Raw genomic sequence first — 72,089 nt, 5'->3', positions numbered from 1 at the left:
AATATTTTATATATATTTTTAAATAATCTTACTTTTTTCCAAATAATTCAAAGATAAAAAACTCTTTATTATATAAAATAAAAGTTAAATTTAAATCATATTTCTAAAATTCAGAATTTTAGGTTTTTTTAATTGATTACCTTAATTATGATTCTTCCTTTAATTTAAAATAATTTTATTAATAATTAAATTCTTCACCTCTAATTTCTTAAATATAACTTTTTATACTTTTAACAATTATTATTTTATTATTATTTTAAAATATTTTAGGTAAAAATCAAACTAGTTGTTGTTTGTTTGTGAACCATTTTATCACTTAAAAACTATATTATTAGTGGGTTACATTTTAATTACTCTCCTTATTAATTATTTATATATATTTTTTAGAAGAATAAAATATTTTGGAATTTGAATTATGAACACTGTTCTTAAGAAATATTTGAGTTTTATTTAAAGTTGTTATCAATATTAGCATTTTAAAATATATATTTTATACCAATTTTATAAGATTTAAGAAATAATGAATATACTCATATAAGATCTAAGAAATAATGAATAACCATGAATAAGACATAAGAAAAGGAGAGTAATAATAGCTTACTGATAAAAGGCACGAGGATTGCGATATATGCGGTTTTTGTCGAGGTAATCCATGGATACGTTCCGAGCGTTGGCCGCCTTCCTAATCGCAGCTCGTGCTCGTGCTAGCTGACGTTCCACCATTCCAAGTTGTTCTATCTACAGTTTTTCAAATGTATACTTTTGAATGAAAAGTCATAATTTAATTATAGATGCAAATATGCAATGTTTAGACCAAAATATATAGTTAGTTAACTGCAATACTAGAAACAAGATCAAACAAAAGATTTGGATTAAATTAAGGTTTATAAGTCTAAAGACGACTTACAACTGGAGATTGATTTCTAAGATTAACGTCAAGAGTAGGAGAAGAAACCGAATCGTCGGTTGCAGAAATTGCGCGAAATTCCTCTGGTGTACTTCTGATAAACCGTTTCTGCAACTCAACAATCTGAACTGCTAAACCTACGTTTGAACTGCTTGAAGAAAGCAACGAAATGAAATGATCTCTAACAATGAGAACAGAGATCACAAATAGAAAGGTAATCGCAGAAGCAGTTATTCCATTGATCATGATCATCTTCATCCCCGTAACTTCTTATCGAAATCGTAACTGTTGAGAAATCTTCCACCAAAATTCTAGTTTCAAACTACAAATTTATGAAGAAAGATATTGAGAAGTATATGAACTGTTCTTCTTCAAATTTATGGAGGTGGAAAGCTAGATGAATGAACGTGTAACTTACGTAACTTACGAGTATGACCGTGAGGTTTAATTTAGTAACTGATAAAGGAAATCATAATCTCAAGAAAAATAATTAATGCGATTTTCATAATTATATTATTATTTTCCTAAATTAACCACAGATATATTTTGCAATATATTATTCTCTATATAATATGAATCTTCATTATTCATTTTAAAATAATGACAACTTTTTTTAATTATTAATTAATATTATAGTTATATTTCTGATATCAAATTTATTTTATTTTATTTGTTAAGAAGATTTGTTAGATTTTAGGAATCACTAAATTCCAAACGAATATATTAAATTGAATATTTACACCATTTTTGTTTGAAAGAATAAAATCATATTATTAATTTATTAATTTTATGAATATTGTAAATAAAACAATAAAAAACTATAAAAAAAATGCAATTGATTACAAATTATGAAAATATATATTTATAATAAATTATTTGATATCAACTCAAAAACATCACAAAATCAAAAAATATATGATTCACAGTAAGAATATAGGTTCGAAAACAATACAATCATCACATAAAAAGAAAATTAAAATATCAGTGATTCGGGAAAGTCATTTTTACATTTTGTATGTGGTTCTTTTCGCAAAGAATTTTATGGTATTTTACATTTTTACTTTAATTAATTATTCAATTAGTTGAATTTGTTAACTATTATACTTTATTTTTGTAGCATTCAAATTAAACTTCATGAACAAGGTTTTTAAAGTGATGAGTTGTGAGGCCTTAAACATCTGCATCACATTTTAGAATTTTCAGATTTGAACATATGAGTACGTGGTTATCATGACATACCACTAGCTCAATTGTGGTGTTGTCACCTATGTTATGATGTAGGTTTTTTAGATTTTTTTTTGGATTTTATTCAATTTTTTATATATTATTTTTGTATTATTCTAACTATCAAATTACTTATTTCGTACTTAAATACTAAAATATTCTTACGTTTTCTTAAAAAAACAATTTTTAAATATAAAATGACATTATAATAATTTAACATTAGAAAAAACAAATAACTTACTTTTTCATAAAAAAAAACAATTAAAATCCTCAAATAACCAAAATGTTAGAAACCTTATCATCCTCTTGTAGTCATCTATTATGAAGTTCTCCAAATGACTAATGGTTCATTCTCACATATCTTAAGACCATCTAGAGTGTCTCTTTGATACACTTTAATTCTGCGCAATATTTAGAATCTCATTTTCAATTGCTTGTTCACGTTCAATAACTTGACATATGACAATTTGGCGCTTATGAGCCAAAAACCACTATCATCTACATCAACAATATAGAGAGGAAATGATAATTGTCGACCGATGTTCGACACATCACTTGACCTAGTACTGTTTTCATCATGCTCTTAATTCTTCTTAAGGAATGCAAATATCAAACAACATAATCATTAGTAGCGTCAACTACCATAACAATTTGTTGATATTCACAGCCAAAACACTCCCAATCCATTTTTTTTGTAGTAAGAAGAATATTATCCATATTCTTACCACCAAAACATTATAGTAAAAATAGAAAAAATTTCGCTTATAAATCAAATGTTTTAGGAAAAAAAGTTCATTGCGTCTACTTATACAACTAAATCAGTTAAATGTATAAACTAATAAAAGTCCATTTAAACGTATATATTATTAAAAATTGGTTCATCTATGTTCTATTAGTAATCATAGTTAATTTAAAATAAAATTAATATTTATTAATTTAATATTCATTTTTTCTCTCTCCTTTTTTTTATTAACTAATTAATTCATTCATCTCCTTTTACTATTTTTTTCTTTTGTCTACTTTTTATTATTATTAATTAATTAAGTCATTTATCTCCTTTTACTCTTTCTTCTTTTGTTATTTGATTATTTTTATTTTTTTTCTACTATTTTGCTTCTTACTATATCAACATAGATTATTTTTAAAAAATTTGGTCTAGGGACTAATACTTAAATATTATAAAATATAAAGTAGTTCAATATTTATTATAATATTTAATTAGCTAGTTTATAGAGCAATATATTGTTTTTTTTTAAACGGTTAGAACCATTTTATTAAAATCCCCAAAGTGGAAATGTTAGAAATCAAAACTAGATAAACCCTAACTATGATTAAGGATGACAATCAAAATACCCTAAAAAAACTGATTGGCAACATTCATACATTCTAAAAAAACATAGATTATAAACAGAAAAGACTAAATTCAAATTTAACTATCACAGCCTAGCATTTCCCATGCCATCTGTTTTCATTGAGAGACCTTCTTCCCCTTCCTCTTACTTTTTCCGTTCCTTTGACGATAAAAGAATGTTGTATTAAAGATGATGATGAGTATTTGTTTCTCATTTAGAATTCTCTCTTTGTACGAGCCTGTTTTGATTTGATAGAAATAATTGTTTCTGGGAATTTCAGAGCTTTTATCTTTGTTATTTTCAACTTGAATTTCTGTGTTATTGTCTTCATTATCTTCGGCTTCAGCTTCAGACTCCACATTGGTTTTAGAATCTTCTTTATCTTCTTTAGAATTCTCTGTTCAGCTTTGAAATTTTGTGTATCTTCCTCTTGAGTTTCCTCAACAACAACTCGAGATTCATCTTCCATTTCCATTCTGATCCTTCGCATTATAGAATTTTTTTTTCTCTTCACCTTTATTCCCTTTACTTTCTTTCCTTCACTACTTTCCTTTTTCCTAGAATTCTTCTTACTTTTCTCCTCTGTATTTTCCTCATTTTTGTCTTTTTATCACTATCCTTGACTTCCACAATATGCTCTTCCATTCTTGATTCTTCCATTTTATTTTCCTACTATTTTTGCTTCCTGGACTTTCATGATTTTCTGTTTTTCCTCAATTTCTTTTACACATTTAGTACTAACATGTTAAAACAATATATTCATTTGTCCTCCCTATAATTTTTACTCTAATTTACATAAATATGACGAATACATAAGGTGCTCAACTTGTGGAAGAATATATTCCTATTTTTCCTACTTTTTTTTGCTTTCTGGACTTTCATGATTTTCTGTTCTTCCTCAATTTCTTTTACACATTTAGTACTAACATGTTAAAACAATATATTCATTTGTCCTTCCCCATAATTTTTACTTTAATTTACATAAATATGACGAATACATAAGGTGCTCAACTTGTGGAAGAATAGTAATTTGCACCGCAAATAAAATTTCTTAAAAAAGATTATACAAATAATTATTTAATAAAAATACTTAAGCAAAAAATGAAAATATTAGAATATCAAAACATTGAAATACTTTATACATTACAATATTCAAGTATTAGTCCTTAAAAGAGACCAACTAATTTTAAAATAATCTATATTGATATAAAAAGAAACAAAATAATAGAAAATAAATAAATAAACAAATAAAAAAAGAAAAAATAGTAAAAAGAGATTAATATATTAATTAGTTAATAATAAAAGAATAGACAAAAGAAAATGAAATTTAGTAAAAAGAGATAAATTAATTAATTAATAAAAAAAAGGAGAGAAAAATAAAATATTTAATTAATAAATATTAAATTTTAAAAAAAACAAGTAAGGTTACTAACAAAAACTAGACTTGATGAGCTAATTTTTAATAGTATGTACGTTTAAATGAACTTTTATTAGTTCATACGTCTAACTGAGCTACTTGTACAAGTACATATGTCTAAATGAACTTTTTTCAATGTTTTAAGTTCAATTTTTACTAAAAATGACCTAAATTAAAATAAGAGATAATGATTGTGTAAGTCTTACAAACTTCCTAAAATTCCAAAAAAAAATAATTAAGAAGTTTTGAGAAATCACATTCTCATCAATTCAATTGCCAAGAGAATGTCCATTTCAAAGAATTTAAACCAACCTTACACCCCATCATGTCATTCTTCAAGAACTAAAGTGTGTTTTCGTATCACCATCGCAAAATTTTTGACTCCTAAATAATAATTTGTTTTTATAGCGGTATAAAAATATGTTGATAATTTAGGTTAAATTTTTATAACTTATGTTTATAAGAAAGAATGCCTAATTTATTGAGTATTGAGTTTCTAATTAGAATATATATATTTTTTATGAGTGTTATTATTTTATTGATAATTGATAAATATTTTAAGGAATCTAATACATTTATTACATGCATAAAAGGGTTGAAGGCCATATTTTTTCTCAAATCAATTTCTTTTATATGCTCTTAAACCTATAAACTTACTAATCAATCTAACGTTCAGAAAATGTAATCAAGATGAAAAAGAAGAGACTTACATTAACATCGACAATTCTGTTTCCACTAATTACTCTTCGTCTTATTCAATAAGTAGTTCAAATGAAGAAAGATCAAGAATGTCTAGAAAGAAGAAACACAATAATGATGTGGTAATGATGCGTAACTTAGACCATACATGTGCGATCGGAGTAATGGTATTGTAACCCTCAAGAATGAGTCCCCTCTGCAACTTAGCACATATTTGGATGACACGTGTCAATACGGGGGAATTACGGGGTGACTTGAAGTTCAATGCGTTTAAATCTTGGTTTGTATGTTATACATCTTTTTAGATAAATGATTATTTTAAAAAAATTTTGAAAAATACCTGGGAGCTTTTTGAAACTAATTAATTTTATTCAAATTTTAATAATATGGGGATTTGACTTGAAATCAAGTTTAAATTAATTAAACATGATTAATTTAATATTATTTATTTGAAAATAGAGTCGTCAAATGATTTTTTTATTTATAAAAATCAGTAAAATGAACGTTTATAAACATACTTTATACCGGAGTTTCTATAAGGACTTCATTTTTTAGTTACACTCGAGAAAGAGCTTTCGCGTTATGTCCTCCGCGCCCGTCAAAAGACGATTTTATTCATAAAGTAAAGTCTGGTTATCAAAAGTTTCATTTATAACATTTATTTCAATTAATTAGTAATTCAGGGGTCCTAAACAAGAATATATTTATATTACGTAAATAATTGTACAAAATTATTTAAAAGGGCATACCTATGATTGCGTTGATATAAAACTGAGTAAAAATCCTGATAAACATCATAAAAGTGTTAGAATTTAAAAATAAATTACAAACGGGGCCCTAGTCATAATATTTGTTTGGAAAATATCCCGAAAATATTTGAAAATCATTTTATGACCTTTCGGGATTAATTGAAAATGGATTGGGGTTCTAAAATTATAAAAATAATTTTGAATTTTGAAAAGTGAAACCAAACAGGCCTTAGGACTGGTGTCCTAGGGCTTGGGTTCATTTTAACCGATCTGGGCTAAAAAAGGCTCGGTCTAGATCGGGGCGATCTATATGAGGGCTTAAGACGCTTGGTCAAGAGACTGAAGGCTCGGTCCTGGGTTCACGAGGCTCGGTATTGAACTCAGGTTGTTTGGTCCTAGGGTTCAAGAGGATCGGTCCTAAACTCAAATTGTTTGGTCATAGGTCTGGGATGCTCGGTCCCAAGTCTAGCTTCCTCGATCATGGACCTAGGAGTCTTGGTCCCAAGCCAGACCTCTCAGTCCTAGGCTAAGATCCTCGGTCGAATTTATCGGTCATTTCTCAAGAACACCGTTCCTAGGTCTCGGTCCTAACTCAAGAACACCGGTCATTGATCTCGGTCCTAAGTCGATTTTCTCAGTCCTTGGTCTCGGTCAATACTAAGAATTCTCGGTCCTAAAGGACTTAGTCGTTGGGGACCGAGTGTTATTCATTTGGTATGAAGAATTAAAGTTTTGTATCTTTTGATACAAATCATGTAAGTTGCAAATAACTCATATGAATGTAAGGATTATAACCCCATAACCCTAAACCCGATCAATCGAACTCTATAACAATTTATTTTCCAAAATCATTTTAGGGCAAAATTTGGAAACTTTTGATTTAGGCCATCTCATGTAACAACTTTTAAAACTGAAATTAAAACTTATTTTTAAAAATATTTAGTTGGATCAAACATGATTGGGATGTTGTTATTATGATTTTGAAATCATCCTAACGTGTTAGGCAAATATTTAAATCAAAATTCAACCCAAAAGTTCAAGAACACGATTTTCAAATTTTTCAGATTTTCAAATCAAATTTGAGTTTTTTCGATTTATGAATTGATTAAATCTCTTTCGACAGAAAACTTATAAATAATCTAGGATTTGGTTTCAAACAAAGAAAAAACAAAATTGAACCCTAAAAATGATCAACCTAATCAAACTTGGAAAAATCTAATTTCAAATCACAAAGCGAAATACAATAAGTTTGGAAGCTTACCAACGATTGAAGAACACTCCAATGATGTGTATGAAGCTTTCCAAAGCCTGGATCGAAGCTTGGATCGCTGGAGTGAATTTTACAAAATTTCAGTTCGTCGAAATCTTCAAGATCTTTGATTTAAACTGTAATGTTTGATGGATTGGAAGCTTAAAACCTATAGACTATTTATACTTAGCTAGGTCGGCTATGGTGGACAAATTCAACTTCAATTTGGCCACTAAAGTTCTTCTTCTTCATTTCTCTTTTGTCCTTAGATACCTAGGTTATTGTAGGATTTGACTTCTAGACTTAGGGGAAATCATGGCGAAGAGAAGACGTGCACATGGTTATTTTTTGGAGGGACAATGATGGATGTCGGCGGAGATAATTTTTTTGGAAGAAACGCTGGCATCGATCGCGATTTCGGTGATCCTTTGAAGAAGAAGGGTAAAACGACATCATTTCGTTTAACCGAAATGCACCATTTTGGCATTCCATCACGTTTCGGATGCGTTTGAGTATTTTTGGCTAATGGGGTTGACATACCGTTAGTTGATCTTCTGTGGTCCCGGGCGCGCGTTTGTTGGGTTACAACCGGCTACGCGGATGATTCTGGTGCTTTGGATGAAGATTTGGCATTTATCTGATGGACGCAGCTCCTACCACAACAAATTCTCCTAGTTTCGGCCACACCAAATCATCGGTGTTTATTTTTATAAAAGAGTTATTTGAAAACGAATTTTTAACACTTTCTTTCATTTTTCTTTACAAAAAATCCACAAAAATAATTTTTGGAAACATAATAAAAATTATGTTCATTATTTTTATTTTTGGGTATTTATTTAATTGTTTTAAGCCATAAATTATACATAATTTATGTTTAAAATTATAATTAAATAATTTCATCCCCTTTTTAGGTTTAATTTGGGTAAAATAAATACTATATTTTAACCTCAAATTATTTTGCACTTTATTTAATTTTTTTAATTAGGATTTAATTATCACAATAATTAATCCTAATTTTATTTTAATCTCATTTTGGGTTATTTTGAATTTAAAAATTCAAAATATTATTTTAATATTATTATAAATTAATAATATTATTTATAAATTAGAGTATGTCAAATTTTTATGCTTACCGATATACCATTAGAACTAGATGCAAAATCAAAGTTAGAGTTTATTGATGGTTCGTTAGTCGTATCGAAAGAAGCGAAAGGCGGGTTCTTGCTTACTCTTTACTGCACTTTATTTAAAGAAACTCAAAGTTGTAATTCAAAAGTATTATGGATCTTAAGCCATGAGTTCCCCTTACAAGAACGGGATTACAAGAACGGATCTTTCTCGTATCATACCTTTCACAAATGTATGATTTCCATGAAAGACATCCACCCTTAATAGGTTGGTGAGATTTTATCTATCATTGTTTTTGATAGAGGATATATGGATTGTTTTGTATTTCTTGAATTCTAAAAAAAGTGTTAAATGAGCTTAAGTACTACTATTCTTCCACGACCACAACATTAGACTTATGAGTTATATCAAAGAACGATATCAAGAAAACAACGGCCAACAAGGGAGTTATAAACATAGTAGTTGGGAGTGTCAAAAGTCTAGTGGAGCCATACTCATACATGATTAAGAAGTCCTACTGTTTCGTGTATATTGTGATGCATTGAACATCAATTGTGTATCGCCCTCTTGAATTCAAGCGAGAATTGAAAATGCATGGCCATGCTCGAATGAATTATTTGAATCATTAGTTTCATTGATAATTTAAACTTAGAGTTCAAGAAATATATTTGATAATAGATATGAATGTCACCATATCATAAAATAAGACATTAAGAGACAAATGTATCTTATAAAAATGTGGCCACATGAGATTAAACACATAGCCCGCAAACACACATAACTATTTATATAGGCACATAATTTGTCTTCTAACGGGCTTGAACTCAAGACCTTTCAAGGAGGCTGGGGATATCCACATGTTGTTGTCACTAAGTTAAAAGAGGGTATAAAATGTGGTCACAAGGAGATTAAACACACAGTCCGCAAACACACTTAACACTTTAACCAGACGCAAAACTTGCCGCCTGATGAACTCAAATTCAGGACCTCTCAAGGAGGCTGGGGATATCCACAAATATATCTTATATTGCACATTTGTTTAAGGACAAGTGGGAGATTGAATGAATTGTGTCATTTAATTTAATGTATAATAACTAATTTTAGATAGAACAATTATTAAAAATAATTTAATCCAATTATTTTAGGAGTCGTAGTGCTTTGCTAGAAGAGAACAACGATTAATAGAGTAAAACTTATAGCTAGTGTCGGCTCCGAGAATTGGGCTGCCACATCCCCATGTAGAAAAATGTGAAGAAATATTTTTTGGATGCCCTAATTTTAGTTTTAAAAATTGTTAAAAAAAATATTTTTGGTAAGACTTAAACTTATAACAAAATAATTTTTTTTTTTATATTTCATCTTGAACCACTAGACTACACACTTAAACATTAAAAAATATAATAAATTTAATAACAATTATATTTATTTTTTATTAAATGGACTGCCCTAGAGAGTGATTTTCCCTAGCCCCTAAGCTTGTCGAGCTTACCCTAGGGCCGACCCAGTCTATAACTATTATAATTGGATCTACGAGCTCACACACCAAGAGTTGACGAATTAGATCAAAGAAAATAATGTTTGATTATTAATAAATATAACATATATTATTTTATTTAATAAATATAACATATATTATTTATTAAATAAAATAATATATATATATAATTAAATGGTTTTTATTATAGAATTAAGATATCTTTATTCGAATATATTATTTATTTATAAAATAATAAAATATATAATAAAAGTTAATTAAGGAAAGATTTACAATATTTAGTATATTTTTTCCTTAAACATTTTATAACTTATATATATATATACTTTTGATCATGAGAACAACAAGGAACACGTTTAATCGTAGAGACTATCAATCTTCCCGATCAAGTAATATTGATTGCTTCCTTCTTAGTTCTTTTGTTGTTGTAGTCGAAGGCAAAGATATTTAACTGAGCTTGTATGAGCTTGTATGGACTAACTAGAGAAGTAACACATGTGGCTCTCATCTACTAACGACTTTTTCGATTTTAACGTTATTGGTTCTTATTGATTCTCATTTTTCTATAGGGTCTCTATATCGATACAATCATGCATGCCTGACTCAGTTCACCCGTAAGCAAATATTCCTCTGTCATCCACAATTTTAATCTTTTTCATATTATACATAGATATCTGCAACTAGGGGTTATATTTAGATCTATAATTCTATTAATTTACACTTAATATTTTCAACTGAAATAAATAAATGAATGTTTAAACAAAAAGTTGTAGACTAATACATTAACCAATACGACATTTTTTGTACCAATCAACATTTATTTTGATATCTTGATTGAAGAGATCCTATTGAATAGTAATTTTCCTGAAATAGAAAGAAGGTTGTTTATTACAAAGAAAAAAACAGACAATGCATGGTAGTCAGCGACAATCCATTATAAATGTCAATAGAATTTATATGATATGTTAGAGATCTTTTACTCGTAAGTCAATCTTCCTTTACTCAAGGCAACGTACGTATGTTATGGTTCATCATCAATTGCCGGTTCAATACTCTCTCTATACAAATAAAATAAAAGAAAACCATTAAATTCATGAAACTTAGGCCTTGTTTGATGTGAATTATTTGGAGTTAAATTATAATCTCACCATTACTTACTTTTTTTATGAATAAAAACATCAAAGTAATTTGAATTGATCCTCAAAATTTCATAAACCCTTTGAGCAACTGTACTCAAAATGTCTGAAAAAAAAGAAGCAAGAAGATAGGTGGCCATCAATTCTATTTCTGGGAGAAATTTGTAAAACCTATATATTTATCATTTTAAAATAATATAAATTATATATTTTTTCATTTTAGTTTGATAAATTTAAATTCTTAAACAATTTAATTTAGTAACTACTAGTACTGCAAGCTTTGTATCAAAAATATTAAAATATTATATTATATTTATCTAAAAATATAATTATATATAATAATTTATTTATTTATTTTCAATAAAAAAAATAAATATAAAAATATAAACAAAATGATTTCAATAAAAATAAATAAATAAATCAAAATTTATATTTATTTGTATCAATTACTTACAACTTTAAATGTGTCAGTAAAATAAAAAGTTTAATATTTATTAATTATTTATTTTTGTGTTAATATAAATAAATTTTATTATATTTGTAATAAAATAAAATATTGTAAAATTTATCTTTAAATAAATAATTTTACATTTATTTATAGTTTATTTTATTTTCTATTTATATATATATATATATATATAATAAATAACTTTATATTTGTTTATAATTTATTCTCTTTAATACAATAAAAATTTATAACTTTATATTATTAAAATAAAAATACAATAAAAATTTATCTTCAGATATGTAACTTACATTTACAATATTGAAAGCATTGACAATAAAATTATAAAAAATATTTATTTTTAATAGTTTACAATCAATATAAAATAATAAATAAAACATGATTATGTAATATTATGTAATACACAACTAAAAATAATTTAAAAAAAAAGTTATTCTAGTATCCATTTATCTATTTTAATTTACGGATTTAGTACCCTCATATAAATCAGTTAATTAATTTAGGTCTCTAATTAACAAAAAAAAATAATAATTATTTTTTAATACTTAAAATAAGATAAATAAATAAAAATAATGAAGATAGGAAAATATTTATAATGCTATATATGATTATATATAAAATAAAAATAACTAATTTTGGTCCAATTATATATTATGAATATCTATCTCAAATTAAAACAAGCATATGTCTTTTAAATTATCACATTTCAAATTATTAATTTTAATAATATATATTGATATATAATATAATATATACCTATATTTTATAATTATAATAAAATAATATTTGTTATAAATATTTGTATTAAGAAATGTATTTTTAATAAACAATTTATCCGAATATATAAATAAAAAAATATATTGTAAAAAACATGTATCGATTTATTGAAGGGTAGTAAGCACTAAAAATATACAAACCAATTTATAAAATTAATATTATTATTTTGATTTATTTTTGAGCAAATAAAATTAAAATAATTAACCACATTATCAAAATTCAATTAAAACAATTAATTAGGCTAATTATTATAATAATTAAATCTTAATTAATTAAGAAAAATATCAAAATAATAAAAATAAAATTATTTGGGATAAATGGCTCATTTATCTTAAAATAATTATAGAAAAAAAATCATGGATTAAAATAAATAATATAAGATGGAAAGGAGTACCCATTTTACCTCCAAAATTATTTATTTAACCCTAAAATATGAAGAAAATAAATAAATTGGTAAAATATTTGCCATATTTGTTTTACAATTTTGTGTATTTAAAAAATTAAAATTAAAGCCAAAAGGGTGAAAGAAAAATCAATTTCAAACAAACCCTTAAGGATTTAATAAAATAAAATAAAATAAATCGTGATCGGGTGTAGTTGAAACCGGGAGAAAAAGCTACAGCCAAAATTTGGACCATCAGATGAGCGTTGGGATCTCATTCAATGACCCAGACGAGCCCGCGTAACCCACTACAACCAAAGGAGCGTGCGCCTGAGCTGTAGGGGATCAGCTAACACAGATGTTAGCCCCATTAGCTAGGTCTCTAACGGAACACTCAAATTCCAACGACGTTAGACGAGACGCCGAATACGCTCAAAACGACGTTGTTTTAAGCGCCACCTTTATCTCCAACGCGACGCTAGAACAGATAAGATCAAAGACCCGTCTTTGATCTTCTCTTTTGGGAACTTTCTCCATAGTCAATCTTCTTGACTGATTCAAAAGGTGAAATGATCACCCTACTTCGGTGATCATTTCCCCTACAAATATAGGCACAATCACTACTTATTTCTTCAAGTGAGATCAAGAATAACTAAAATGCCATTAATGACTTTTGACTGATTTAGTCCACTTGAGCCATCCAATCGACTTAGGGATGCTATAAATACTCCCCCTAAGTCATTCTCAATCCAAGGAATCAACTACCCCCTTCAAATCGAAGAAAATCAGAAATCCGCCACTAAAGCTTGAAGCTTTCAAATTTTTCAATTTTTTTTGTTTGAAGGATTAAAGTTTGGATCTGAGCATCTCAAAAGTTTCCCTAAAGATCAAAGAGTGTTCTCCAATCCTTGGTAATATTCCAATCATCCTCTAATTCATATTTACAGTTTGAATTTGGAATTTTTATATTTCAAATTGCATAAGCTTATATGCTTGTTGTTTATGGTGTTTTATGGTTAGATATTGATCATAGGATTATGTATGATCTTTCTAAATAGGTTAGAGATAATCAACCTAAAATAGAAAATTTTAAATTTAAATTAAAAAAACGTGTTTGTTGTTCTTGGGCTAATTCTCTTTAATCACGTCCCATAAAGTATCCCAACATGATTGTAATGATGTTGGGCAACTATTTGGTTAAAATGAACAACTAGTATTATTATTTTGGTACCAATTAAGTATATGGGATATAAGAAAGCTATTATGTAGCTCATTTCCCCTATAAATAGCTTTAAAATCAAAAACTGAAATTTTGATCACAAACTGTTTTGAACGATTTAATCATCATTTATGCTGATTGGTACATTGAGATGATGATCAACATGTTCCTAGGAGCTTTGTGAAGCTACTCAAACCCTTGGATTAAAAAATCCAAGCTAAAAAATGAATTTAAAAAAAATAATTAACTTTGGTGTTCTTGAGGATCGATGATTGTTAGCCTAGGACCGAAAGATCCAACCGAGGATCCTCGGTCTGGACAAACCTAGGACTGGGAAATTCGAACCTAGGACCCCAAGACTAAGAATTTCAACACGACCGAGAGGTCTGACCATAGATTTTAACATATGACTAAGAGGTTCAACATAGGACCGAGTATCCCCAAACCTAGGACAAAAGAACTTAGCCTAGAGCTAACATTGGATCGGTGAGTTTATACACCCAGACCGATGAATTTAGCCTATGACTAACCTAAGACCGATGGGTTTATACACCCAGAACAGTAATTTCAGCCAAGGACCGGGAGTCCTTAGCACCTAGACTAAGGGACTTCGACACTTCGACCAAAGAGTCTTCACCACCCGACCGAGAGATCTTAACCCCGGACTAAGGGCTTTAGTTTGGGGCCGATGTAATTCGCACCTAGGACCGATAACACCGGTCCTAGGGCCTGTATGGTTAAATTTTTAAATTTCAAAATTATTTTTATAATTTTGGAAACCCAAACCATTTTCTAAAAATAAAAAAAAATAGAAAATATTTTCAAAATATTTTCATAAAAAATATTTTGACAAGGACCTCTTTGTGATTTATATATAAATTCTAATATCATCAAACTAATATTCTTCAGGTGTTTTCCCTATCAATTGTCGACATCAGCCTTAGGTACCAATATTTAAATATTTTTTTACAATTTCAAAAACACGAAAAATATGTGCATGTCTAGGACTGAAAGAATATTTGGTTAAATAAAACGTAATAAAATCAATTTTTAAAAGTCAAGACTTTTATAAAGTAGAGACCGTTTTAAATGGATATGGAGGATGTAGCGCGAAAGCCCTTTCCCAAGTATCGCCAAACATTGAACTTTAAAGAAAGTCTAGTAAAAAATACGTTTGTATATTTAAAAATCAATTGGCAACACTTATCATATAAATAATATTTTAAATTTATTATTTTTAATTAATTTAAAAACATGTCTCTTTAATTAAATATTAGTTTGATTATTTTAAATCTAAAATTTTTATTTGAAATTTTATCAAATTAATTATTGTTATAATTAATTTCAAAATGTTAGGACACATAAATATTTTAAATAATGTTTTATTAAAAAATGATTCTTAGCATGTAAACCAATGTTGAAATTTTTTAAACCTCAAGCTTTTCCGGGACAAGGGTTTTCCAGGAGTTATAGTTATCAACAAGCAATGTTAAAGATGATTAGAAGTAATCGGTGACTCTAATTTAGTCATATCCCAAGCCAACGGTACGTGACAAGTAAAATGAGACAAATTAAAACCATATATTATGCCTATTTGACTAAACTTATGAACAAATTCGATCAAGTATCATTTGTTTATGCTCCAAAGAGCCAAAACCTCTTTGCGGATGCCTTGACTACTCTGCAGTCATGACTCAAAAATTCTAAAGGAATCAAGGTCAAATCCCTCAAAATTCGACAAAAGCAACAACGTGCTTTTGAAAAGGGAGTAGTGACTTCCCGTGAGAGTTCGGTTAAACTCTTGTATGCTATTCTCTAGAAGTACATAGAATACAGAGAATATTCATCCCAATTCTGACCAACAAAACACTGAACGTTATACCAATATTTCATCAATTATGCTTAAATTACCAACAAACTATACGAATAATCTTTTGACGGTCAAAACATGCTCTACGTAGATTGTCCAAAATCGAAAATGACCATAGAAGAAGTACACGTAGAGACATGTGGCCCACACATGAACAGAAAGGCTTTAGCCAAGTAAATACTCCTCTTAGAATATTATTGTCAAAACCTAAAGAAAGAATGTGTGAGTTATGTGAGGAGATATCATTAATGCCAAATTTATGATAACCTGAAGCATATTCCGGCATCACCTCTCTACAATATGACATTCCCTTGGCCTTTTTCTACATGGGGTATTGATTTCATCGGGAAAATCCATTCCCATGCTTCAAATGGACACAAGTTCGTACTTATAGCCAACGACTACTTCACAAAATGTGTTGAAGAAACTTCTTATAAAGTCATGAAATCATCTCAAGTGGTATAATTCATCCGCACTAGCATCATTGCTAGATATGGAATCCCTCACACCTTGATTTTGGATAATGGCCAGCATTTTTAAGGAAAAGTGTTATAATTGCTAGAAGAATTCAAAATCGAGCATCATAAGTCATCGCCCTACAAATCCCAAACCATTGGTACGTTTGAAGCCACAAACAAAAACGTGATTAGGATCATCAAGAAGATGACTAGAATGTATAATGACTAGCATGAAAAAATTTCATATGCCTTTTGGAATAAACCGAATGCAAAAGATCCACTCTGAGGCCCTCAATCACCCCCGAAAATAAATCTGCCATTAAAGGTCTTCAAGCTTTTCTGAAAATTTGGAATTTTCGTATAAGGCTATAAAGCTTTAATTCATGTATTATGTAAGCTTCCCTAAGAGTTAATAAGTGTTATCCAACTTCAGGTAAGCTTTCTATCACACTGAAATACAAATTACTAGTTTGAATTGAAATTTTTATATTTTAGTTTTGCCATTTTCATATACTGTCTGATTGTCGGATTTATTGATTGAGAGATGATCCTAGGATCATTTATAAGTTTCATATTCAAACAAAATTTGTTCTTACCTTCAGTATCAACAAATATTAGGGATTAGAGATTTATAGATTTGGTAGGGTTAGAGACTTACTTAATTTAATATATAATAAAATATATAATTATTTCATTTTATATAATATACAATAAAATAAATAAAAAATAAATTCGGTTTTTAGTTTAGTTTTCAAGTTGAAACCCCAACTCAAAATTCAAACCGAAAACCGTATTTGAATTCGAATTGGTTTAAATTCGATTCAAAAATTGAAAATAAAATTCAATTTCGAATTCATTCGGATATTTGGTTAAGAAAAATATTGAACACCCGTAAATGGGACATCATCTCAATCGAATGACACATCGAGATGATGTTATAAACGATCCTGAGAACCATACGAAGCTTCTCATGCCCTTGAATCAAAGGACTCGGGCCTCAAACAAAATCATCAAACATGCAGTTTGATGTTATTGAGGACCGGGAAACCTAACCCAGTTTAACCTAGGACCGAGAGTCCTTCGCACCCAGGATCGAGCATCCTTAACATCCCGAATGGAAGAAAGTTAGTCTAAGACTAACCCAGGACCGAGTGTTCTTCATGCCAAGGACCGAAAAAAGTTAGTCCAAGGCTAACCCATGACCGAGGACCACAACACCCGACCGAGGATCCCCACATCCAACAGAGAGTCTCTTGCATTTAGACCGAAGACTCTCGCCCCTAGGACCGATGACTCCCACACCCGACCGAAAGTCTTCACCACCCCGACCGAGAGTTCTTGCACCTCATCCGAGGGATCTTAACACCGGTGGGCATGTTTGGTTAATTTTTTAAATTTTCAAAATTATTTTTATAATTTTGGAAACCCAAACCATTTTCTAAAAATAAAAAAATAGAAAATGATTTGAAAATATTTTCATATAAAATATTTTGACAAGGACCTCTTTGGGATTTATATTTAAATTCTAATATCTTCAAACGAATAATCTTCAGGTGTTTTCCTTATCAATCGTCGACATCAGCATTAGGTACTAACATTTAAATATTTTTTTTACAATTTTAAAAACACGAAAAACATGTGTATGTCTAGGACTGGAAGAATAATTGGTTAAATAAAACTTAATAAAACCAATTTTCAAATGTTAAGACTTTTATAAAGTAGAGACCGTTTTAAACGGGTATAGATGATGTAGCGCAAAATTCCTTTCTCGAGTATCACCAAACATTGAACCTTAAAGAAACTATGGTAAAAAATACGTTTGTATACATATAATTTTATATATTTTTAAAAATCAATTGGCAACTCTTATCAAATAAATAATCTTTTAAATTTATTATTTTTATTTAATTTAAAAAACAGATCTCTATTATTTTAAATCTAAAAAGATTATTTAAAATTTGATCAAATTAATTATTGTTATAATTAATTTCAAAATGTTAGGACACATAAATATTTTAAATAATGTTTTATTAAAAACGATTCCTAGCATGCAAACTGAGGTTGAAATTTTTTAAACCTCGAGCTTTTCCGGGACAAGGGTTTTCCAGGGGTTATAGTTATCGACAAGCAATGTTAAAGATGATTATATATAAATGATAGAGATACTATCAACAAATACATTTGATTTGACCAAAATGTTAACAAATTATTCACGTGAGTTACTAACATGTAATATTTAAGGCGATCACATATAAATGATCGAGATAGTATCAACATATTTGTTTTATTTGTTGTGAATGTTAGTAAACTATTAACGTAAGTTACTAACAAGTAATATTTAGGAGATCATATATAAATGATTGAGATACTATCAATAAATATGTTTGATTTGACTTGAATATTAATAAACTATTCACGTGAGTAAAGAAGTTGTTATTGTCAAAGCAAAAGAAGAATGGTTCTCTTCGAATTTGTTCAAATGTTGTTTCGCTTCTATCGTCTATCATATTTGGGTGGAGATGAATGCGAGAGTTTTCTATTGATTTCGACGAGATATTGAGAAGGTATGGAGGGATATTGTGACGGGTGGTAACTCGTTCATGAGATCGTGGAGGAGAATACTCATGTGTGAGCGAAATTAGAGCTTATGCAAAATTGGAGAATCTCATATGATGAAGTTACTCAAATTGCTTCTTATAAGGCGCGTTAAAAATTTGATTTCGTGTTTGAATTTTTCGTGTACTCATGTGTTTGTAAAACTTAATGCTTGTTGTTGTTTCTTTTAAAAATCAAGTCTATGGTTTATCTAGCTTAATTTAAGAACTCATATTGTTTTTTTTTCTCTTTGAGTTTTTTTAATGAAATGACAATAAGTCATTTTCTAAAATGAAAAGTAACGTTTAAGGAGATCATATATAAATGATCGAGCTACTATCAACATATAAGTTTGATTTTGACGTGAATGTTAACAAACTATTCACGTATGTTACTAACAAGTAACATGTAAGACGATCATATATAAATGATTGAGGTACTATCAATATATATGTTATTTGACGTGAACGTTAATGAACTATTTACGTGAGTTATTAACAAATAACGTTTAAGACAGATCATATATAAATGATTGAAGTATTATCAACATATAAATTCGATTTTGACGTGAATGTTAACAAACTATTTACGTAAGTTACTAACAAGTAACGTTTAAGGCGATCATATATAAATGATCAAGGTACTATCAACATATATGTTTGATTTTAATGTGAACGTTAATAAACTATTCACGTGTGTTACTAACAATTAACGTTTAAGGAAATCATATATATATAAATAATTGAGGTACTATCAACAAATATGTTTGATTTGGCGTGAATGTTAACAAACTCTTCATGAGTTACTAACATGTAATGTTTAAGGCGGGTCATATATAAATTATTGAGGTACTATCAACATATATGTTTGATTTGGATGTGAATGTTACTAAATTATTCACGTAAGTTACTATCAAATAACGTTTAAGCGATCATATAAATGATTGAGGTACTATTAATATATATGTTTGATTTAATGTCAATATTAATAAACTATTCACGTGTGTTATTAACAAGTAACATTTAAGACGGTCATATATAAATGATCGAGGTATTATTATTAACATATATGTTTGATTTGATGTGAATGTGAATGTTAACAAACTATTCACGTAAGTTTGTATTATAAATTTGATACCCAACAACATATTGATTTATCAATTGTTTGTTGTTTGTTAGTATTGGTTTTGGTTTTTAAAGGAGGTTATTCCAACATAGACTTCTTTTCTCCCCCATTTTCCAAAGTGATCTTCATAACGGTTTGAGAACTATCGATCGCTAGTCTTAAACTTTATTTGTGAATAAGTGATCAAAGTGTTTAGACTTGAGGGGAGGTATTCATGCCCTTAGTTATAAAACCTCGTTTGAAAGAAAATGTTCGACAATTTTTAACATCATTTGACTTAGTCAGTCTCTTTACATGAATTGGAATAAACCTTGATCATATTAACGAGTCATGGCATCTTGGATTCGAAACATTTTTGGAGCTTAGCTCTGATCACCTTTTCATGACTTCTTGTGGTCATCTCATAAAAGAAATCGAGTTTTTTTTCTCTGATTTTCGAGATATTGTTATAAATTTGATCTCGTATATAAACGATTATCCAGAATTTTAACTATCGAAGAAGTTGGTCAAAACTTTTAAGTTTTGATGGTATTAACATATTTTTTCTGCCTTGTCTTGAGACACATCTTTTGAAAGTTTACTCATCTTTGGAAAATATTGTAAACAATGCTTAAAACTTTCAACTTTTGAATTTTTCATTTTTTGACTATAGATATATCTGGTAGAATCGATATAGTTATGTCCTTGTTGTAGCAATCGAGACTAAAATCTTAGTGAACATCAAATGATGATTTCTATACCTCAATCACTTTGAGTCATTTTTCTATTTTTTTTTTCTTTTCTTTTTTGTTTGAAGTATTCGGTGTGTCTAGTAAAATCGATATATTTATGTCTTTGCCGTAGTAATTAAAACTAGAGTCTAAGTGAGCATCAAATGGTGATTTAGATACATCAACCAACACAGAAACATTGAGTTTTAAACTTCTCTCTCTTTTTTTGTTTGTTTGAAAGAGATGAGTTTTAAACTAGAGTTAGTCGGTTGTCTAAGTGTATTTAAGATGACTCATCTTAAACCTAATGGGACAGCTATATTAATCTTATCAATACACTTTCGTTTAAAATCCCCCTTATACAATGAACTGTCACATTTTAAAATAAATATTTTCCCTCCAAATATTTTTGAATTAGATTTTTTTAAAATAATAATTTATTTAATTTTATCTTATCTTTTAAAAATCTTTTAAAAACAAATTACATGAAGACACGTGTCTGTCATGATTAACGATGTGACCAACACGCTTGGCGGTTCATTACCACACGCATTATCTTTAAAGATGTCATTTATCTTTAATGACATCTATTTTCAATTATGTCTTTTAAGACATGCGTCGGTTAGACATTATAAAGAGTACCTAAGACGTCTCATTAACCCACTTGCGTTTTGAAATCCTAAATCTTTGCTCGCTCTCTAGAACTCTCTGTCTTCTCTCTAGAATTAAGTATTCTTTTTCATCGTCTAATCTCTAAACCTTAAAGATGACTTGACTTCATTCGCTCAAAACATGATGCAAGTGTATTTTGAATTGGTGTATGTTTTAGGGCTGCCCGCGATGATAGAGATGTTCAAAACCATAGAGGCTTCTAGGCTGAGGAAATTTTAGGCGGTCCGTTTACTCTTCACAAACCAGAGGTTCATGAATTCTTTGCGACTGTCAAGGTGGTCGGAGACACTATTCAGGCGACGGTGAAGGGCACAAAAATTTCCATCTCCGAAAATCTATTTACCCAACTCTTTGAGCTTCCGACGGAAGGGCTTACATAGTTCGATCAGACTCTGGCTGAGGTTTTAATGGAAATGCAGACGGTCTTTTCAGACACCTCTATTCCCGTTGAGACTCACGGGAAGAAAAAGTTTATGAAATCGGAGTTCTATCTCCTGAACGATATCATCTTCAAATCTCTCTAGATAAGAGTAGGATCTTTTGATGCCTACACCCAAGAGTGATTCGAAATAATGGTGACCATAACTAGGGGGACGACCATCAACTAATCGTCTATTCTCTTCACAACCTTAACCTTAATGATGACGATACCAAACAAGCAACATGTTGGCTTCTTTGTACAACTAATTAAGGTGCTGAGCACCTGCAAGTAAACTTGGGCATCGCTGCTAACATTCATACAAGTAGGGTAATAATGAGCAGCAATATTGGTAGTTATATCTCAAGGATGAATGTCATCCAGGAGTCCAAGAAAGACTCATCTGTTCAGCAGTCAAGTGGTCATTCGACTACCATGTCCTAACGCTCAACTGCCCCTTGATGCTATGTTTCAGCAAAAACAAGAAAGTGTTGGGCCGAGGATTCGGAAGCTAGTTCAAACAGCCTGAAGCGTGTTATTGTTGGAGAGACTGTTAAGGTTTCCTCAAAGGCAAAGAAGGCAAAAGTGGAAGAAACTCATGTGACAAAGGTACCTCTCTTCACTACCCATGTTTTGCCTCCAACCGTAGAGCCAACTGTGGTTCTTGCTGTGGAACAGATTGAAAAAACAACTACTGTGTTAGTTGGTGATGTTAATGAAGAAATACCTATAGAGAACGTTGATGTCTCCCTTGTAGCACCAGCAGATGTTGAAGTTGCTGGTCTAAATGATGAAATAGAAGTTGTTCAAACAACGTCTTCTAAGCCAAATGCTCCCCTTGCTGAAGAGCCATCTGATGGGCTTACTTCTGAGAATGCTGAAACAACAATCATTTAGAAAATTGTTGGTCTCGCTGAAGAACAATTGAAAGCAACATCTCCAAAAGCTGATGATCCTATTTCTAGCGCCTCTCCAGCATCATCTCCAAAAGCTGCAAAGGGAATTATATTCAGGGAATCTGTCCCTGCGGCCAAACCTGTTGAAGTTGTAGGAAAAGCTAAAGATCCCTTGGTCGAGGAATCAGAACCTCAATCGATGGTGAGGCAATCAATCGACCTCATCATGGAAGAAGTGGAGGCAACTGCTTCAGAGAGGTTAGATCTCTTTGATTAGTGGAGTAGCATAAGGCTTCACAAGAAGTTCTGTCAAGTCCTCAAAGGTGCAAACTTGACCAAGTAGTGTAAAAAGATGTTCAATATGGAGAAAATAGATCTCACTTTGCTTCCTTCACTTAACTAAGTTTTAACATCATCAAAAATGAGGAAATTTTAGAATAAGCTAAATGAAGAAAAAAAGAATTAATTGTTAGAGAAATAATTAAGATTAATTGATTAAAATGAACTTAGGTAAATAAAACTAAGTTTAATCAATACGACATAGTTTTGATGATGAATTCATAAATGAATAAAACTAAGTTGTGTTAATGTTTATGCGCATGTACAACTCAAGAAGCGCGAGTAGACGTCTCTCTTCAAGCAAACGTCTCAATCTGAGAAGCACTAGTAGACGTCTTACTACGAGGAGACGTCTTGCTTCAATAGCAGTCTGAAGAAGCGCGAGCAGACACCTTGCTTCAACAGAAGTCTGAAGAAGCGCGAGCAGACGCTTTACTTCAGCATCGGCCTAAAGAAGCGCTGACAGAAGCCTTGCTTCAGCAGTCTTCTAAAGAAGATCTCTACTTATCTGTACAGCTCATCATCATAGCGAACAATAGAGTTTATTATAAGCAGACTTCCTAGTCAGCTTATCACAACCACCACAAAGTTTTCAACCATTAGAAAGTCGACACATATCTACATATTAGATTCGACCGTTGCCTACATCTCAACAAAGGACATCAAAATATAACTTCGAATCCCTGGACTTATGGACGATGGATCACTGTAGCTCTGGTACGGAAGATCCCCAAATATCTGAATTTGAGGTACACCAAATCTTTCTGGTCATTTCACAATCCAAGAATCAGAGTCAATCGTTGCTACACTTCACTATAAAAGAGCTTCAGAGTACAACTGTGATCTCTCTAATTACGAAGTTACGTTACACAATTAGTAAAAACACATAGTCAACGAACTCTAAGTTCTTATTCTCTCTAACTGTAAAAACATACATTTTATAAGCTGAGTGCATATTTAATATTATAAGTTGAACAGAAGCTTGTCTATTCAACATAGTGAGTGCTAGGAGTTCAAAATAGCAAGTTATGAAGTCCTGAGTTCTGACTGGGTTTGTATAGGCACTATATAAATCAAAGTCTTCTAGTAGAATCATTCTAGAAACAGAAGAAGGGGTGACGTAGGAGTTTTATCTCCGAACATCCATAAAACTTTTGTGTTATTTACTTTCCGCATCTTAACGTCTTGCATCCATAAATTCAAATTTAGCAAATATTTCCGCACTTGAAACCGTTCAAGAACTTGCGACAATTTGTGGAGAATAGAAACAGGTTTTAAATACCTAACAGGATTAAAACCGAATTGAAAGTCAAGATTAACACAACATTATTTGACCCCCTTCTATTGTTGTATTTGGTCCTAACAGGTATGTTTCTCAATTAATGGCTTTTGACTTGCCTTTTTGGTTTATTTTAGATTTTTTCTTAACCTTCTTTGGAGAGTTATTCTTCTTTATAATTCATGTAGTATGAAAAGGAGTTTATAGCCGATATCCTTCTATTGAAGTTATTATGAAATCGTTGAGTCTGTCTTGAGATTATCAATTTTGGTTAGAATTGTCAATCTTAACTTTGCTCGTACTTGTTTCCTACAATCCTCCTTATTAGCTCATAGAAGAGATCAATATTTTCTTCTTTTCTTGGTAATTTTGTTGAGAAGAAAAGTAATTTTTTTTGCTTTATGTGAAACCGGACCTATAAAATTGTAGGTTGCATACGTATTTTCTTTCCTTCTTCTTTTTTATTTTAGAAGAATCGAATCTTTTGTAGTTCAGACACCAGGATTGATGACAGAGGTCGTAAATCTAATGCCGTATTTTGTGGTACAATATTATACAAATATCTTTTGAGTGTATCGAGATTTCATGGAGGAACAAATGTAGATAGGAAAACTGCTACTCCAAAAAGGATTTTCTTAATCACGAATGGTCCTTAGTTCATGAGTTTGTTTGAGGACCAAATCACATTCTTTGAGGTGTTTTTGGGTTTTACCTTCTTGTTGAAGGTGCTTGACATTCATTTTTGATAGACTTGAGTTTTTCATAAATTATTCAACATCTTATCTTCCATTAATGCCAACTAATCATATCGAGATTTGACCCAATCTTCTTTAATGATATGAAATCAAAAAATATTTGATAAACATGATTTTTAGTTTTTAGTATGTATGTTCAAGTAAACATATTATAGTCATCTACAGTTGTAAGCATATAAGGGCAATCAATGAAATATCTTTCTTTATAAGGACCCTAGAGTCCATATAAATTAACTCGAAACATTTTTAGTAGTTTTTGATAGACTATTATTGAAAGGTAACCTTTTAAGTTTTGAAATTGGACAAACACTACAATGAAAATTTTCATTCTTATCTAAATCGAAACACGCTTTATATAATTATCATAAAGATGATCAAAGCTCCTATCCAACAAAGAAGATTTTTTTCCCTAAATTTGTTTCCATTAGGTAAAAGTTTTGTGAAAAGTCTCATCTGCCTACGATGATGGTATTGTCTCTAACATCCTGTAATAAATAACTATTAGAAGAAAATTAAAAACTAATATTGTTTATCGTAGCAAATTTTGAAACTTTAGGTAATAAGTAAAGTCTTTTACATGCATTATATCATATAATTTCAGTTTTTTAGTTAATCTAATATTTCCTATTTATTTACATGTTTTGTTGTTTCATTAGGTAGAATGGAAGACATATTATTTACTTTTCTAAGATTCATCATCATACTCAAGTCAGCACATGTGTGACAACTAACATTGATTTATATTACCCTAACATGTTTATCCTTATAGTTATTATGTTAATTCAAATTACAAGTACTAGTGAGATTTGTAGAAAAATACATACTTACGTAGTACTTTTCTTTACCATTGCCTTCTATTTGTAGTCATTTCATAATTTTTTTCACTAATGTTGCAATGTTTATGTTACTAAATTTTGGGGTTTGATTTGAGGAGGATTCTGGTTGTTCATCACAATATGAGAAGGGATTGTTAGTTGATGCAATTGCTTTTTCTGAAAATTTTATTTTTGGGTTTCGGGTTCCTTTCCACCATTATGGATACTCAATAATTTTGAAACATTCTTCTTGGTTATGACCTTTTATTCTGCAATGAGTACAAAACAAATTTTGTGTTCCCTTTTCACTTCTTCATTTGTTGTTGTTTCCTCCTCTTCCTCTATTGTTTCTTAAATTAATTCGACCCCTCTATTGATTCGAGCTATCTTTCATTAACATTGCGAAATTATCAGTTTGTTCATACATTAATGTATGAACTTCTCTTTGTCTTTCGATGCTCAACAACATTGCATAGGCCCAATTCAAACTTAGTTTTGGATCCATAAAAATTATTTGTTGTCTTGCATTATCGAAATACTCATTCAGTCCTATTAGAAATTGTGCAAATTTATTATAAGTACCTAACTCAATTACAACAATGAGTTCTTGATCACTATGATCGGTTATAGGTATCGCCCTCAAGAGTATCTTTAAAGTCATAGTATATTAAATATGGTAAAAAAGAAATGTAAAAATCTTTTCAAGGTTAGACGAACAAACAATTAAATTTGACAAGATATTCAAAAGTACACTATTAAAACTTTAGTATTAATTATGTCCAAGTCACAAAAACCATCGATCTATCGCGGAATAGTTAGATTCATTTTATGTATTTTTTTAACATTTCGATTTAATTACTTAATTTCGTTTGAAAATTTTGAATATGTACAAATATTTATTTTTTTCCAATTAAAACAATTATATTTTTTCTTATTTTAAGGCATTTTAAATGAAAGAATTATAAGGAATCTCTTAACAAATATATATAATAAACAAATATCTTAACCCCTTTCTATTTTGACAGCCAACAATTAAACAAGAAGTTTGGGTGCTAAATTGAAAAGGTAATAAAATTTGGGAATGAATGAATAAAGGATTGATGCCACAGGGAACAAGGGGTTTGTTTTTGGATTTCAGTTTGGATAGGAGAGGCGAGGGAGAGAACATGACCTGATTCCCATTCAAATCGGAGACAGAGAAGAACTTCATCGGTTCTCACTTCCTTCTTCCGCTGCAGAAGTCGTCTCCAGTCCTTCATTCCTCGAGGTTGAACGGACAACGAGCTTTTGGCAATCAGAGGAGGTCTCACATTTCGCAGCAGACAATCAGACTGGATATTATCCTGAACATCAGGTATCGATCTCTTTTGTCCAGTACACGATGCTTCTATATTATCTAGATCTCATGCTGATAATTCCATGAATACTTTAGTGCAAATATGATATTTGTTTTTCACAAAAAAAAAATGATACTTTTATGATTTAGACATCGTTTGATTTCATCTAGAAAATGAAGATCACAAATGGGTTAAGTCTAAATCAGTGAATTATTTGAGCTGTGTATTGTGTATGCTATTTTGTTATCCATGATGTGCTTCTAACTAAAATAAGCTGAAACTACTTGATTGATTGGGAGTTTTGAATACACATATTGATTTTCTAGTTTTGAGTGATTATTGATAAAATCATTTGTTACCTGGAGAATAATTGAGGACTTATGCACTACCCTAGCCTAAACAGTCATTTAGAGTTAGCTTTGCCTAGATGATTCTTTGTTACTGTGTTTGTAAGTGATGAATGGTTGGGAGAGACTTAAGGTAGTGTAATATGTTAGATTTCATAAACATAAAATGAGATATGATCTTGATGATGAAATGATTGATTGTGCAATTCGGATGAAGCCAATATGATGTAGGAACTAGGAAGAAGTTTCGGAATTGTTAATTTGATTGAAAGAAGCCTTTGTAAGTACTGCTTCATTCATATATTGGATTTGATGTTGTCTGATCCTAAGCTTTTGTTTTTAATTGAACATGAAAGACCAACCAAAATTTGGCGGATAAAAATAAAGATAGAAAGTGCATTGACAATGTGGTTTAATAATTTTTAGATGAATTTAGGCTAGTTGCATTCTAGGGAGTGTTAGAGCCTAATTTATAAAATATTTGGAGAAACATAAAAAGTACAAAAAAATCAGAATACCACAAAAGTGGAAAAACAAATTTGTATAAAAACTGAAAAATACCGAAAGAAGTTAATGATTCAATCAAAGAAAGTACGACCTTCCCGATCCCGACAAGCAGGGTAAGTAGGAAGTATTTGCATGATCACCATAAAATATCTCAAAAATTATAAAAGTAAAAAAAAACTCCCAAATTCCTTATGGAGACTTGGTATCTAATGCTATTCCTTGTGAAAGATTAGGATTTATTCTAATGATATTACATATAACAATTGGTTAGATAAAGAGAATACAATTGAAATACAACAGTTGATTATATATTGGACAGCCTAAACAGAAGCAAAACATAAATACAAATACAACTGACTGATATAGCTTGAAATAGAAAAAAATGTGAGAAAAGAAGAAACCCTTGTATTAAGACAAGCGTTTACAGATTCTCTTATGGGCAAAACTAGACATAGAAGGGAAATCCAGATCTAACTAATTTTCAACATATCTATTAATGAAACGACACAACTATTTATGCTACTTAACCTAAAACTAATATCATAAGAAATGTCCCAATACCCACTGCTCCCTCAGCCCAATTGTTTCCTACCCTAATCCTATCCCACTTATCACATACTTCTTTACGGCAAAATATGAACTTCAGACTCTATTCTAATGGCTACTTTTCTTTCTTCTTCTTCTTCCAACCGCTGATATGAATTTTAGTCTCCTCCTTCAATTGCCAATTTGATTCTGAATCAATTGCGGCCCTCAATGCATGTAATATAACTTAGGCTTTTCACATTTTTAGTACATTTAACTACTGTAATAATACAAGGATCTATAACCTTCTCTGGCTCATTATACTTTGGTTTTGATCATATTACGTTGATTCTAGGTACATTTTATGGGTACTATGAAGATGTTGAAGTATCAAAGACGAGTTGGTGTACTAGAAAGCATGGCAAATCCAAAGGTTAGTATGCCTGATTCATCACAGACTAGAACTGTTGAGAAATTTATGAAAAGAAACTGGAATCCAGTTCCAATACCCCACAAAACCCTTGCTGATGCCAAAGGGCAAGATCTTGACTATGTTATTGTGGCTCATAGCCATCTTGTACACTCAGATTGGACTAATTTGTACACAATGTTATCTAGTCTGTCACCATTTAGACTGAAACACATACTTTTGAAGGTCCAAAATGATCACGTACTTTCACTTGAATTCTTCAATTGGGTTGAGATTCACAAACCCAATATGTTAACACTTGATATAAACTCCATCGTGCTTCACATTCTCACCAAGAACAAGAAATTCAGATCAGCCGAGTTCATTTTTCGGAAGATGTTGGAGTCCAATTCACTAGATTTTCCCGAGAAGCTGTTCGATTCGCTTTTATACTCGTACCGAATGTGCGACTCTTCTCCTCGCATATTTGACTCCCTATTCAAGACTTATGCACATTTAAGGAAGTGCAGGAATGCAACCGATACTTTCTGTTCAATGAAGCAATACGGGATTCTTCCTACAGCTGAATCTTGTAACGCTTATATAAGTTCATTGATGAGTTTAAACCGACCCGACATTGCTTTCAAATTTTACAAAGAAATGCGACGTTCCATGGTTTCGCCGAATGCTTATACTTTGAACATGATTATCAACGCATTATGTAAACTGGGCAAGCTAGGTGAAGCTGTTGATTTATTTGAAAATATGGGATTAACGCGTACTGTTTCTTCATACAACACTCTCATTTGTGGACATTGTAAACAAGGGCTTTTCAGTACTGCTATGAAGCTCAAATATGGAATGGAGAAGAACGGTTTGAACCCGAGCAATGTCACTTATAACACACTCATCCATTGGTTATGCAAGGCCGGAAAAATGAACGAAGCAAATAAACTTCTCAGTGAGATGAAGGCAATGAAGGCAGTTGGAGTCTCTCCTAATATTATTACATACAATACTTTGATAAATGGGTATAGTTTGATTGGTGATAATGAAAAGGGTTGTCAGCTTTTCATGGAAATGTCGAGGAGTGGAATTAAAGCAGATATCTTGACATATAATGCTTTGATCTTGGGGCTTTGTAAGGACGGGAAGACAAGAAAGGCAGCATATATGGTTAGAGAACTCGACGATAGAAAGTTGACTCCAAATTCTTCGACCTTTTCTGCTCTCATAACAGGACAATGTGTTAGAAATAACTCGGAGCGTGCTTTTTTATTATACAAAAGCATGATAAAAAGCGGTTGTCATCCGAATGAATGTACATTCAATACTTTGATATCTAGCTTCTGTAAGAACGATGATTTTGATGGTGCTTTTCAAGTGTTGAGAGAAATGCTGGATAGATCCATGGTTCCTGATCAGCTTATATTGTTGGAAATCCAAACAGGCCTTTCTCGTAATAGAAATGAAAATATGCTGGTGGAGTTTCGCAAAGAGATGGAAGTGAGACACATCAAGTTAACATAAGTAATTTTTATCTTTAGTGGACAACTGGTTTGGTTATTAATTATGGTTATATAATCAGAAAATATAACCCTAGTATGGTGGTGGGACTTGGGGTTGAACTGAGATGTCCAGTGAGCCTTGGATAAGTTACGATCATTCTGAAAACATGGGCATTCATCTTGGTGTTGGTTCAAATCAAAGATTGAGGGAGATTTCCTTAGAATCGAATGAAGATTCAATGTCGTGAACTTTCAAGATAACATCCAATATTCAAAGCACCAACAGAGTGGTATGAGATTATGAAATCGGTTGTGAACAAATCTAAAGGTAGAAGCGTTTTCTTTTTTTCTCCAATATGTACAAATGGTTTTTTGGGGATAATGATTTATAAGACATGGAGACAGAAGAATACTGAAGTGTTCTCCATGGTTTGAAAAAGTGAAGAAGTACATCATCAAAACTGGCTTGAGACAAGTCCATACATGGAAAGACTCATATTGTGGATGAGGTCATAAAAGAAGTGGTGGGATGATTACAATTGATACATGTCAATCCACAAATATGTGGTAGCTGAACTAAATTTTCAGTCGTGCTAAGTACCCACTTGCTCTGAAGCTAAAAAAACATGAATTTATAGTACGGATCAAAATAGCTTGAAAACTTGATTATGCGAAAGACATTGCTATGAGGCTTAATCCGTAAGCAACGGTTAAATGCATTGAAAAGTATAGATCGTTATTGAAAGGTTAGTGTACAAACTTCATTCAGACGTTAACTTCACTCTGAAAAGAATGGATAGGGAAGTTACGGTTGACTGGGTTGGCTCATGTTTTTTTTAGTTCTTTGGACTTGTTGGCATAGGATGTTTCTTGTGGTTATAAGTTTTTTTTTGGTTTAGTTATATTATCAGTTTAAGACAAATTATGTGATAAGGTATTTAACTTTTATGTTATTCACAAAACAAATTTTGGTTAAAATCTCAACTAGGAGTTGTAACTAAATTTTTTGATTTCATTTTTCATCTTGACGGTTAGATATTCTAACAGTATTTTTTTCTCATATTTTTTTCTTTTCGATGCACTTTGAACACAGATTTCCCCTTAGTCTTTAAGATCGAGACTAACCCTAGTTATAAATTTAAGTTGTAACACAAACCTACACACTTACTTCTCTCAAGAACTCTAACATGTGAGACCTTTCTAATGCAGTCCTCAGGCAATAAGCTCAATAACCTTAATTGGAATTAAATAATTAAAAACATTTAGAATCAACTGGCTTAACTTTGGAGATGCATATCCAAATTCTTCTTCATTTCTACTGTCAATAAAAATGAGAGAGGACAACTTCATGCACACTAAGGCAGACCAATCCTTGAACTCACTTAAAAATAATAATTATTTTTTTTCCCTCTTTTTCTAAGTAAATCACAACTTCCTCTCATTTGTTTCTCTTCATTTTTTTTTTCTCTTTCTTCTTTTCAATTATTTTGTTTGTTGTTGGGACAGTCTATTTTTTGTGTTGGCCATGCTGCTATTTAAAAATTTCATAATTTATATAAAAAAATAATATTAATATAATAAATTATAAGCCCGAAATTCTGTCTCATAGAAAAAAATATAAAATTTGATTATTTTATTGAATATTTTAAAAATCAAACATAGTAATGATTATTTCAATGCCTTATATAATTTGTTTGCATTTCTTTTACCATATGTTCAAAATCTTTATCATTTTTAATATTTAAAAGTATAAAAATATTAAATTTAAATCTCAAAGTCATCGTTGTAAAGAAATTTGAGTAAATTCAATATTAATTATAACGAGCAAGCAGAACTTGCAGCTTCCAGGAAGGTTATATTCTGATTATAAGTTGTCTTTTTAAGAGCTTCAGCAATTCACTCGGTTCTTGTCATCAAACCACTGCACAATAATAATATTGCTGGTCAATTAGGAATGAAGAAAAAACTAAATAATTGCCCATGTCCTGACCTTCCAAACCGTGTAGGCTCTTCTGAGGTAAAAACTATCACTTCCAATGACCTTTTTTAGGCTTAAATCCAGATCTGCATAATTTCCAGTCATTTTTGGTTGTATATCTTTTAGTGTAGAATACAGATGGAGGATTACATCATTTAAAAGAATCTATTGACCGTAGTAAAAATTTTCAAAACATTCTAAATTTATGATACCTTTTAAGTACATTTATGGCTTCTATAGCACCCAAAACACCAATAACTCCATTATACTTCCCAGAATAAGGAACTGCATCAATATGTGAACCTGTTGAAACTACAACAAGCTTTAGTTCACTCCCTTACCTACTTTAAATGCGATGAAAATATAAAAAATGGTGCCAAGATATTTACATCTCTATTAACAAAGTAACAATTTTTAAAACATTCTAAACTTATGATATATTTTCAGTACATTTATGACTTCTATGGCACTCAAAACACTAAATAATCATAATCAAACAAACTCTAACAAAAAAAAAAATAAAAAAAATAATGAATAAATGTAGGTCTAATTTGGTTGGGATTATTTAATAATTTCAATCTAATTAAAAATTATTTCATATATTTTTATCAATCACATTCTTCAATTCATTAACTAAAATAGTAAAATATCTTTTATTCTTTTTATTATTATATATTAATACTATTTAAATATTTTTATTACAAAAATTTCTATTTTCTCAAAATTATATATAACAAATTATTACTTTTAAAATAATCAAAATTATTTAGTTAACCTATTATCAAACAAGTCAGTAGATTACTCATCTTTCGGTTGGGATCCTCTCTTACCAAAAAGACCTTTGTTCCCTCTCACAATAAGGGGTTAAAAAATAATTTTTTTTATCATTACTCATTCCTTATGAGAGCGAGGGAGCACGGGACAGCGACCAGTCATCTTTTCTCTTCTCAAATAACCGGTTGTGCTGGATAAATTCTCTTCTCAAATAACCGGTTGTGCTGGATAAGTGTGCATATAATATAATATAATATAATATAATATAATATAATATAATATAATATAATATAATATAATATAATATAATATAATATAATATAATATAATATAATATAATATATATATATATATATATAAATGAAATGTTGAGGGAATTTTAGAAAGAGAATGAAGAGAAAATGATTAAGTATAGGCTCATCTCTAGGTACTTTAGTAATGGAAAACTATTATAGTGACAAATAACAATTATGAAAAAAGAAAACGTTGAAAAAACTGGAAAGGACAATAATATTTGTTAAAGAGGAAAAGTTTTAAATGTTGTTTATCAACATTTACAAAGAACCTTTATAAATGTGTAAATTAGTCTAAAACCCTAAATTACTTATACATACAAGATCAAACCCATATATAATTAAATAAGCCCTAATTGTATAAGAGATAATAAATGTCAATAACTTTCAATTTGCTGACAATAAATGCTTAGACTCACAATCTCTCCCGTAAGCTTGATTTGGTTCGAGATTTTCCACGCCGAGCAGCACTCGCATCTTCGCAAATTTGACTCTTGTTAGCACCTTTGTGAGAATGTCCACACGTTGCTCTCTAGTTCTTACAAACTCTACGACGACCTGTCGGTTCTCGACACATTCACGAATGAAGTGGAACCGAATATCGATGTGTTTGTTGCGTCCATGAAACACTAAGTTCTTCATTAATGCTATTACAAACTTGTTGTTGACATAGATGGTTACCGACCTTAGCTCAATAAGTTTCTCAGCCAAAGTCCTTGACACGACGCTGCAATAGCTGCCATAAACACCGCTTGACATTAAGATAAAGCAACTGTTCGATGCTTCTAAGATTGCTAGGTAATCAGATTAATGTTGAGATAAAACACCATCCCTCCGGTGCTTTTTCTTTCGTCTTTGTCACCGGCTAGATCGTTGTTAGTAAAACCAACGTACCTGTTTTAAAAATAGTCTCTACTTTACAAAATTTTGGTTTTTGAAAATTAATTGTATAAATTTTTAATTTAACTCATTATTCTTACGGTCTTAGGAATGCACAAATTTTTGCATATTTAAAATTATACCAACAATATTTAAATGTTGATAACTATTGCTGATAATGATGATTATGTAGAAATATACCTGAAGAACATCAATTTTTAAAAGGATTAGAGTTTAAAAATAAATCTCAAATGAGCCCTTATGAAAAAATAAAAATATGAAAATATTCTAAAAATATTTTGAAATCATTTTCTATTTTTGGGATTTTTTTTAAAAATGGTTTAAGATACCAAAATCATAAAAATTATTTTGGAATATTAAAATTGCAACCAAACATTCCCCTGGAGTCCTTAGTCCTAAGTGCGATTTTGTCGGTCGGGGTAAAAATCCATTGGTCCTAGGTCAGAATTCCCTCGGTCGGGGTTTTGGATTCTTAATCGGAGTGTTAAAGCCTCCCGGTCTTGAGGCTAGATTCCTTGGTCGGGATGCTGAGGTCCTCGATTGAGATTTGGGAATTCTCGGTCGGGGTGCTAAGACCTCCCAATCCTGAGGCTATATTCTTCGGTCGAGGTGTTGATGTCCTTGATCAAATGTCAAAATTATAGGTCCTAGGTCTGAAGATCCTCGATCGAATATCAAAATTCTCGGTCATATGTTTGAAGATCCTCTATCAAATGTCGGAAATTATCGATCCTGACCGAGCTTGGGCTATGTTCCTCGGTCCTCAAGAATATCAAAACTGTAAGTTTTTCAATTTTGATTAAGGCTCAGATCCTTTGATCTGAGGGCATGAGAAGCTTCACAAAGCTCCTAGGAACATTATGATCATCATCTTGAGATGTCATTCAACCGAGTTGATGTTTAATTTAACCAAAACAATTTTGATGTAAAAATCGGGTTTTTAGTTTTAGGATTTAATAAAGTGTAAGGAGTTTGTCAATAGCTTCTTTATGCTTCATGTGATTGCTTGGAACTAAAACATGAACACTAACTGTTCATTTTGACCAATTCAAAATTTTGAATTTTTTATTTTTTATGAAAATTTTGATTTTGAACAAACATGACCGGGATAGATTGGAACTGGTCCAAATAAGTTCTCAACATCATTAGAAATATGTTGGAAAGTTTTCTGAGTTGTTGTTCATGAGAAATAGCTCAAGAATTGAAAATTCGATTTTGAAATTTTCCAAATTCAAATTTGTGGTTTTTGATTCGAGTTGATTGATCGGTTTTAGCTTTAACAAAAAGTTTGAAATGATCTTAGGATCATTTTTCAATTAAAAAATTCAACAATTAGACAATATATAAAACTTTGAAAATTGAAATGTAAAATTTTCAATTCTAAACTATAAGATTTAATTAAATTGGAGAACACTCCTTAACTCTTGTGGAAGCTTTGTGAACGCCTGGATTCAAGTTTTAAGATCTTACATGAAATTTTCAAAATCCGGAAATTTGAATTTTTAATGGTGGATTTCTAAAATAATTCGATAGGAGACTTGAGAGTTGATCTCTTGGCTTTAGATTGATTAAGGGAGACTATTTATAGCCTCCCAAGGTCGGTTCATCAATCAAGTGGGCTTCATTCAGTCAAAACACCATTGATGGTCTTTAGGCTGTTTTCCGACCAGTTATCGACATAGGCCGTGATGATGATCGTAGGACTAGGAGAAATGATCACCGAAGTAGGATAATCATTTCACCTTTTGAACGGAGTTAAAAGGTGAAGAAATGGTAGAGTTTCATCTTTGAAAAATCAAAGATGGTTGTTGTTCTTATCATTTCGGCGTCACAAGGAAAATGAAGACGCATGGTGAAACAACGTCGTTTCGGGCTTCAACGTTAGAGCGTCGAAGGAGAGCCAAAACGACGTTGTTTTTGGGCACGCACGGTCTTTAAGCGTTCCGTCAACATGCGAGCGTTACATCTGCGTTTAAGGAGACGACGTTGGAGCAATCGTTTGGTGATTCGTTTCTTCGCGCACGCGTCTTTGCTCTATGACATCGGGCGACGCAGATGGCTCATGGGCATTGGATGATCTCCTACACCTATCCGAAGGTTGTGGTTTTTGCTACATCGACTGTAATGTGTTTTGGCTAGGTATGTTCAATATTTAGTTTGAACCGAATATCCAACCGAATTCGAATTACATTTTCAATTTTTTAATCGAATTCTAAATCGATTTGAATTCAAATACAGTTTTCGGTTTGGTTTTTGTGTTTAGGTTTCAACTCGAAAACCAAACCGAAAACTGAATTCATTTTTTATTATTTATTTTTATTATATATTATATAATTTATTACATATTATATATTAAATTATCATGAGCCCCTACTAGATTCCTACATTAAATCCATAATCCCTCATTCATTTTCCCCTTTTCTAGCCGTCAAAACCTCTCAACCGCCATATATACATTGTTTTACTTTCATTGTTCAGCTGTCAAATATATATTGGCGTTGAGTCACTAGACTAAGTTTGCGTGATTTACACTTTTTTTTATAATTTAATTAGATAAGATCTCTTTAACAACCTATTTATTTTGTTAACTCTTTTAGGGAATTTTTTATGTTATGGGTAGGTGATGTTCAATATTTGGGAATATCCGACCGAATTCGAACTGAATTTGGAATTAACCGAATTTGAATTTATTCAAATCGGTTCGGTTTTTAAATTTTCTTAAAAAAAATAAAAATTCGAAGAACCCAAACCGAAAACTCGAATAACCCAAACACCGAACCGATGAACACCACTAGTTTTGGCCACACCAGATCTTAGACCATTTCAACCCTTTTGGCTTTGTTCTTTTAAAAAAATTATACAAAATATTTTTAATAAATATGACATATATTTTGCCAATTTATATAAGGTTTTTTATATTTTTGGTTTAAATAAATAATTTATTTGGGATAAAATGGATACAACATTTATCATAAATTATTTAATTTATTCTCTTTAATTTTTTTAAAATTAATTTGAGATAAAATGAGTACAACATTTATCTCAAATTATTTTATTTATTTTTCTTGGATAGTAACTTTAATTAATTGGGATTTAATTATCACAATAATTAATCTAATTAATTATTTAATTAGGTTTTGGCCTTGATTTTAATTATTTTGATTTTATTTTCAAAGTCTAAATCGATTTACTGAACAAAACTGATATCTCATTGTAATACATACCTTCTTGGTTCTTTATTACCTTCCTATCGAGATTGAACCTCTAACCACAAATCGCGACTAGTTTTCTTTGAATGAAACCTTCTCCCGATCTTTGGCTCGATTTTATTCATTATCCAATCTCTAACTAGAGCAACAACAATACTCCATTGGTTACATTCATCGCATTCTTTCGGGTGAGGATATGATCCATCGATGAAACCGCTTTTAATTTTCGCCTAAAGTGCTAGGCGAACGCTCAAACTCTAGCCAAAGTATGTGTCTCTTCCAGTAAGAACTGTAGAAGTAATATTCAACCCTGGAAGATCCGATGCATGAATAACTAACAAATCATTGTTGTATTTTTCTCTTAACTGGAATAGTATAAGTTATTGGTAATTGACTCTCGATCGTCATAGATTGAGCGATCAGAGCCGAGATTCGCACTGGAGTTTGACTAGGGCTAGAGTTATTGTTAGATAGGATCATAGGACCAGATAAACTTGGCACTCCTCCTTGAATCATGATGATTATATTAATCTTCTTCTTTCAACAATCTGGCTCTAATACCATGTACAAATCAAGCGGATACAAGTTTGTGAACAATTGAAAAAAAGAATCAATATGAATTGAGAGAGAGCAAATAAAACTTTGAGAGTGTTGGGAAAATTAAAAACAAAGAAAGAAAGAAAGTGAATTAAGAAAGAAAAAGTTTGATTAACTTTAAAAAAATATAAAAGATGTTTATAGCATGGAACATAATTTTGATGATGTTAATATGATTAAACTAAGTTGTCTATTTGTTTTGTGCAGGCGCAAATCTAAAAAGACTTTGCTACTTCAGATGCGGTCTAAAGCAGGTAGTCTTAGACGTCTTATATTTAGACGTGGTAGTCTAACTCCTTTAGACACGGTCTAAAAGGATGCGAAGTTAGACGAGGTCGTCTAACTCCTTTAAACGCGGTGTAAAGGAATGCATAGTTAGACGAGGACGTCTAACTCCTTTAGACGTGGTTTAAAGAAGAACGTCTGATACCTTGCTTTAGCAGCTGTTTGAAGGAAACATTCGTCTAACCACAATCACTTAGCTGTTTGCTCCACTTCTTTCAATAGTCTGACAAGCCATCTAATTCCATCAAATGAATTAATGCCATGTACGTGAATATCTCTCAATCACCTTTCCAATACAGGACAAGATTAGAGGATATTCGAAGCACTATCTGTTCGGTACGGCCACGATCCAAATCCTCAAAGTCTGTTGTACTCTCGTACTATAGGAGGCCGTCCAACGAATACATGCCACATGTCCACAAATAATGTTCGACCGTTGGTGTATATCAACAATATATATAGAAGCTCAAGGACAATGGTTGAACTACTTCACACATTCGATCAAAACAAATCTGAAATACTTTGCTTAACATACACATTAAATCTCTTACTGTCTAGTGTGATCATATTGTAATTGCATGCTGTCTTTTTTATGAGAAATCTCAGTGTTGTAAGTTGAACAGAGGCTGTTTTGTTCAACAAAGAGTTAGCTAGATTAATGAGCTGTATCTGATTCAAAGTCTTTAGTGGATATCCATCCGGTTGTGGAAGAAGGGTGACATAGAAGTTTTATCTCTGAACATTCATAAAACTCCTTGTGTTTTTTACTTTCTGCCATTTGCATTCAGTTGTCTAAAGCTTTAAATCCAACGAATAATTGCGCACTTAAATCTATTTCAAGAGTTTGGAGGATTTACGAAGAATAGAAATAGATACTAATCTCTCTTAGGATTATTATCGAAGAGTTTATCGTAAGCTGTTCACAATAGTTAGACCTTAGTCTCTATTGATAACACCGATCCCAATAGAGAGAAATATACCCGATTATGGATTTTAGGCCTTTCATTCCTCTTATATAGTGTTACACATTTTTAATAACAAAATAATTACTCTTAACAAATAATAAAACGGTTAAAAACAAATTAACAAACTAATATCAATTACATAACTTATTTAACGCTCATTTACTCTCTCAATCACTTGTACATAACAAAGTTGTTGTTAAGCATATCAAAAAATAAAAATAAAAACAAAGATTGTTTGATTCTTTTCTTCTCCTAACCTAATTTCATTAATCAAAATTGGTTGAAGTACAAAAATAAAATGATGAAAATCATAAAACAACGATAAGCCAAATAAACAAGTCCACTGGTGAAAAATATATTAAACTCAAAACCAAAAAAAAGAAAAGAAAAGTTAGGACTGTGCAAAAAAAAAAACGGAAAACCGATAACCCAACCGAACCGATAGCTTACCGGTTTATTGGTTAATCGGTTCTAACGGTTCCGGTTAAACGGTTCGGTTTTCGATTGATCTATTTTTCTAGTGGTTTAACCGGTAAACCGGTAATAATTTAATCATATATATTTATATTAGTTATTTTTTTTTAAATATTAGATATATTATAAATAATATTTAAAAATATATATATTAATTTTTCTTTTAATTTTAAATTATAATTTGTATAGAATAGTTTGAAAAAAATCTAATTTATATGATTATTATTTTAAAATGAATCCTTTAAAATATACTATTTTGTTAGAATAATATAATATATTATAAAATATTTCTATATATATCTATCAAATATTATTATAATATATTATAATATAAATAAAAAATGGATAATAGAATAAAATTACGGCAGATTTTAAAAAAAATTAATAAGTTTAATATTTAATTTAAAAAATTGAATTATTATATCACGGTTTAATCGGTTAACCGATCGGTACTGACCTAAAACCGGTAAAACCGATACCAATATTGATCAGTTAATCGATTTGTAAAATAAGAGGTAAAATCAGACTTAACCAGAACCATTTAATCGACCCGGCCCTAAGAAAATACAACAACCTTCACCTCTCTTTTAATAGTTTTGAAAATATAATATGCAAAAGGCATGGTTATATATCAAGAAAATAGATCGGCAGGAAACAGACTTAGATATCGCTGACTTTGCTGCTTGGATGGAGTTGTTGTATACATATATTAAAAGGCAAATAATAATAATAATAATAATAATAATAATAATAATAATAATAATAATAATAATAATAATAATAATGGGGTCTACCAAAATGTGTCAAACGTGTCATATTATGAAAAAATAATATGACAAGCTATTTAAAAATGAAATAGCCGGCAAACAATAGAAAATATGCAAGCTGCCGTGCCGGCCGCACCCTTAAAAGTTTAGTGCACACTGCAAAAACTATATATATATATATATATATGTATCATGTTGTCACAGAATCCAGATATCTCCTTCCTTTGTCTTTATCTCTCTCATAGATCTTCTACACAAAGTAAGCAACAACCTCTTAGAGACAGGTGACGATGAGGCAGCCAGGTGCGTACTCTGGTATTGCTTCAGCCGCCGGGCGATCTCACGTGCTGCCTTTGGCCAGAATAAAAAAAATAATGAAGAGATCGGTCTCGGGGGAGCAGGGTCAAGGAGACAACAACACGAGAATGATGATATCGGGTGAGGCACCAATTGTGTTGGCCAAAGCCTGTGAGCAGTTCATAGAGGAACTCACCAAGAGATCGTGGATTTCCGCAAGCTCTCAAGGGAAGAGACGCACACTTCAGAAAGAAGACGTGGCCTCTGCCGTTCAAGCAACTGATCTCTTTGATTTTCTTATTCACTTGATCTCGTCCAATCAGCAGCATCAACATCATGAATTGAATCAATATGTCTCTGACATATAGATTGCTCTATTGATATTTTCATGTTAATCTCTCTCTCTCTTTTGTTTCTCTCTCCATTATTTGAATCAAAATCTTCTAATCCAAAACTTAAGAATGATGGGGATCAAATCTTTTAATTTTAACTTGTAAAATGTATTATTGATGCTTGTAAAATTTTAATTAATGTTATTTATAAGAGAGGATGAACCTAGTCCAAGGAAAAGAGGAGAGTATGTTTTTTTAGTAATATATTATTTTTTTTTTTTATAAAACCACTTATATTATTTTAATTAAAAAAAAAAAAACTCATTTAGACGTATATACTTCTAGAACTAACTCACCTAAACGTATGTACTAATAAAAGATCATTTAAACATATATACTATCAATAATTAGCTCATTTAGCCTTTTTTAGTAACCATGGTTAACTTTTATTTTTAAATTTATATATTTATTAAGTAAATATTAATACATTTTCTCTCTCCTTCATATTCATTAATTAAACTAGGTAATTTATTTTATTCTTAATTTTTTTATTATTTTAATATTAATTTCTCTTTATATGTTATCTTCCTTTTTTTATTAGTTTTTATTTCTTATATTTCTTAAATTCTAATTTTTGAAAAAAATTTAACAACTTATTTATAAATTTTATGTTTACTGTAATATTTTTTTGAATGGATTTTTCTTATTTAATTTAATATAAACAAAAATAAAATTAATAATTTTTTATTTAATTTTTATTCACGACTTATACTTATAGTAGTAGTAAGGTGCATTGTTTTGTCTAATATTTGATTATTACTCTTTTAGATTTAATGAATGAGTTTTTATTATTATCCAATTTTTAATTCTTAATTAATTTATTTTTGTGTTAAAGAATTTTTATTGTTGAAAGGATTTTCATTGTTGAAAGAATTTTCATTGTTATATTCAATCATTGGGACCAACAATTTTAAAATAATTAATAATCTATATGAATATAAGAATAAAATATAAAAAAGAAGAAAAAATATAAAGTTAAAATAATTAATTATGAATGCTCATATATATAAAATAAAATAAAAATAATCAATAATAAATGCTCATTGAAATAATAATAAAAAATAAAAGTAAAAGGTTCATTTATTAGTAATAAATGAAAAAGAACGAGAGAGAAAATATATTAATATTTAATTATTAAATATATAAATTAAAAAATAAAAAATATTCATGGTTTACTAAAAGAGGCTAAATGAGTCAATTATTGACAATGCGTACGTTTAAATAACTTTTTATTAGTCCATACGTCTAAGTGAGCTAGTTGTACAAGTACATACGTCTAAATAAGTTTTTTTCCTAAAAAGAATAGATAGTTTAAACTCAAAAAAACAACATAAAGGTGGAATTATTAATAAACAAGATAAAACATTCTAAATATTCATGGTCTTTCTTTTCCCTTTACAAATGTACACATTCGTTTGTAAAATATAAGCGAGTAAATTACATTCAATACTACATGAAATGGAAAATAAATCGGAGTCTTCTACGAGCTATTTTTTTTCTTGTTCTTTGGCCTTTCACTTTTCTTCTTTGTCTTGGCTAGTCTCTCGTAGGTATCTAGCCATAAAGATCGACACTCTCAGTTAAGTTCATCACTTTCTTCTCGTTGCCTTACTTGGCAAAGTAGAAGGCGTACAACTCGTCGTCAATCACGACTTTTATTTTATGGCTAAGACTTCTCTCTCGAATGATGAAACTTTGTCTAACCCGAAGGTTTTGTGGTTCCACCTAAATGGTGAAGATCGTGGCTTAGAATATAGACTTTTACCTACAAAACAAACACTAAAGACAAATCGCAGTGGGGTGGATTACGCTACAGGTGGCTAGAGAACTCTATTTGAGGAAGATTAATTATTTTTTTTAGGGATCAATATTAAACGCATATGAAGTCAGATGTGCGAGAGCCTTCGGTCGCTTAGCGGCGCTTCAGTTGTGAGGTAAGCATTAACTTCTCATTCACTGATGAGGCCAGAGTGCGAGAGCTCTTCATTCGTTGGAGAGGCCACTCGGTCAAGAAGGAGGCGAGGGTTATCTTTAACCTCCCGACAAGCACCTAATGACCCAATCGTTTTTTATTTTTATTTTCTGAGCCTCTAACCACGAAACCAACTATACAGGAAGCACACCTTCGACCGAACATTTTTACGTTTACCAAGAGTCGTCATTCAACATGGTGATATGCCATCAGAGCTTCGTCGGAAAAACTGAGCTCTTTGCCAAAAAAATGAGTTTTACCATATTTGTGTTTTTGAAAATAAAATTAATTAAGAAATTGGAAATTAGACTATATTATCTTTTGTTTAATAGGTGTCTTATTTAGCATTAAATGTTTAGTTAATATTATACGTTATTATTTTTTGTTTAATAGGTGTCATATTTAGCATTAATTTTGACCGTTTAAGAGTCATGGAGGTTTTAGAAGTTTAAGAGTTTTTTTTCCTAGTATAAATAGAATAACTGTATTTACAAAAAGAAAATTAACTGAAATAAAATATTTTCTCATTTTTTTAATCTTATCTTGAGTTTGTGAGTGAATACGTTGATTGTCCACTAACTTTTTCAACAAAGTGGTATCAGAGCAAGGATGTCTTTGATGTTTCAATATCTGCATCTTACGAAGGACAACTATGATAGTTGGTCTATCTAAGTAAAGACGTTACTCGGTTCCCAAGGTGCATGGGAAATCGTAATCGGTGGGATTGTCGAACCTGATGAGGATGTGATATTGACATTAATTTAAGCGTTCGAGAGAAACAAAAAGAATGATCAACATGCCCTTTCTATCATCTACTAGTTTCTAGATGATGCTGCTTTTGAGAAAGTAGCAAATGCCTCAACGTCGAAGGAGGCATGGAAAATTTTAGAAAAATCCCACAAATGAGTTGTTAAGGTAAAAAGGGTGTGGCTCAAGATTTTACAAGGAGAGTTTGAAGCTCTTCATTAGGAAGCATCAGAGTCTATTTCAGACTATTTCACGCGGATCTTATCTATCATAAACCAAATGAAGAGAAATGACGAAAGAATAGAAGACGTTTGAGTAATCGATAAATTTTTTTGTTCTCTACATCAAGATTTGATCATATAGTGGTTGAAATAGAAGAGAACAAAGATTTGGAGAAACTCTCAATCGACGAATTAAATGGATCGTTACTAGTGCACAAGGAACGGATGAACAAACACAAGAAGGAGCCTTTGGAGCAAGCCCGTCTAGTCAAGCATTCGTTTGGCGAAAAGGGGAGCATAGTTCATCGATGTAGCGGTCGAGGTCGAGGTTATTCTCGTGGTGGTAGTCGAGGACGTGGTAGAAATCCAGACACCGAGAGAACAAATGATGAATAGCCTCGAGGAAATCCAAGAGATAGAAGAAGAAAAAGAGGACATGGACGAGGACGAGAACGAGGACAAGGACAAGGAAGTGACGGATACGAGAAGATATACTAAAAGTTGCGCATTTAGTGCTTATACAATTTTCACAAATTGGGTCATTATACTCGTGACTACTGGTATGCCGAAGATGTGAAAGTAGAATTCAACCTAACAAAAGAGAAAGAAACGAATGAGTCGACGTTGTTGTTGGCACTAAATTAAGAAGTTATTGGAGGAGAAAGTCAATGGTATCTTGACAACGATGCGAGTAACCACATGTGTGGCGACAAGTCGAAATTTGTTGACATTGAGAAAAAGGATACCGAAAATATCATGTTCGGAGATGCTTCGAAAATCCAGATTGAAGGTAAAGGTACCATTTTCATTCAGTTGAAGGATGATACACACAAGTTTATTTTCAATGTGTATTATGTCCGCCAAATTAAAGAGTAATATTTTGAGTTTGAGGAAACTCATGGAAAGAGGCTACTATATTTTAATGAAGGATCGTAATATTTGGCTACGAGAAGGAAGCACTAACCTAATTGTGAAGGTGACGATGTCGAAGAATATGATGTTTTCGCTCCCTATTCAACAGAAGCTCCAAATTACTTGCAAGTGTCTATGACGAATCCAGCGTGGTGTTGGAAAATGAGGACGAGACATCTCAATTTTGTCGGTCTAAAAATGATGTCTGAAAAGAAAATGGTGAAGGGAATGACTTTGATCAATCATTCAGATTAACTTTGTGAAGCGTATCTTTTAGGAAAACATGCAAGAGAAAGTTTTCCAAAGGAAGCAACGAAGCCGCTTGAATTAATTCATGCTGATGTTTGTGGACCAATCAAACCATTGTCTTACAAGGACAGACCCAAGATTTATGGTTGGGGTGGGCTTTAAAAAATAACCAGAAAAGTCTAAATAAAATGAGTGGATAAAAGTAGGTTTTACCATTTTTTTAATAATTAGATAAACAAACAGTGAGTATATTGAATTTTTTTAAGAAATTAGCGGGTATTGTCAAATTTGAACCGTAAAAAAAATATTTTTTTCGGAGTGGGCTTCATCCCACCAAGCCCCTACATAGATCCATCTCTTTCGTCTTATGAAAATGGCACTAGGCATTTTGTCACAGCTCTAAGATCTCCACAGCAAAATGGAGTGGTTAAAAGGAAGAACTGATTCATCCTCAACATGGCTTGGAGCATTATGAAACATAAGAAGATGCCAAAATAATTTTGGGCTGAAGTAGTGGCTTGTGCAGTGTATCTCCTTAATCGTTGTACGACCAAAAGCGTGAAAGACCTCACACAAATTGAAGCTTGGAGCAGAAAGAAGCTAGATGTATCTCACCTAAGGATTTTTGGGAGTATTGCTTACAAGCATGTGCCAGAGCAAGAGAGAACCAAACTTGATGATAGAAGCGAGAAGTTTGTGTTCATCGAATATGATGGAAAATCAAAAGGGTACAAGCTCTACAATCCTGTCAACGGAAAGATGGTTGTGAGTGATGATGTGAAGTTTGATGAAGATGCTTCTTTGAATTGTGAAATTAATTAAGATTCCGTCAACAAATTCTTCATATTTTTTGATGAGGACAATCAAGGAGAAGAAACATGACAGCCCGTAATCCCTGCGACATCGAACACATCTTCTTGTGCATCTTCATCAAGTGGAATCCCTAATGAAGGGTCACGAAGAATGAGAACTATTCAAGAACTTTACGAGAATACGGAGGTAATGAATGATGTCCCTATGTTCTTTATTTTAGCAGAAACAACGCCTTTAAGTTTTGAAGACGCTAGTAAGGAGAATAAATGGAGACAAGCCATGGAAGAGGAGATTCGAGCCATTGAAAGAATCGATACATGGGAATCACTTCTCTTCTAATGGGTCAGAAGTCCATTGGTGTCAAGTTGATATTCAAAAAGAAAAAGAATGTCAAAGATGTTGTGAAAAAATATAAAGCGATATTAGTCGTCAAAGGTTATGCACAATGACACAAAGTGTACTATGATGAAATATTTTCTCAAATTGCTCGTATAGAAAAATCAGAGTTTTTGTTTCACTAACGGCACAAAGAAATTGAAAAATATTCCAATTGGATGTGAAGTCCGATTTTTGTAACGATTTCCTTGAGCAGGGTGTTTTTGTGGAGCAACTAGAAGGTTATGTGATGAAAGGACAAGAAGGAAAGGTATTAAAGTTGAAGAGGACTTTGTACTGTCTCAAACAAGCGCCTCGAGCATGGTATAGGTGAATTGATGCTTATTTTCGTGAGCAAGGATTTGAAAAAAGTCCATATGAGTATGCACTTTATGTAAAAATGGATAAAAATGAAGATTATTTGTTTGTTTTTCTCTACGTGGATGATCTTATTTTCACATGAAATAAGCCGAGTCTCTTTGAATATTTCAAAAATGATATGGCCCGAGAATTTGAGATGACAGATATTGGCTTAATGTCATTTTACCTCGAATTAGAAGTGCGTCAATCAGATGATGGAATCTTTGTTGGGCAATAATCATATGTGAAAGAAGTTTTAGATATATTCAATATGTCGAATAGCAAACCGGTGGCTACCCCTATGGAGGTTGGAGTTAAATTGAGAAAGAACAAAAAGGGAGAAAAGGTATATCCCACACTATTTAAAAGTCTTGTTGAATGTCTAAGGTATTTGACATGTACTCAACCATATATTCTTTTTAGTGTGGGAATTATTAGTCGATTCATGGAGGTGACCATGACGGAGCACATGAAGGCGACAAAGAAGATTTTGAGATATATGAAAGGTACTATTGATTTTGGACTACTTTATTCATCGTCTAAGGAATTTCAATTTATTAGATATTTTGATAGTGATTTTGCTGGAGATATAGATGATCGGAAGAGCACAACTGAATTTGTGTTTTTTATGTGGTCTAATGCAATTTCGTGGAGTTTGAAGAAACAAACAATAGTCTTGCTATCATCTTGTGAAACTGAATATGTCGCAATGACAACATGCGTTTGTCACGCAATATGGCTTAGAAGAATGTTGAAGGATGTTGGGTCAAATTATTTTGACTAAGTGTTGAAATAATTATTCTCTGATATTTTGATGATGAAATAACTTATGAGTTTTGATACAGGTGTATTAAGACAACATGTCACTAGACTTGGATCTAATGAGGGTCATTAGACCGATTTTGATTTTCATTCGCATAAAATTAGACGCAAGTCTAATAGAATTAGACGCACAGTCTAACTCAACGGAGTTAGACGTGCAGTATAATAGACGCGTGAATTAGACGAAAGTCTAATGGAATTAGACGTACAGTCTAACTCATCGGAGTTAGACGTGTAAGTCTAATAGATGTGTAAAGAATTAGACGGATAGTCTAATGAATACACGGAATTAGACGTAAGTCTAATGGAATTAGACGTGAGTCTAATAGAATTAGACATACAGTCTAACTCATCGGAGTTAGACGTGTAAGTCTAATAGACGTAAAGAATTAGACGGATAGTCTAATAAATACGCGGAATTAGACGTGCCAATCTAACTCATTGGAGTTAGACGTGGCAGTCTAATGGTTATTGGATAATTAGACGGGTAGTCTAATTAGTGAAAGTTAGACGTGAGTCTAACTCCTTCAGACAAGTCTGAGGTAGAACCGGAATTAGACGTGGCAGTCTAACTTAGTGGAGTTAGACGTGCTGGTCTAATGGTTATTTTATAATTAGACGGGTTGTCTAATTAGTGAAAGTTAGACGTGAGTCCAACTCCTTCAGATTAGTCTGAGGTAGAACCGGAATTAGACGTGGCAGTCTAACTCAGTGGAGTTAGACGTGCTGGTCTAATGGTTATTTATAATTAGACGGGTAGTCTAATTAGTGAAAGTTAGATGTGAGTCTAACTCCTTCAGACTAGTCTGAGGTAGAACTGGAATTAGACGTGTAGTCTAACTCAGTGGAGTTAGACGTACCCATCTAATGGTTATTGTAATTAGACGTACCCATCAATGGAGTTCAGGCGGTCTAATAGACGTTTTTATTAGAAGGAGTTGACTTATTTCATTAGACTGATTTTTTCAAATCCGTCTAACTGAAATATGTCTAATGCTCTATTTAAGCAGTACGCTTGAATCTAGCATTTCTCCTACCCACGTGTTATAGCTATACCCTACTCCTGCTCCACTTTTCAGTGAAGATTAGTACAACAGCTATATGCATCCAATCAAGGAATGCCACGTAAGAGAATTTTCCTCACATTACCCGTTTTGCAGGTACATCCCTGATGGAATATTCGGTGCACTACCAGTTCTGTACGGCCACGATCCTTGTGCTCAGAACCTGCTCTGTACAATGGAGGCTTTCCAATGGAAGAGCGCCACGTATCATTCTTGAAGATTCGACCGTTAGTCCCTGCTCAGTATTTAATCAATCCTAAGGACAACGGACGAAGCATCGGTTTTCAAGCCAATAAAAATGAACAAGCAATCTGATTTTGCAGAGTGAGACTACTCAATCTTCTTGTTTACTGAACTCATTCTATGAAGCTTCTTTCTGATTGTACTGTGTGTGAATCGAGAGAGAGAGCTAGAATCAAAGCACCATTAGCTGAGTAATATTTTTCATCTTGTAATTGAACAGAAAGTGTTCTGTTCAATAGTGAGCTAAGTGTGTGTGTAAACTGTATTTGATTCTCATCATATTATAGTGAATCCTTCTGGTGGTTGGAAGAAGGGGTGACGTAGGAGAGTTTCTCCGAACATCCATAAACAAACTGTTGTGTTCTTCATTTCTGTCATCTTTTCATATTTCATCTTGTGCTTCAAACCCAAGTAAACAATTCCGCCTTGAATCTGTTTCAAGTGTTTACACAAGTTTGCGTAGAATAGAAATAGATATTAATCCTTAACAGGATTTCTGTCAAACCGTTTTTCATAAGACTTCATCATTAGCCAGACCCCCGTCTCTAACGATAAAGTCGATCCTATCAATTGGTATTAGAGCCCTGTTTCTATTCTCAAGCCTTTCCTGAAATATGTCGAACATACCCAAAGATGTCAGTGCTACAGCCATTCCAACCTTTTCTCGCGAAAATTACATTGTTTGGAAGAAAAGGGTTCGTGCTCATCTCTCGTCTCTTCATGATGACATGTGGAGTGTTGTCACAGAAGGTCCTATCAAGATTGATAAGGAGAAGGTCGACTGGACCGCTGATGAAAAGAGGCAGAACAACCTCAACAACATGGCTCTTGATGTTCTGTACAAATCTCTCAATGACAGTATGTTCAATTACATCATCGAATGTGACACTGCCAAAGAGGTCTGGGACAGACTCACTCAACTGTGTGAGGGCAACGAGCAAACCAATAAAAACAAGATCATGGTTGCCACTCAACAGTTCGACAACTTCAAAATGCGTCCTGGTGAAACAATGAACGATTTCGACACCAGATTCAGCAAGATCGTCTCCTCTCTGTCCATCCTAGGCAAGACCTATAGCAACCGGGAGCTTGCTATCAAGGTCATGCGTGCTCTTCCAAGAGAATGGGACATAAAGACTATGGCGATGAGAGAATCCAAAGATCTGAATAAGATCTCTCTCTTTGATCTCTTCGCTGACCTCAAAGCCTACGAGTTCGAGCTGAACTGTAGGATGGAAGAAGATCAACCCTCGTCCGTTATTATTGCCAAGGCGTTGGTGACTGCTGAAGAGCCACCAACCGCTCTTGACGTGAAGATGGCAGCTCAGCAGCTGAGCAGCGATGCCATGTCTCTCTTTGTGAAGAAGTTTGGCGACTTCATGAAGAAGAGCAACCCTAACTCAAACTCTTCAAATTCTAATGATAATAGAAAATCTAAAGCTAATGTTACTTGTTTTAACTGTGATATTAAAGGTCATTATGCATCGGAATGCCGGAAGCCAAAGCGTGAAGATGCCAAGGAAGATGGAAAAGAGCTGAAGGCTCTTATGGCTGGTGACGGAAAGAACAGAGGAAGCAGTTGTGGCTCGTACTTCTCATCCAGTGAAAGTGATGAAGAAGACGTGGCTTGCTTCATGGCCAGAGAAGATGAGGAAGGAACTCAGGAAACTGAGGTATTTGATTTCTCTTCCGAAAGGTTTTCAAGGGAACAACTGGTAGCTGCACTAGATGAGATGATCATCGAGTACAGAAAGCTAGCAGAATCTCTAAATGAAACTAAATCTTCATCAGATTTAAATAAACCAAATCTGTCTAAAGAAGAAGAGTCACGTGTTTTTGAAAAGAAGATTGAAGAGATCTCATCTGAAAATGAGATCCTCAAGGAACAGATTCAAACTCTTTCATCTGAAAACAAAAGGCTTAACTATGTTGTTTGTGCATGGACAAGGTCTGGTGATGCTGTCAAATATCAGATCGACATGTTGAAACCTGCTGGATCTAGATTCGGATTGGGATTTGATAGCAATGACCCTAACCTATCCTGCAAAAAGTCAAAGCCAAATGACAAACTTAAGCCAATAAGTTTTGTCAAAGAAAGTATGACTGACATTGAATCTGATCCTATTCATGAAAAAGTTGCTTTCAAAAATGAAATAGTTTATGTTCCACCGACTGTTAGTTGGCTTAAGAATAAGCTAGAAAAAGCTAATAAGTCTGATAATTTAAAACCTAACTCTAAGTCAAGGAGTTTTAAAAGAAAACCTTCTTCAAAAGTCAAAAGATCAGTGGCTAGTAGAAAGTCATCTGCTAAGTCAAAATCTTATGCATTAATCACAACACAAAATGGGAAATCCATCAGAATAACTCAAATATGAATTCCTAAGGGACTAATTGATCGAGGACCCAATTGAGTGTGGGTACCAAGATTTGTAAATAGTTTATTTTGTAGGTGATGCAGGAGGATAGTAGGAAGGAATCTAGAAGAGTACTCCTCTGAGTACACAGCTTGGAAGATCAACAATGGCACTTGCCATTCTGGAAGAATAAATTCTTTTATTTGTTAAAAATGTTTTTGGTCTTTGAACCACAAAAATTGTTTATAAAACTCTAATGTCCATATTCATTGTGAGAAGAAAAATTTCTTTGGAATTAAAGATATTCTCTAGACGAATATCCTTAATCGGTCTAATTAGACAAGAGTGTCTAAAAGAAAAAGTATGTACTTAGACGTATTTTTGCTCACAATCCATACATCTAAGTCTATATGTTGAGATTTTATATCCACGCAATTAGACGGACACGTCTAATAGACGTTAGACGTTTTTACGTCATGAGCAAGAGGATGCTCACGTCTAATAAACACACGTCTAACACGTGTTGTTTATGCGGAATTAGACGTACACGTTTAATAAACATTAGACGGATTTGTTATAAACACGGAATTAGACGTATGCGTCTAATACACTCATCCGTCTAATAGACGCTGTGTTATTTGTGAAGTAAGAAAAACGTCTAACTATATGGGTTATTGTTATAACCCATCCCCAACAGATTGACGACTATAAGGGTTATTGTTATAACATATTCCCCTTAGAGTGAGTATTCTCCCATATCCCTTGTAAGAGTAAGTCCTATATCTTGATAGGTATCTATACTAGTCATTGTTATGACCAATCCCAACAGAGTGATTGTTACCACCTGTCCCTTCAGGATGATTGTTATCACCTATATTGTCTATAGATCATTTTTTTGACCTATATCCTCAGCACGATTGTAATCATCCCCATAAAGAGATTGTTGTTAAATAGTGTGATTGTTATCACCATCCCATGTGATTGTTGTCACGTCACCTAGAAGATTTTCCTTCATCCTTGTCAAGAGAATTATCTTCATTCCCCAGAAAAGTCCTAGTTGTGGATACCATCTCCTATAGTAAATCCTATCACATTACAGGCATCCTCGAGATTCATTATAATGATTAGTCTCCAGTAGTGGATTCATCTGTTGATGGACGATATATGATTGTTATTATTATCCCCGAGAGTTTTATCTCTATCCCTATGATATTTTATTCATATGAGAGCATTCCTCAAGAGAGTCCTACCTCTTAATAGGTAGTCTTAATAGCACGAGATCCTTTCCCCATAAAGAGTTCTTTCTAAATTCCATGTGAGTCCTATTTATTGATATGTACTATCAGTCATTGTTATGACATGATTATTGTAGTAATCCACCCCTAGTTGGAGTCCGTTTACTCCCCAGCATGGAAAGACTATTGTAATAGTCTAGTAAGATTCAACAAAGAAGGGAATGAGTCATTGTCATGACTCATCCCCAGCCACATCCTACCGTCTTCCCAGTGCATGATAAGACTATTGTGACAGTCTATCCTCGATAGAAGACAACCCGTAAAGGAAGATCATGTAATCTCCCCAACTACGAGTCATTGTGATGATACCTCATTAGCATCCGGTGCCATCCAGATTTTATCCTTCTACATCACTATAGGTTAGGGTACATATTTTTATGATCAAACTTCGAACCCACGTTTTTTTAAAAACTTAGTTTGTTTTATTTCAAACTCAGTTCGAGATGGGCATTCTGTAAGCATGAAAATTTGACTTACCCTATCTTCAAATGATATTATTATTTTTAATAATATTAAAATAATATTTTGGATTTTTATATTCAAAATAACTTAAATAATGAATAATAAGCTAATTAAGGGTTAATTATTTTGATAATTAAACCCTAGTTAAGGAAATTTTTCAAAATTCCAAAAATAATTTGAGGATAAAATATTGTATTTATTTTACCCAAATTAGACCAATGAAAGGGTTTAAAATATTTAACTATAATTTATTCATGATTTATGTTTAATTAATTACTTAAACCAATTAAATAAAATACCCCAAAATACCAAAAAAAATAAATAAAATATGATCATAATTATTATTATGATTCCAGAAATATTTTTTGTGAGATTTTTAGTAAAGTAATGAATTTAAAAGGAATTAAAAATCAATTTTTTATAACCTTTTAAATAAAAATAAAATCTGATAATCATGTGAAGCTGAAATTATTTTTAATCTTTGCAACAGGATTCTGGACCATTAGATGAGCGCTCAAATCTCATCCAACAGCCTAGAGCGTGCCACACACCCCGCTACAACAAAGCCACACGCGCGCGCCTACACTAGATTAACTAACGGGATTGTTAACCCTGTTAGTCTAATCGCTAACGGACCCAATGGAACCCTGTGTTCCGTTAGTCGAAACGACGTTGTTTGACTCGTCTTCTTTGCTGGAATCGCGACCTCTCCGAACTCGCGATCGTCGTTGGGGCGGTTCTTCGAGAAACTCAAGCTTCCTCCACTGGCAATAAAATTTCTTGATTTTTTCGGCCACGTGCTCCTCTCGTCAGCGCCTACGTTTTGCCCTTATCATCCAGCCTTATCATGCCCCGGATAAAGCTTCCAGCTTCAGGAGATATGGTTGAAGATATGATCACTAGATGGTAAAATTGTCTCGAATTATCCCTCCCCAACCGACCTATCCACCCTATAAATACTTCCCCATTGTCCGTAAACCAAATCAGCAAATAATAACCCATCAATCACTGGATTTCATCACCTGAAATCAAGCTTTGAAGATTCCGGCAAACTAGTTTTTGTCAAAACCGGTTCCGACGATCCAAGCTTCAATCCAGGCTCTTGAATAGATTCCAACAAACGCCAGGAATGTTCTACCACTATTGGTATGTATCCATATTGTTTATATCACGATTTGTGATTTAAAATTTTGATTTTTTTCAAATTTTCTTGTTTGATCAGTTTGAACGTGTTTGAATGCTTGTTTTGTGATTTCCTTGTTGAGAATCATTATATGTATCATGTATGAACTTTATATTGAAAGTGAATCGATCAAATCAACCTGAATCAAAATTAAAGAAATCAAAGCTTGAAAACTGATTTTTTAAATCTTTTTGTTCTTGGTTTAAATCTGGATTTTTGATCCAAATCATTGCTATACACGTTTGAATTATTTTTAAGCAACTGTAATCATGTTTTGACCATGATTGATTAAACTTAAATTTTAAAAATAAAGCTTGAAAATTGGATTTTTGAAATTTTATGTTCTTGCTATACATGTTTGTTAACATGTTAGCATGAATTTCAAGCAACTGTTTCATCACTTTGATCATGTTTGATAAAATCTAGTTTTTGAAAAAAATTGGATTTTGATTTAATCTTCTAAAATTGTTTTAATGATGTTAAGATGTTATTATTTTTGTTTAGATCAACTATATTCATTATTTCAAAGCTAATGGAATAAAAATCAGGCCTTGAAATGACCTAATTTAAAAGACCGTAAATTTTGACCTAGAAATGGTGTTATAAAATTGATCCTTCTAAGGGCTTCAAAATTGTTATTTATGTTAGGACTTTTGTTCTTCATTATAATATGAATTTAATGTAGCTTACGAATCGTGATTTCATGGTCTCATTTAAAAGTTATGGACTTCTGAAATTTTGGACCAAAATAAGAACATTTGGTCATAAGGTTTTAGCATAGGACCGAAAAAACAGACCTAGGACCGTAGGTTAGGACTAGTGAAATTTTACCGGGACCATGGAGTAGGATCAACGATTTTCTACTAGGACTGTGGAGTAGGAGCAGTGTTCTTCAGCGAGGACAGTAGAGCAGGACTGATATTTTTTTGCTAGGACCAGTGTTCTTTAGCTAGGACCATGGAGGGTCCTTCTCAGCCAGGACCATGGAGTAGGACATGTGTTCTTCAGCCAAGACCGAGAATTAAAACTGAGCTTTAATACCTTAGAACCGAGCCTTTACTTAGCCTAGGACCGAGATTTCTAACCCTAGGACCGAGCCCTCCTCTTAGCCTAGGACCGATGTTTTTTAACCATGGGACCGAACTCTCACTTGACCTAGGACCGATAAACTTGACCATAACCCTAGATCTATGACTGATAGCCACTTAACCCTAGGACCGAGCACCTAGACCGATAGACTTGACTTGGGACCGAGCCACACGAGTTTGGGATTGAGCCTCCCGAGCCCAGAACCGAGCTCTCCGGTCCCTTGACCCATATGACCGAGCCATGGTCCAAACTACACCGATCTTGACTAAGCCCGACCGATCCTTGATCGGCCAAACCGAACCTAAACCTTAGGATTCCGGTCCTAAGGCCTTTTGGTTCCCCTTTCAAAATCCAAAGTTATTTTGTAATTTTGGAACCCCGAACTCATTTTCAAATAATCCTAAAACGTCATAAAATGATATTTTTATTTTCGATATATTTCCTAAACAAATATTTTGGATAAGGATCCGTTTGGAATTTAATTTTAAATTCTGACATTTTCCTCTGATATTTTCAGGTTTTGTTAAATTTGAACATCGACGCAATATGTACACACCCCTTTTAAAAATAATTTTGTACAATTATTTAAAGACTATCCTTACTTAGGACCCCTGGACTATTAATTAAAGATAAAAAAATGTTATAATTAGATTTATGAAAGGCAGACTTTGTTTATTTTAGAAGAGTTTTAAAAAATCATCATTAGGCGGGCGCATAGGACATTGCGCGAAAGCCCTTTTCCGAGCGTAAATAGACAACGAACCACCTTTTTTTAGAAACTCTAATATAAATATGTTTGTACACGTATCAATTTATTGATTTTCATAAAAACTTTTGGCAACTCTGATATCAAATAAATATCTTTAAAATAATTATGTTTAATTAATTTAAATTGGGTCCAAGTTAAATTGTTATTTAGCCTCCCAAATTATTTAAAATCTGATCAAAAGACTAATTAATTTTACATAATTAATTTCTTACCGCTCCAAGTATTTTTAAAAATTTTTAAAAACTAAATATTTCATTTTAAAATATGTATGGCACGCAAACCAAGGTTGAAACGTATTGAACCTCAAGCTTCCTCGTGGTAGTCCCTTCCTATTGCCACGTGTCTCTTGACCCGTGCTAAACTATGGAACGGGCACCAAATCGTGAGGGGTTATATATATATATATATATATATATATATATATATATATATATATATATATATATATATATATATATATATATTCCATTTAACAAATTAATTTAATTGTTTTTATTTGTTCCTTTTAGGTTTTATTTGAAAAGAGCCCGAATTTTAATTATTTTAGAAACGATTGATACTACACCGTTTTTAAAATAATTATTTATTTTAAATCTCGCGCAGTGAGTTCATATATGAATTTTAAAAAAATAGTTTTGTTTTGGCTTGAAGTTATTTCAAAATTTAAATTGGGATGTCAAAAAGGAGTTCCCCTCTATATCATTCAAATATATATAATTATTCATGTCCATTGATTTATCAAAATAATTATTAATTATCATTTAAATCTAATAAAAATATAGAATTTGATAATATATAAACTATCCAATTCAACATTTATAATATAATTTATAAATTATTAATTAAAAAAAATAAAACAGTCAATATCAACAACGAAAAAACGGTTGATAGATGAGTCAATGTCAACTAGGGATGACAATAGGTACCCGTATATCCGATACTCGTAGGTATCCGATGGTCAGGTTCGGGTATTTTAAATCGGGTTCAGGCCGAGGTAGGAGATGGAAAGTGAAAAGGATTACCCGATCAAGTTTAAGGTCGTGGATAGGGAGTGTACGAAACCCAAATTCTATACTCGTTATCCAAAATATTAATATTAAAATATATATTTATTAAAGTTTAAAATTATTTTTCAAATTTCACATCATTACAAATTTACAATAAATATATTATTTATGTTATCCATACTCACACTTCACTCTAACACCATTTTAATTTCTTTTCCGTAATTCTTAATCTCCATTTTCTTTAATAACAAAATGTTTTCTCTCTCTTCACACACTTCACTTTTTCTTTTCAAGTTCAACAATCTTCTAAATTTCTTCAACTTAAGCTACCAAATTAGCCAAATGGTAAGAGTCGGCTTAAAAGACTAAAAGGTTACGAGTTCGATTCAATCTAAAAGCGCTTTGAGGTTAAGCGGGGTGTCATGTTAGTTCTCTTTTAATTTCAAAAAAAAATCTTCAACCTTCTCTCTAATTTGTGTTGAATCCAATATGTAATAATAACAAAATAGTTATATTTTTCAATTTCTACAACATAATTATGCAATGCAAGTAAGTAATATTTTCATTTGTGTTTTTAATATTTAATATATTTAAAAAATAATAAATATAAATTCATATTTTAATCGGGTAATGGAGTACCCGTCGGGGATTGAGTACCCGATAAATCGGGGATATGATACAAATAGAGATACATATCGGGTTCTGGGTCGGGTAGTAAATAAAATTGGATTCGGTGATGGGTACTTCACTATCCAGCGAATAGGGTACTTGCTGTCATCCCTAATGTCAACCTCTTTAACAACAATTGGTATAAAAGGTTTCAATAACAACTGTTTTTAAAAGCAGTTGATATTCACATTGTCTATATAAACGAATTTTAAATTGGGAAGAATGTTAATTTTATCACTGAACTATAATGAAATATTCATGTATATCATTGAACTAATTTTTGTTCGCTCATACCACTGAAGTTGAGATTAATGTTCACATATGTCACTACTTCATCAAACCTCTAACACCGTTAAGTTTCTGTTAAATGAGATGACAGGCGGAATTGATATGTCATCTTTTTTAATTAATATATGGTGGGATTGATATGTCATCTTTTTAAATTAATATATATTATATATATTTTTATTTATTTAAAATTCTAAATAATAAAACATTTATAAAGTCATTAATAATTTCTCTCTCCTGCCCTAATTACCTAATCCCACAATTCTTCTTCTCCGATTCTTGTTCTTCAAAGGATTCGATTTCTCAAATAAAGGAACCGAAGGAAGACTGGCGAGTTAGCGAGATAGCGAGAGAATTGAGGGCAATGAGAGATGAGATTTTAATTTCAGAACTCTACCATGACGAACTTTGACATTTAGCTGAACCTTAGACCTCAACTTTTTCTTCTTATTTCGACCAGTCTCAAACAAAGTTCACAATGAACAAAAGTAGATAAGGAAACATATAGGAAGAAAACAAAAACAATATTCCAGAAATAAGCCTTCAACAAAAAGAATAAGATTTGTAAATTTCATTACCTATTATCATTGTTCATTGTGAACTTTGTTTGAGACTGGTCAAAGTAAGAAGAAAAGGTTGAGGTTTAAGGCTCCGCTAAATGTCAAAGTTCGTCGTGGTAGGGTTCTGAAATCAAAATCTCATCTCTCATTGCCCTCAATTCTCTCGCTAACTCGTTAGTCTTCCTTTTGTTCCTTTATTTGAGAAATCGAATCCTTTGAAGAACAAGAATGGGAGAAGAAGAATGTATTTCCTTCTGTTCCTTTATTTGAGAAATCGAATCCTTTGAAGATCAAGAATGGGAGAAGAAGAATGTTGGACTCTTAATTAGGGCAGGACGGATAAATTATTAATGACTTTGTAAATGTTTTATTAATTAGAATTTTAAATAAATAAAAATATATATTAATTAAAAAAGATGTGTCAATCCCGCCATATATTAATTAAAAAAGATGACATGTCAATTCCACCGGTCATCTCATTTAACAGAAACTTAACGGAGGTTAGAGGTTTGGTGAAGTAGTAACATAGATGAACATTAATCTCAACTTCAATGGTATGAGCGAACAAAAATTAGTTCAATGATATACGTGAATATTCCATTATAGTTCAGTGATAAATTTGACATTCTTCTCATTTAAAAATTGTTGATTTTGACCCCTCTATATATGAACGGTTTAAAAACAATTGATAGTAATCCCCTTCTATATATTAATGGTTATAAAAACAATATATTAATGGTTATAAAAACAGTTGATATTGATCGATTTTAAAAATGTTTGATATTAACCCTCTATATCAACGATTTTAAAAGCAATTGATATTAACCCCTTTATATCAACCATTTTTTCACATATTCATATTAAACACTTAATAACAATTGCGGAAAAAGCATTGTGTATTTTTCTTTGCTATTAACAATCTTTTTACTAATTAGAATATCTAGATAAGAAAACCTGATTTATTCAGGTACGTTTCCGCATTCGTCTTAATTTTTCAATTTAAATTAATATTTAATTTAATTTAAAAAATACTAACAATCAAACCAATTTGAAATCTAAAAATGCAGGCACAACTAGTGTTAGCCTACACCAGGGTCGGCCCTATAAATTTGGGGCATATACAAATTTAAATTTTGAGCCCCTAAAATAGTAAAAAAAAATTGTATAATTTTAATAATATAAATAATTAATATATTATATTACGGAGACTAAAAAGGAGATAAAAAAATTATTTTTATAATATATATTTAATATTAGAGGAGAAAAAAAGAAGAAAAAATAATATTAATAATATAATATTATTAAATATTAAAAAATGGGAGTCCTATAAAAAGTGGGGGTCTATTGCATTGGTTGCCTTATCCCAAGGCCGACCCTGTCTACCCACAACCAAACAATTGGCCGAGTCTCACTAATTAATTTCCGTCATTAATGGCATGTGCTCACCGGAAAATGCAAATTTAAAATTGAGAAGATTTTTTCAAATCAAACATTATCTAAATATCTTCCTTTTCAACTAAGTAACTAATCTACACAAAATTATTTAACATTTTCTTCTCAAAATCTAATTAAATTCAATATTAAATAATTTAAAAGAAAAAGAATGTACCACTACATTTATAAATATTGTTACTATCTTTAGAGCCCAAATCTATTTAGATTTATTAGATTTGATTCTTGGACAATTATGGAACTCTTATAAAAAAAAAATTCAATCAAATCTTTTGAATTTCACTATTTCCATATTCAATTCAAAATATTTTAAATAATGCTTTTATTTTTTCACACATTCTAGGCTGACCCATCCTAAATAGAAAAGCTTGAAAAATAAATGATTGCTCTATTTTATTTTTTAGTTGTTATAATAAATTGTTTTGTTGAGATTTTTAACTTATAACCAAATAATTTTTTTATTTATCATCTTAAACTATTATGCTATGCACATTTATGTTAAATATTTAATAAATTTAACTAAATATTCTAATGTTTTTTTTATTAAATGTTAACATGAGGATAGGTTACCCTATCTCGTGGATTTGCTGGACTTAACCCAGGAACGGCCCTGTCCTGTCTGTAACTTACACAAAACATTTCGTAGATTAAGCGACTATAACTATCCACAGCCGACTTCAAGAACAAGTTTTGGTTCGTATAGATATCTTTCTCAATACTCAATCTCATCCGTCACTTGAGATTTTAATAAGTTCTAGCCATAAATATTACAAAACTACTCTCTCTTGAAAATGAATACTCAACACTTTTGAATAGATAGTTGAAACTCCATTGCCTCAAAACTTCAGAATTTCGTAACTACTTGCATGATTCATTGCAAGCTACAATTTTATAGGGATTTGTTCGTCTTGACGAACTCTCCAACATTGCTTCAAGTTATAAGTGACTAGGAGCTTTCAATCAACGCGAATCAGACTTAGAAGAAAGCACAAATTCTCAATGGGTAAGAATCATAAATCCCCAAATTCAAATTTTTATGTTTCCAATATATCCCTATGCGATTCTTTCCACGCAATAGTTTCTGCATTTTCTTAACTCGATCCTACCAATATATGATAACTTCTTAGTGGTTCTATTTGAGATATTATTCTTAATACTTTTCAATAAATTTCTAAAAAAAATTGCCTACATTGTGAAGCATTTAGTTTGTGGGATCTTAGATTTTTTATGAGTTAGAAGGATGTCTATTGTAATAATCATTGTTTTAGGAGGTATTTCTATCCTTATTTGGTGAATACGTCTATAAGTATTGAAGTGGAATTTTACCAGGAGGAATGTTGCAACAATAGTTTTTTTAGCGCGATTAATAATTATTAGGCGATCATATTCACACTGACTCTATGTGAAAATCGTAGGCGCCTTTCTATTTCTATGGTTGCAACACTACTCAAGATGAAATTTTTTCGACAATATTATTGATGCAAATGGTTCACAATTGCTTACATATGTTTGTAAAATTGATTTTGAGTGTTCTTTTCAACTATTCCTACATTGTTTATTAGTAGTTGGGGCCTATAACATTCTATAAAATATATCATATTTGACAAATAGTTGAAGAGAACCTTAATTGGTCATGTCCTAGTCTATCCCTAACTTTTGGATTGCTTGGACCTAATGGCACACACTCTTTCTGGAAAACAATGGATCCATTTAGTTAGAGATTTTCAAACTCATGGCCTTGTTTGCAGTTATTCAAATTACCATAACCTAACCTAAAATGATCGTATCATTCCCCTCTCTTACATTATATCACTTAATTCATAAACAAAATATTAAAATACTATTTATTTTAAATTATTATTTATTATTTTATCATTATATATTAATACATTTAAGTCATTTTTTAAAAAAAAAATCTCTTTATCAAAATCATCACCCATAATTATTTTTCAAATAACCAAGTTATTTGGATAACCCTAATCCGAGCAACAACTATGGCTATATGATTATGAGCGTCTGTCCTAGATGGGTTTTTTTGAAATAAATTTAATTTTTTTTTCTCCTTTTTTTCCATTATTTCAATCTTTTCAACCACTTTATTCCTCTATTTAAAATATTATTTTATTCTTACCAATTTTTTTGAATTTTAAATTATTAAACCCTATTAACCAATGACATATTCCGTAATTTTTAACAACAGTGTAGACTCTACACTTAAATGTCCCAAAACATATTCTACTCAAATAAATTTATCCATATGTCATACAAGTTTTTTTAGTTCACTCTAGTCAAAAAATAAACCATATAAACTTATTTTAAAATTCTTAATTTTCTCAACAATTTTATTTAGCTAAGTTTTTGTTTTCTTTAACGGTTTCGTTTTATTTCTATTTATTTTCTCTTCATTTTTCTTTATTAGTCACATAATTTCATTTTTGCTTGGTAAATTTTCTGGATCTCTCAAAATCTTTCCATACTATATTCAATTAAATTTCACCAAGATTTTTCTTTCCATTTAATGATCTTAAAAAGAGAAAATAAACTTGTTCTCTTCAGTTTCTCCTTTTTAATCCCTTTGTTGAGACTTTCCTTGTAATTCATTATATTTTAAAAAAAACAAGTCTTTTTGAATTATAATTAGCCTTTGGAAGCAAGGGTATACCTGTAATTTACCAACCTAATACTTTAACGTCCATTCCAATTAAGGTAAAACCAGAGTAGCGTTTTAAGCAAAAATTCATCCGTTAAATCACACGCCATCAGCTTCTAACGTAAGCTTCCTTCCTTAAGAGACGTTTAAAAGGGAACTCAAATTGAATTCAGCTAGAACACAAATATTCCTCTTTCCCCCCTTTCTCTCTCTACAATGTCTCAGTTTCACTTCCCTCTCTCACTTCCTTAGAGTTTCTCATTTCCCCCCTTTATACGACGGTTACAGTTCATGCATTTTTCCATGAATCAATGTCAATCCCATAGATCTACTCTTCAGGTTTGTTACGTTCTTACTTTGCATCGTATCGTATCTGGGTTTTCATTCGATGTAACAAGGTTAAATGGGTTTGGCTACAATCAGTTGATTCGTATATTGTTTTTGATAACTAGTTGAAGGATTGAATAGGTGAAGGACAATGTTAGAAACGGGAATGGAAGACGATCAATTACTGGATTTGAATAAGGATGTTGGATTTGCTTCGTACACTTCGATTTCTGACAGTAGTTCTGAAACATCCCGTTCTATATCACCTTCTGTTAACTTGTAAGTTTGATAGATCTTGGGATTCTTGAAGTTTTTTTTGTGGTGGATTCCTGATATCAATCTATTCAATGTTAATGCAAAACCCTAACATATGCATGTGAATCCTTGATTTTGTTAATGATTTTTAGTTTTATGGAGTTGTAATGAATTTGTTTTCTTTCTTTGAATTTCCCCAGTTTTAAAAGGAGAGCTGGTCCTACTAAACGTGCATCACAGGCTGGTTGGACTGAGGAAGAGGTACTGATGTTATGCTAATGCAATAGTTTTCATTGTGTAGATAGATCTCGATGATGTTCCATGTTGGTGCAATTTTGTAACTCTTCTTTTATTTGTTGGTTACAGGATATTATATTAACAGATGCTGTGGAAAAGTACAATGGTAGAAATTGGAAGAAAATAGGTAAATCATGTTGCTAGTTTGCCTTTCATATTGAGCAAAATTTTCATCCTATTATTAATTTGTTCTTGTCATAACTTGTAACAGTTTCAAACTGCTAGCATGTAATATTTACTAATTATATATGCCTTGGGTTTGATTTGAGTTTCATATTGGAACCTCAAGTGGGTGCGCAAACATGACTATTTTAATCTTTGATTTTTCATTTCAAATCAGACCCTTTTTGTTTCTGGATCACATGGTTAGCTCCTTTTGGAATTTCAATATGCTAGCATGTAATGTTTACTAATTTGATATGCCTTTGGTTTGCTTTGAGCTTTATACCGGAACCTCAAGTGGAAGTGCAATTAATCCTTGTTTTTTCATTTTAAATCACACCCTTTTTGTTTCTGTGTCATATGGTTAGCTCCTTTTGGAATTTCATGTTGTATTACTTCTTATTTCCTGGAAGCTTTTTTGAGGAGTTAAATAGATTGCTGAATTTTAATTTTAATTTCAAATATCTTAATATGATTTATTTATTGAACAGCTGAAAGTATTCCTGGACGGACTGATGTTCAGTGTTTGCATCGCTGGCAAAAAGTTCTTAATCCAGAACTTGTGAAGGGACCTTGGACAAAAGAGGTTGAAAGATTATTACTCTGATTTCTAGAACTAGAACCAGGAAACTGTTTTAATGAGTTTTTAAGCCTCATTGTATTTGAATCTTTAGGAGGATGAATGTATTATGGAATTGGTCAAGAATTGTGGATCTAGGAAGTGGTCTGCCATTGCGAAGTTCCTTCCAGGCCGTATAGGCAAGCAGTGTCGAGAAAGGTAGGTGGAGATGGCACAATCTCTTGCTGCAACCAGTGCGTGTCTAAGCTTTTGTTTATTAAATAATATTCATTTGAGGACTGTTTTACAATGCAGCAAATATTTATTCTCTTGTTATTTGATAATGTTTGTCCAACTCACCAAAACGTATCCATGGTCTTTTCAGATGGCACAACCATTTAAACCCTTCTATAAAGAAAGAAGCATGGACCAAAGAAGAGGAGTCAATCCTTACTCATTACCATCAATTATATGGAAATAAGTGGACTGAATTAACAAAGTTTCTACCAGGAAGGTTTGTTTTTCAAGACCTCTTACAATTTCAATGCAAAACTGAATTAAAAAATGATTATATAGAAGGAAGAATAAAACAATGTTGAACTTTGTGTGTGAATCTGATTAAAAGAAACTTGCTTATCGGACTGGAAAACTAAGGCTGTGTTTGATCTTGGGTAATTTGAAAATAACCTTGTGATGTGTACATTCAAATAACCGGGTTATATGGGTTGCTGTTACCAAATTAGAGGGTATTTTAGTTAATGATTTGAATTGGTGATGGGACATTGGGTTATTTTAAAATAACCCAGGTCAAACAAGGCCTAGGTTGACAATATTAGATGAGAATGATAGAGAAGTTAATCTGTTAACTAACTAGCAGAGATTTCATAACAAATAGATTTTTATGGATGTATTTATCTTGACAAAAATTCCTTGAACATGACTTTGTGGTGATTGCAGGACTGACAATGCAATTAAAAATCACTGGAATAGCTCTGTGAAGAAGATGAGGTTCGATCTTAATTATCCGTCCGCCGATCTTCTGAATATGCTAGAGTTGCAGGAACTTGGATGCCAAAATGAATCAAAGACATTGGATGTGGAAGAAGTCAAACCAAAGACATGTATTAATAATGGGATAGTAGTGACTTCCAGTATGAGAACTGATGATGAACCGGTGACCCCAGTTTCTAGGAGGAGTATTCATTTTAATGAAGAGCATGCTAAAAGCAGCGGTGGATCACCAGGAGATTCTCTTTCAGATGACTCAATATTTGAATCTCCAAAGAGGAACATTATAAATTTTGATCCAATCACTGAGCTGAAGCTAGGTAGCAGCATAAACAATGATGATGATGATAGTAGTCAAGTTTGCAAGAAAAAAAGATTAACCCTGAAGGATGAGTCAGGTGTGCTGGAACTAGGATTCTCTTGCAGCAGCAGTAGTCCAGAATCCATGTTGAGGAGCTCGGCAATGCGATATAAAAACACTCCTTCTATAATAAGGAAGAAGAGGGCTCCTCCTCCTCCTCCGCAAATGATGATGGTATCATCATATATCCATGAATTCAAAAAGGAATCACAGATTTATCACAACAATTCAACAAGACTGTACACCACCAATAAGCCTTTGGAAAGAAATCTGGCACGTGAGTTTAACGAAGAACTTGATTTGGCTGCATTATAGATATATCAAAGCCTCACTAAATTCCCGCTTCTTCTGCCATTGCTCTTTGGTTGGCCATAAGGAATCTGCTGCTGTAAAATAGGTGTTGGGGATAAATAAGATGATTTGATTGAACAACTAAAGAAGATCTAGACATCAGAAATTTTCCATTTGCTGTTATTACCAAACTTTAAATGTTTTTTACAACCTAGAAATAATCTACATTTCTCCTGTTTTTTGAAGTCTTTGCATAACTGTTTACCCTTATAGTTTTAAGAAATTAGTTACATGGTTCATGTCTACATCTAAAGGATTCATGGTTCCCATACCTTTCACTTAGGTATTGTTTCAAATGGAAATAGCAACTTCATTTTGGTTTTGCATTTATTTATTTGTCATTATATTTTACCTTATTTCATAAACTATTTTATTTATTGTGACTATTTCACCATATATATAAAGTAATATTAGAATGAGATATTTAAAAAATAAATAAAGTTTTCAAGTAAATTTAAAAAAACAAATTGATTCAAACATAGATCCAGATTTAAGAGTTTTCAAATAGCCAATTTCATTTATATAAGATTTTTTATTCACAATTTTTGTATTGAGATGTTTCTAAATGTATTCCTACTTTTCTAAAGTGGTATGCATCTAGTGATAAATATTTCAGAATTTTGTTACACCGGACACAACCTCTATACCTGGTCTCATATTTTTCAAATTTTTGGGATGACTGAATCAAGTGTCATATTGTGAGTCATTAACGATATTAGTTACATTTTGATTCGAATTCGTTTTGGGTGTCTATCCTTTTCGGGATGGTATCGTCTCATCTTCGTTTTCCTCTCACGTTGTGGGTGAATTGAAGTCATGAAAGAAATATTTTCAAAGTTCTAAGAGAACTTTAACACTAATGAAGTTGCCTACTTATCATAGAATGCAAACTTAGGTCAGGGTTAATATCTCTATATTTAGTGTAGACTAAAATGCCTGTATGATGGTTAATTTTTAATTTTTGGGATATGATTAGTGGGCATAGATCTAAAAGGTTTGAGTGTTATATAATCCATAGTTTTGAAACCGGCCCAGCCTGCCGGTCGGACCGGCAAACACGGTGAACAGGTCATCAAACTGGGCTGGGAACCGGGCTGGGTTGATAAATAAATCGGAAATGCAATCAACTCAATTAAATTCGGCCAAACCGCCGGTTGAACCTGAAATCCGGCAACCTAAGTTAACTCAGCAGGTTTATCCTATTTTTTAAAAAATCACTTCTTTTCTTTCTAACTTATCACACTCTCAATTCCCCTTTCCCCATTTTTTAGTTTCCATTGGGTTTATCTATTTCTAGTTACATATGACTAGATTACAGATTTTTAGTTCTAGACACTAAGAATGACAAACTATTTCATTCATCTTAATCTCCACCTCCTACCTAAACGAACTGATTCCGTACCTGACTAAAAAACGATTTAATGTGGCATTATAAGTAATAAATTAAACTTAATTTCTTCTCCAGATAAAAACATAGTTATCCAAAAATTGGAGGTTGTAGTTTGATTTGAAGCTTTGTCCCTCACATAATCCAATTAAGTCTCTTTTATTTCAACTTCTTTTAAGTTATTGTCATCATTTTTTGGTCAAAATTTGGTTTATTTAGAGGTTCATACTTCATATAATTGATAACAGTAGTTTGATATTATTTTGAAGTTCATACTTCATATAGTAATCATTAGGTCTTTAGTTTATTTTTTATGTGTAGTGTGATCATGGATTCTATTGGAGAAAAACACCAACATATGCAACACCAATTTCTTCAATTATACAATCTCAAACTTTTGTAAGAGAAAAAGTTAATCCTGCATGGGCTCATTGTAGAGAAAACTCAGTAATTAATAAGAATGAAAAGAGACTTATCTGTCTCTATTGCAAAAAATTGATAAAGGGTGGAGGTATTCATCGGTTTAAGCAACATATCACGAGTGTCAAATGGGATATTGCAGCTTGTACTAAAATTAGTGCACAAGTGAGATATGAAATGCAAAAATGTTTAAAAGTTAAAAGAAAAGAATCATGTACGAAACAAGTGAGCACCAAAGACAAATTTGAGAGAATAAAATGTATATGCAAGTTGGAGTAGAAAAAAATTGACAATATAACCTCTGAATCCAAGAAGAAGCCAAAGACAATAGACACCATATTTATGCTAAGAACTATTCCGGGAGCATAACTAACTCTCAAAAGTGTTTATCAAGGAAAAACAAAAAAGAAAATGTTGAATTAGCTATTTTGAAATGGATGATTGATGCCTCAATTCCTTTTAATGCTGCAAATTCTGCACATTATCAGTTGAGGTTAGACGCAGCTTGCTCTTTTTGAGCTGGTTATAAAGCTCCTAATGTTTATTACTTGTGCGGTTATTTGTTAAAAAACATGTAGCAAGTTAAGAATTTTTGTGGATAGTTTTTACATCACTTGGAAGGAAACGGGATGCACTATTATGGCAGATGTTGAACAAATCAACATAGGAGGTCTCTTATCATTTTTTTTGGTCTATTATCCTAGAGGAATAACATTTTTGAAATCTGTTGATGCCAAAAATCCTTCAAAAACTGCAGATATGTTATTTAACTTACTTAAAGAAGTTGTTATATTGGTAGGAGTAGAAAATGTGATGCATATTGTTACTGATAATGCAGCAAACTATGTTGCTGCTGGTAGATTATTGGAAAGAGAATTTCCTCACTTTCTTGGTCGCCTTGTGTTTCTCATTGCCTCAATTTGACGTTACAAGATATTTGCAAGTTGGATTAGGTAAGTAAAGTTGTTTCACATGCATCAAATATTACAAAGTATTTGTACAATCATTGTCTTCCCATGTACTTGATGAGGAAGCACACATGTGGGAAAGAGATTATCCTACCTACTCCAGCACAATTTTGTCGCCAATTTTATTGCTATACAAAGAATTTAGATGCAAAAAGATTCCTTAATGGCTATGGTCATTTCTAATGAGTGGAAAAGATCATCATATGTTAAGGAACCAAGGGGAAAGAGGTTTGAGGATATGATATATGATTCAATATTTTAGAAAGAATGTGCAACAATTGTGCAACTTACTGAAACTCTCATTCGTGTTCTACGGTTGGTAGATAGTGATAATAGGCCTTCAATGGAGTATTTGTGTGCTACGATGCATAAAGCAAGCGAAGAGTTGGTAAGATGATTCCAAAGGAAGAAAAAAGTTATTGAACCCTACTTACATATAATTAACCAAAGATGGGATAAACAACTTTATAAAAGTCTTCATGCCGCTGGTTTTTGGTTTAATCATGCATATCATTACAATCCTAAAGAAACTCCTAACCGTGTATTTTTATCTTAGGTTCAATGACCTAGATAAATTTCATCAACATGGAATCAAAAGGGTTTGTACCTTCACTAAAGACCAGTTCAATTATTCTTTCCATGCACGACATCATTCCATCAATTGGCAATAGAGGTTTTTCAGCTATCTTCCTTTCACGACGTTTTGTTGGTCCACCTTTAGAGTCATTGACGTTCCTCAACTTGTCCTTCCTGTTTTGGACTTACGACATTTTATTGTTTAATGAGCTATTTGGTTTGTAGAGGGACGCTTGGTGTTCATTGCTCAATAAATTTCTTATGTTTCTCAGGTAAAAAAATCCTACAAGCCTTATTGAAACACTTCCTAATTCAATAAATATTTCCTAGATGGAGGAGGGAGTCGCTAAAGAAATTGAAACACTCTAGTTCAATTAGGGACTACGTTAAGGAATTTAGCTCGTTGATGCTAGATATAAAAGATATGTCGGAGGAAGATAAACTCTTTAATTTTTTGGCAGGCTTGCAAGCATGGGCGCAAGCCAAATTGAGGACGCAAGGTGTTAAGGACTTGCCTACGACGATTGCTGTTGCCGATCGATTGGTTGACTTCAAGACTGTCGGGGTGCCGAGTCCTGAGGCTAAGAGTCACTCTCAAAAAGACAAAGGCAAAACTAAATCTTATGCTACAGAGAAGAGCAAAAAGAAAGGTAAGCCGGAGGGATCCAATAGTAAAAAGGAGACGAATGAGCCCTTTATCTCTCGTGATCGTTCTAATCAAGGGTGCTTCATTTGCAATGGAGACCATCGGATGAGGGACTGCCCAAAGCGTGCAAGGGTGGCAGCCCTATTGGCAGAAAAAGACGAGGAAATGAGGGAAGAGACTCCGTCCAGGGTCTATCCGATGCAATTACTAAATGTCTTACATGCGGATAGACCAAACCCTCAAAAGGGCCTGATGTATGTCAAGGTCCTCATTAATGATAAGGAAGTACTAGCCTTGGTGGATTCAGGGGCCATTCATAACTTTGTGGCGGATCATGTTATTCAGAAACTTGGGTTGGAGATAGCCCAACAAGAAAGCAGGGTGAAGGCAGTGAACTCTGAAGCCAAACCAATAAAAGGGTTGGCGACCGTAGACTTGCATGTGGGAAGTTGGCAGGGGCGTTGTGAGTTTATGGCAGTATCTCTAGACGATTTTGAAGTCATTCTAGGAATCAAATTCCTCATGAAGGCCAAGGTAACAGTGATGCCACACTTGGGAGGAATACTCATTGGAGAGCCGAGCAATTCCTCCTTTGTAACAAGAACCTACGAAGCTCCAAAGGAAAGAAAGTCATGCAACCTGTCAGCCTTGCAACTAAAGAAAGGTCTCAAGAGAGGAGAACAGACCTTTGTTGCAACATTGGTGGAACTAAAGGCCACAGTATACCAAGATATTCCAGATAAGGTGGCTGAACTGATGGAACAATTTAAAGACATCATACCGCCGGAACTACCTAAAATGTTGTCCCCTAAGAGGCACACGGATCACAAAATCGAGATGGAACTGGGTGCAGTGGTGCCCGCCAAGGCTCCCTATCAAATGGGACTCTCGAAACTGGTGGAGCTACGGAGACAACTAAACGAACTACTGGATGACGGTCTGATCCGACCGTCCAAGGCTCCTTATGGATCCCCCATACTGTTTTAAAAGAAGCAAGACAGCTCACTAAGAATGTGCGTCGACTATAGGGCATTGAACAAGGTAATAATTAAAAACAAATATCCTATTCCCAACGTTTTGGATTTGTTTGATAAGCTGGCTGGAGCCCAATTTTATACGAAGATTGACTTAAGGTCGAGGTACTGGCAAGTGCGGGTTGCCGAGGAAGATGTCCAGAAGACTACCTGTGTCACGAGGTATGGATCTTACGAATTTTAGGTCATGCCCTTTAGTCTGACCAATGCCCCGACAACATTTTGTAATCTGATGAACGATGTCCTGTATGAGAACTTGGATCGATTCGTGGTGGTATACCTTGATGACATTGTGGTCTATAGTGAGTCAATGGAGGAACACTATAGCCATTTGGAATGAGTGCTTAAGAAGCTAAGAGAACACCATCTCTACATTAATAAAGGGAAGTGCAACTTTTGTAGAGACAAGATCTCTTTCCTTGGGCATGTGATAAGCCAAGGAGAGATATCCATGGACCAGACGAAGGTGAAGGCGATCATCAACTG

At 32.0% G+C, this 72,089-nt stretch overlaps 4 protein-coding genes across 5 annotated transcripts in view; 3 read left to right on the top strand and 1 right to left on the bottom strand.

Annotated features, from left to right (window-relative positions):
- Positions 1–1,207, bottom strand: part of LOC124927461 (probable glycosyltransferase At5g25310) — a 5,570-nt gene extending 4,363 nt beyond the window's left edge. Inside the window, exons 1-2 of the mRNA XM_047467872.1 lie at positions 908–1,207; positions 602–738 (exon numbers count right to left, since the gene is read on the bottom strand). Of these exons, the coding sequence (XP_047323828.1) occupies positions 602–738; positions 908–1,165 (395 nt within the window). The 5' untranslated portion in view covers positions 1,166–1,207. The remainder of the gene's footprint in view (positions 1–601; positions 739–907) is intronic.
- A 26,068-nt stretch (positions 1,208–27,275) lies between these two features.
- Positions 27,276–31,713, top strand: LOC124925713 (pentatricopeptide repeat-containing protein At4g26680, mitochondrial-like). The gene is made up of 2 exons (XM_047465789.1): positions 27,276–27,486; positions 29,204–31,713. The coding sequence occupies exon 2, from the start codon at positions 29,213–29,215 to the stop codon at positions 30,785–30,787; it is 1,575 nt and encodes a 524-aa protein (XP_047321745.1). The 5' UTR covers positions 27,276–27,486; positions 29,204–29,212; the 3' UTR covers positions 30,788–31,713.
- A 9,584-nt stretch (positions 31,714–41,297) lies between these two features.
- Positions 41,298–41,672, top strand: LOC124924483 (nuclear transcription factor Y subunit C-2-like). The gene has a single exon (XM_047464514.1). It carries the CDS (start codon positions 41,298–41,300, stop codon positions 41,670–41,672), a length of 375 nt encoding a protein of 124 aa, XP_047320470.1.
- Positions 41,673–63,307: 21,635 nt separating this feature from the next.
- LOC124927640 (transcription factor MYB3R-5-like) lies at positions 63,308–66,896 on the top strand. Of its 2 annotated transcripts, none has more exons than XM_047468097.1 (8): positions 63,308–63,591; positions 63,721–63,858; positions 64,035–64,095; positions 64,201–64,258; positions 64,785–64,879; positions 64,968–65,071; positions 65,238–65,366; positions 65,810–66,896. In XM_047468097.1, the coding sequence occupies exons 2-8, from the start codon at positions 63,731–63,733 to the stop codon at positions 66,534–66,536; spliced, it is 1,302 nt and encodes a 433-aa protein (XP_047324053.1). In that variant the 5' UTR covers positions 63,308–63,591; positions 63,721–63,730; the 3' UTR covers positions 66,537–66,896. The 2 variants fall into 2 exon arrangements, with proteins under 2 accessions (XP_047324053.1, XP_047324052.1); XM_047468096.1 differs by having other exon boundaries at positions 63,705–63,858.
- Positions 66,897–72,089: the final 5,193 nt, after the last annotated feature.

This window comes from Impatiens glandulifera, chromosome 2 (assembly GCF_907164915.1).
Source record: "Impatiens glandulifera chromosome 2, dImpGla2.1, whole genome shotgun sequence".
Lineage (NCBI taxonomy): Eukaryota > Viridiplantae > Streptophyta > Magnoliopsida > Ericales > Balsaminaceae > Impatiens > Impatiens glandulifera.
This window is presented reverse-complemented; position numbering and strand designations above follow the sequence as displayed.

Excerpts from the sequence above, each read along its gene's own strand:
- LOC124925713 (XM_047465789.1), top strand. The coding sequence starts at position 29,213 with ATGGGTACTATGAAGATGTTGAAGTATCAAAGACGAGTTGGTGTACTA.
- LOC124924483 (XM_047464514.1), top strand. The coding sequence starts at position 41,298 with ATGAGGCAGCCAGGTGCGTACTCTGGTATTGCTTCAGCCGCCGGGCGA.
- LOC124927640 (XM_047468097.1), top strand. The coding sequence starts at position 63,731 with ATGTTAGAAACGGGAATGGAAGACGATCAATTACTGGATTTGAATAAG. Across the intron at positions 64,259-64,784 it reads TAGAAATTGGAAGAAAATAG|CTGAAAGTATTCCTGGACGG; the intron begins GTAAATCATGTT and ends TTTATTGAACAG. Across the intron at positions 65,367-65,809 it reads ACAAAGTTTCTACCAGGAAG|GACTGACAATGCAATTAAAA; the intron begins GTTTGTTTTTCA and ends TGGTGATTGCAG.